At 32.5% G+C, this 72,089-nt stretch overlaps 2 protein-coding genes across 16 annotated transcripts; one reads left to right on the forward strand and one right to left on the reverse strand.

Moving 5' to 3' along the window:
- Positions 1-25,916: 25,916 nt before the first annotated feature.
- On the forward strand, positions 25,917-31,459 carry LOC112272647 (uncharacterized). 4 transcript variants are annotated; one of them, XM_024500615.3, is made up of 7 exons: positions 25,917-26,170; positions 26,923-27,473; positions 27,894-28,913; positions 29,470-29,583; positions 29,787-29,933; positions 30,081-30,218; positions 30,590-31,459. In XM_024500615.3, the coding sequence occupies exons 2-7, from the start codon at positions 26,970-26,972 to the stop codon at positions 31,268-31,270; spliced, it is 2,604 nt and encodes an 867-aa protein (XP_024356383.1). In that variant the 5' UTR covers positions 25,917-26,170; positions 26,923-26,969; the 3' UTR covers positions 31,271-31,459. The 4 variants fall into 4 exon arrangements, with proteins under 4 accessions (XP_024356383.1, XP_073385132.1, XP_090100804.1 ...); XM_073529031.2 differs by having other exon boundaries at positions 26,041-26,586; XM_090244678.1 differs by having other exon boundaries at positions 26,046-26,376.
- Positions 31,460-32,509: 1,050 nt separating this feature from the next.
- Positions 32,510-37,679, reverse strand: LOC112272672 (gamma-soluble NSF attachment protein). 12 transcript variants are annotated; one of them, XM_090244659.1, is made up of 10 exons: positions 37,253-37,529; positions 37,089-37,156; positions 36,521-36,605; positions 35,949-36,107; positions 35,716-35,853; positions 34,950-35,028; positions 34,390-34,469; positions 33,991-34,123; positions 33,260-33,359; positions 32,510-32,857 (listed from the first exon to the last, which is right to left on the reverse strand). In XM_090244659.1, the coding sequence occupies exons 1-9, from the start codon at positions 37,357-37,359 to the stop codon at positions 33,261-33,263; spliced, it is 948 nt and encodes a 315-aa protein (XP_090100785.1). In that variant the 5' UTR covers positions 37,360-37,529; the 3' UTR covers positions 32,510-32,857; position 33,260. The 12 variants fall into 12 exon arrangements, 8 of the variants coding, with proteins under 8 accessions (XP_090100785.1, XP_090100784.1, XP_024356429.1 ...); XM_090244658.1 differs by having other exon boundaries at positions 32,510-32,949; XR_016498555.1 differs by having other exon boundaries at positions 35,956-36,117; positions 37,089-37,594.
- Positions 37,680-72,089: the final 34,410 nt, after the last annotated feature.

Consider the following 72,089-nt stretch of genomic DNA (forward strand, 5'->3'; position numbering starts at 1 on the left):
GCATTTAGCTATGAAAGAATCACCATATATTATTTATGCCACATCCATTTCTAATAGTGCAAAGACTTCACGTGGTATTCCAAGCCAATATCAAGAATTTTAAAATATATTTGAAAAAAAGAATGTGGATACATTCTTGGAACATCGTTCCTATGATTGCTCAATTGACCTTCAAGAAGGAGCTCAATTGCCATTCGGACTAATCTACAGTTTATCACAAAATGAGTTGACTGAACTCAAGGAGTATATTGAAGAAAATCTAGCTAAGAATTTCATACGCCATTCTAAATCTCCGATAAGAGCTCCAATTCTATTTGTGAAGAAAAAAGATGGATCATTGCGGATGTGTGTCACGGCCATAATCATGTAAGCTAATAATTACATATAGAAATAGGTAGAAGTAAGTAAAAGTAGATAAAAGTAAGTTAATTTTATAATATTTAATATAAAAGCTTCCTAGAAACTTCCTAGATGCTGCTTTGACTTCATAGGTGTCTTTGATTGACTTTTTGGATTAGAAAAGTGGTCAACAAGTTGGCCATGTGCCACACATGTTGTTTGCTTGAAGATCAAGCTAACTATGTGGCCCACACGTAGAAAAACTTGCCTTGTAAGTCAACGCATGTGTCCTACAAAGTCAACACATATTGGAGGTCCTATAGAACATCGCCACGTAGCCCCTAGTTAGATAGTATATATAGAGACAAGAGTGAAGGCTTCTTCACTCTTGTCAACTCCTTTCTTGCTTCTAGTCCAGGTTTAAGAGTATTTAGTTTCTTGTCTTGTGGCAATAGCCATTCCAGTTTTCTTTTAATATACCTACTTGTTTATATTTTGACTTATTATATCGAGATAGCCTTTTGGTGTATATTTTCCCTCATCGAGTCTTTGTCCTTGACAGATTGACAAGAGTACACTTACAATATCAGAGCTTTGTTTTTTCTTGAGTAAGAGTGGATTACTCCTTTCTCTTGACAAGACATAAGCGTATTAGAAGTTTGCGGATTATCCACTTCTAAACTGATATTGTTCTTAGTATCTTCTTTGTTATCAAGTCTTTCTTTTCTTTTGTCTTGAGCAATATCAAACAAATTTTTCTTCTTAGTGTCATTATGGTAGAGCTTGTTGAAATGAAGAGTGCAATGGCACAAATGCAAGAGCAAATGAGGGAGTTAATGCTTGTGATGCATCAACTCAATTCACCAACACAAGAAAGAACAAGAATAACAGAAAGTGGAGATATAGAGATGATCGGAGCTGCTTCAACATCTACAACAAATCACGTTCCTTCTCCAATTGTTTAACACCCTATAAGCACTAGAGAACCAAGAATTGCCTTACTTGAGAAATTTGATGGTACGAGATCAAAGTTTCGAGGGTTCATCAATCAAGTACAATTGACAATTGAACTTCAACCGCAAAGCTATCCAACTCCAGGATCACAAGTCAGGTTTATTGGCACTCTACTTTCTGGTTCTGCATTATCATGGTTTTCGTCTTTTCTTGAACAACGAAATCCAAAATTGGACAATTTGGAAGCTTTTTTGGTGGAGTTTCGATCTATGTATGGTGAACACGATGCAACTCGTGTTGCAACAAATAAGATCCAAATTCTGCGACAAGAAAATCGCTTAGTAACAGTATATGCTTCACAATTTTGACAACTTGCAATTGACATCAAGTGGGATGATGCTGCACTCATCAGTCAATTTCTTTATGGATTGCAATACGAAGTAAAGAAATTGATGCTCAACTTACCTGATCCTCAAACTTTGAGTCAAGCAATCGATTTTGCGGTAAAATGTGATAATCGACTTTTTGAATTTCGATCTGAGAATCATTCACGGGAACCTCAATGTTATTACTCAATGGCAACATCAACATCTTTGCCAAACGTACATTTGGAAGTAGAAGACATGCAAATTGACGCGATACGTTTTAAACCTCTAACTGAGCAAGAAAAGATTCGTCGTCGTCAAGAAGGATTATGTTTATATTGTGGAGAACCTAAGCACACTGCTCAGCAATGTCCAAAGAAACGACGCAAGTATAAAATGAGGGGTACGATGGTCAAAGAAGACAACATGTCGGAAAACGGATTCGTCCAGCTACAATAGGGACCGTGCAGTTGGAACCTTGTACAATTCCTAATGAAGGTCCTATCCTCTCCTCAGAACCCTCTCCTTGTTTTATAATAGACTTATATTTAGGACCTAAGAATTACAAAGCCTCTGCTTTATTAGATTCGGGAGCCTCAGCATGTTTTTTAGATGAACAATTTATTAAAAGTCGTAAAATACCTTTTGTACAGAAACCTAAACCAGTACATGTAGAAGTCATAGATGGTCGTCCCTTGTCTTCTGGAGATGTCACTCATGAAATTCATCCTATAAAAGTAACAATAGATGGTCATGATAGCTACATAGCTTTTAACATAATTAAATCCCCGTCCAATCCAGTTATTTTAGGTTTATCCTCGCTAGAAAAATATAACCCTCGAATAGATTGAAATTCGCATAAACTTGACTTTTCCCAAAGCGTTATTAATAGTTCTACCAACCAAGTAAAAAATTATAAGTCTAGTATAGTAAAACCCGTACTGATAGGTGCAAAAGCATTTATACACACAGCAAAAGAAGGATCAACTTTTGCTATTTATGCTGCACCTATTTCTGAAAACGTAAAGACTTCAATAGGCATTCCAAGTCAATATCAAGAGTATCAAGACGTTTTTGAGAAAAAGAATGCAGATATTCTTCCTAAGCATCGCCCATATGATTGTTCGATCGACCTCAAGGAAGGAACTCAGCCACCATTTGGACCAATTTACAGTTTATCACAAGATGAGATGGCTGAACTCAAGACATATATTGACGAGAATTTAGCGAAGAATTTTATACGCCATTCAAAATCTCCAATAGGAGCTCTAATTCTATTCGTAAAGAAAAAAGATGGATCTTTACGAATGTGTGTTGATTATCGAGGACTCAACAAGATCACAATCAAGAACAGGTATCCATTACCTTTGATATCAGGACTCCTTGACCAGTTGAATCAAGCTAAGATCTATACAAAAATAGATCTAAGAGGAGCATATAATCTAGTACGGATCAAAGAAGGAGATGAATGGAAGACTGCGTTTCGAACAAGGTATGGACATTTTGAATATAATGTCATGCCCTTTGGACTCACGAATGCACTAGCTGCTTTTCAACATCTCATGAATGATGTATTTCACGAATTCTTAGACAATTTTGTCGTCTCCTATCTAGACGATATCCTGATCTATTCTAAGAACGTCGAAGAACATAAAATACATGTTCGTCAAGTATTACAAAAACTTAGAGATGCAGGATTGTACGCCAAGATGGAAAAGTGTGTATTTCACACTACTCAAGTTGACTTTTTAAGATACATTATTTCAAATGATGGTCTCATGATCGATTCTAAGAAAGTCCAAACAATCATGGATTGGAAGATTCCAAGGACAGTAAGAGATGTCCAATGTTTCTTGGGATTTGCCAATTACTATCGGATCTTCATCAAAGATTTCTCACGAGTTGCAGCTCCACTTACACGCTTGACTAGTAAAGATAAATTCTAATGGAACCAAGAAGCGGAAGCAGCATTTGAAGCCTTGAAGACATCGTTCGTTTCTGCACCAGTCTTATATCGTGTTGATTTTTCCAAGGCATTTTTTATGGAAACAGATGCATCTGATTTTGCCTTGGGTGCAGTTTTATCACAAATGGGAACAGATGACAAACTTCATCCGATAGCTTTTCATTCAAGAAAATACTCAGCAGCCGAGATCAATTATGAGATCCACGATAAAGAACTTCTTGCGATCGTGGATTCCTTTCAAGAATGGCATCATTATCTAGAAGGCGCTTCTAATCCAGTCACTGTGTATACAGATCACAAGAACCTCGAGTATTTCATGTCAGCACGCGTGTTGAATCGTCGTCAAGCTCATTGGAGTATGTCTTTGTCAAGATTCGAGTTCATTATCACTTATCGGCCAGGAAAACAACAAGGTTTGTCCGATGCCCTATCTAGACGTTCTTATTTTGCACCAAAAGAAGGAGATGCAGCTTTTGAGCAACAAAGAACGGTCCTCTTGAAACCGGAGCAATTTCATCTCCGAGCAATGAAATCAACATTGACTGTTGATTCAACTTTTCTCAAGCAAATCCAGTCCAGTATATCCTCAGATCCTCTTGTTCATGATATCAAGAATAATTCTTTCAAGTCTCATATTCCTTCTAAGTTCGAGTTCAAGAATAATCTATTATATTTTGAAGGACGCCTATATGTTCCAGAAGGAGAAGCACGTTTACGTGTTCTTCAAGCACGTCATGACTTTCCAGCAGCAGGGCACTTTGGATATAATAAGACTTTGGAACTCATATCAAGAAATTTTTAGTGGCCACAAATGTGGAAGTTAGTCAAAGACTTTGTACAATCATGTGATATTTGTTCAAGATCAAAAATTCCTCATCATCGACCTTACGGACTTCTTCATCCATTACCTATACCAGAACAACCATGGTCTTCTGTTTCTATGGATTTCATCACAGATCTTCCAAGCTCAAGATCTTATGATTCTATATTTGAGATAGTAGATCGTTTCACCAAGATGGCACATTTTGTGCCATGTACAAAATCTATCACAGGTGAAGAAACAGCTAAGCTTTTCATTGATAATATCTATCGCTATCATGGATTACCTAAAGATATCATATCGGATAGGAGAACTCAATTTGTGTCAAGATTTTGGAGGACCCTTTTCAAGATTTTAAAAGTGGACATAAAGCTATCTTCGGCTTTCCATCCTCAAACTGATGGACAAACAGAGCGCGTAAACCAAGTCTTGGAGCAATATTTAAGGTGTACTATCAACTACCAACAAGATGATTGGACAACCCTTCTGCCATTGGCAGAGTTTGCTTATAATAATACGGTACATTCTTCCACGTAACAAACACCTTTCTTTGCCAATTATGGCTATCATCCACGACTTGATACTTTTGATTTTTCAAAAGTTGATAATCCTGCAGCAGAAGATATGGCAAATCGGTTGTCAGAGTTACATGCAATAATGAAGACGCAATTGAAGGAAGCTCAAGCACGACAAAAGGTAAACGCAGATCTTTATCGTAAGGAGCAACCACAAATCAACGTGGGTGATAAGGTATGGCTACTTCATCGCAATATCAAGACTACTCGACCTTGTGACAAGTTGGACTATCGTAGGCTTGGCCCCTTTTCTGTTTCTGAACAGATCAACCCAGTTGCATATCGGTTACATCTACCGGAGTCAATGAAGATCCATCCTGTATTCCATGTGTCTCTTCTTGAACCATATAAGATAGTGGATATACAAGGAAGAAGACAAATGCCACCGCCTCCTATAGAAGTAGATAATAATGAAGAATTTGAGGTGGAAGAGATATTAGACTCAAGGCGGCGCCGAAATAAGCTGGAATATCTTGTTCATTGGCGCGGATATGATATTAGTGAACGCACATGGGAGCCATCCAGGAATCTAGCAAATACATCAGTTAAAGTCAAAGTTTTTCATCAACGACATCCATCAAAACCAAGATGAAAATCTCTCTTATAAAAGAGACAAGATTGAAGCAAGATAACATTCAATTTCTTATCCTTGTTTATAACTTCTTTACATTTGTGACGCTAATTAGATGGAGAGCCAACAACTAGCGGATTCAACTCAAAAACCTTCGTTTGCTGACCTATCGGACGAGACATTACGATTGTCACAACCTTCAAGACGACGCAATCGAGATGAAGATCTTCAAGAACGACATGTTCTTCCTCAAATAGATGGTGAGATACAACGCGTTTGGTATCACGATTTGGAAAGGGACTTTCGATGTTTGGTGATTTTGCTAGAGGTAGGAACAACTCCTGATAGTGTTCCAAATATTCTATTCGAAGGAAGTTACGAAGGCCTCAACAATGATCAAATAACTGGGTGGTCTTCCCACCCTCGTATGGGACACTATCGATGGTTGAGAGGCCCTATCAATCATCTTCGAAGAGAACAGAGATCAGAGTATGTGGCGAATACAATTCGTCGCATCATAGATTTCTTCAACATATGATGACCGCTCCTCGTGGAACTCGTCTCTAGAAGGGGGGGTAATGTCACGGCCATAATCATGTAAGCTAATAATTACATATAGAAATAGGTAGAAGTAAGTAAAAGTAGATAAAAGTAAGTTAATTCTATAATATTTAATATAGAAGCTTCCTAGAAACTTCCTAGACGCTGCTTTGACTTCATAGGTGTCTTTGATTGACTTTTTGGATTAGAATAGTGGTCAACAAGTTGGCCATGTGCCACACATGTTGTTTGCTTGAAGATCAAGCTAACTATGTGGCCCACACGTAGAAAAACTTGCCTTGTAAGTCAAGGCATGTGTCTTACAAAGTCAACACATATTGGAGGTCCTATAGAACATCGCCACGTAGCCCCTAGTTAGATAGTATATATAGAGACAAGAGTGAAGGCTTCTTCACTCTTGTCAACTCCTTTCTTGCTTCTAGTCCAGGTTCAAGAGTATTTAGTTTCTTGTCTTGTGGCAATAGCCATTCCAGTTTTCTTTTAATATACCTACTTGTTTATATTTTGACTTATTATATCGAGATAGCCTTTTGGTGTATATTTTCCCTCATCGAGTCTTTGTCCTTGAGAATGTGTCTTGATTATCGAGGACTCAACAAGATTACCATCAAGAATAGGTATCCACTACCTTTAATATCATGACTTCTTGATCAGCTGAATCAAGCTAAGATCTATACAAAAATAGAACTTTGGAGAACATACAATCTAGTACGCATCAAAGAAGGAGATGAATGGAAGACTGCGTTTTGAACTAGGTATGGATATTTTGAATACAACGTCATGCCTTTTGAACTTACAAATACACCAGCACCTTTTTAATATCTAATGAATGATGTTTTTCGAGAGTTTTTAGACGATTTTGTGGTCTATTATATTGAAGAAAAAGAAGTCTAAAGGCTACAAACACTTAGCATCAGCAAGGATTATACTCTAATAGAAGTATGGAGGAAGATTATTCTTACTTCCAATAATCTTTACTAATAGGTGGTGGTTTGCGTACCAACAAAGTAACTTCCATCTATTTGATATTACATCCATTTCTACTTCATCTTATTAAAGCCTCGGTACTACTACAATAATTTACTTTATCTCTTTGCTACTTTTTTACTATTAGCAACATACTATGCTTAAACTTTATGTGATTGTAACTAAACAAGTACTTGCTGTTCTTCAACACTCCCACTTTGCTAATATTCAAAAGGCTTTAAATTTAATCTTTAAATCAAGTCATGATGTCTATCCTTGACCAATGCCTTTGTAAGCACATCAGCAAGCATGTCATTTGTAGCACAATACTTCAGACCTATTATTTTGTCTTTAATCTTCTTTCATATAAAATGATGTTGAATATCAATGTACTTCGTCTTTGAGTGGTGTTTTTGGCAACTAGTGCATAAATCTCATTGAAATCAATTCCAACAACTTGTGAGTATCCTTTGGCAACTAATCTTGCTTTGTGCCTCACCACCTCATCCATTGCATCTCTTTTAGTCCTAAACACCCATTTACAACCAACACTAGATCGATTTGATGGAAGAGGTGCCAATTTCCATGTACCATTGTCTATAAGAGATTGGTACTCTTCTTCTATAGCCTTCTCCCACTTGATTGCATCTTCACACTTCATAGTATCACACAATGACAATAGATTAGCAAGAAGAGCAACGTTTGCATGTTCTTCACTTACTTGAGGGAAGATGTGATCCTTCCACCATTCACCACGTTGCCTTCTTTCTTTCAAAGGATATCTCCTTTCACTTGTAGAAGAACATTCACCTTATTGAACTTTATCAATCTTCTTCTCTCTTAAACCTTATCATTTTTTACCCAATGGTTGGTACTCTTCATCATTGTCATCATCCCAATCTTCAACATCTTCATTTCTTTCATTGCTGGTCCTTTCAATTGTAGGAGCCTTCATCTTTTCAACCTTCTCTGGCTTTTCATCTTCATCATCTTCATTGTCTTCATCTTCTTGTGTCTTTGTTGAATTCAAAGATGTGTTCACAAACACAACATTACTCCCAGTTCGACACATCTCCAAGTGCTCACAAGCACTTTTATGCTCCAAAAACTCTACATCACGACTTTTGATGATCTTCTTGGATTCTAAGTACATTAGCCTATATGACTAAGGCCCTTCACAATAATCAAGAAAAACACACTTTGTACTTTTTGCATCAAGTTTGGATCTCATACAATCTGGTGTTTTTGCATATGCAATGCAACCAAAAGTCCTCATATGAGAAATGCAAGGTTGTCTCCCACTCCAAGCTTCTTGTGGTGTCATTGATATAAGAGCACTTGTTGGACACCTATTTCTTGTATACACTGCATTCACCATAGCTTCCGCCTAAAACTCAAAGCCAAGGTTTTGAGTATATAACATACTCCTTGCCATTTCTACAATGGTTTGATTTGCCCTTTCAGCAACACCATTTTGTTGTAGAGTGTATAAAGTTGTGGTTTGTCTAGCAATTCCTTCATTCTTCAAATAAACATCAAATTACTTAGACATGTATTCACCTCCATTGTCTGTATGCAGCACCTTGTTCTTGCATTCACTTTGTTTCTCAACAAGTGCTTTAAACTCCTTAAACCTCCAAAAACATTCATTCTTGGCTTTAAGAATATAGATCCAAATCTTTCTTGAATAATCATCAATGAAAGTGAAGAAATACCTTGATCCTCCAATACTTGTGTTCTTCATAGATCCACATACATCTGAATGGACAATCTCCAACAACTTGGTAGCACGTGTTACTACACTCCTTAGAAATGAGGCCCTTTGTTGTTTTCCTTGTATGCATCCTTCACATGTAAGTTGTTTTGTATTTTGGCTTGTATTTCCAAGATCTAAGCCACTTACCATGGTCTTAAGCTCTTTCATGCTCTTCACATTCAAATGGCGAAGGCGATGATGCCATATATTCAACTTGTCTTCGTTTGATGTAAACTCAGCAAATGCAGCTACCTCCACTCCATTCACCTTCTTACAAATAAGGTAGTATAAATTTTCATCTTTCAAGCCTTTGAAGCCCTTGTCTCCACTCAATGATCTAACAAAACATCCATTCATGTCAAATTGAACTTTAAAACCTTCCATTACAAGTTTACTCACCAAAAGAAGGTTTTGCTTCATCTTAGGCACATGAAGGATGTTTTAGAGTCTGATCCGATTGGTTTGTCTATTCACAACTACTTCCACCATAATAGAGCCAATTCCAATAGCTTCACATCTACTACTATCTGCCAACACCACGTTTGATGCTGGAATAGCTTCATAAGTATCAAATGAATACTTATAAGGTGTCATATGCTTGAAACAACCTGAATCCACAATCCATCTTGACATGGCAGCCATAGAGGTCCCATTTGTTGCCGTGAATGCATAATCTTGTCCTCTAGATTTATCTTCTACATTATTTACATTTTCCTTCTCCATCTTTTTGCCTTTGTAGTAATTTCGAGAAAAATGGCCTACTTTTCCACAAATGAAGCAAGATTTGATATTACCTAGTTGATTTGGATAGTTGCCCTTGCCTTAATGTGAATAGAGTATTGAATCTTCGTTTTGGGGCTCCTTTTCTTTCTTTTTGGTTACTTCATAGGCAAGTCTTACCGTCACATAATCCATTGTAAGTTCTTTTACCTTGATGGACTCTAATGCCACAATAAGGTAGTTGTAGGATTCGGGAAGGCTCATTAGTAAGGTCATGACAATATCACTTTCTTCTAAAGGCTTGTCAATAGTTACTAGTTAGTTTGCAAGAGCCTTTATCTTATTTACATGAGCCATTAGGTCTTCACCTTCTTCCATCTTGCAAATGAAGAACTTTCTCCTTGTATAAATGATGTTGGATAAGTTCTTGCTCTCATAGATGTTGCAAAGAGTCTTCTATGCTTCTGCTCGTCCTTTGCAAGAGATAATAAGAGAGAAGTTGGCTTCATCCACATTTGTTGCAATCAACCCAAAAGCCTTCTTTTCATGACATTTGAACTCCTTCTTTTCTTTCATATCAGCATCTTTTCTTGGAGCCTCTTCACTTTCATCTAGAATATCTCAAAGATCCAAGACGCCAACAAAAGCTCCATTTTGACCTTCCAATGGTAGAAATTTTCACCTCTAAACTTCTCAATGACTCTCAATCCTTCACCCTTACTTGATGCCATGTCTAAAGGAGAGTTGTATCAAAAAATATTGTAAGAAGAAGTCCTAATGCTTCCAAAATCAGCAAAAAAGTTTTGCTGCCTTAGAATCCCAGAATCCTTCTTTGTGAACAAACTAGTGTTTTAACTCTCATAAACACTCTCAACTTCATTTCTAAGACTTCTTACAAGTTTGGTGACCTTTCCAAATCTAAATTGTAACTCAAATATCTCTCTTATACTCACAAATCACCTCTCTACACGGAAAGAGGCCTTTTAAGGACAATCAGCAACTTTAGGACATGAAATTATAAAGTAAGGTCACCAAGGATCTATCTCAGCAATAGCACAATGCAAAGTTTGCCTTTAGCTGATAAACCAACCAAAAACACCAAAATGCTCTTAACAACAAGTGAGAGCAAACCAAGATCTAGATGTAGATCTGAATCTGAAAGTTAGGTACTTCCAATGCCTAACATCAGCAACAACAACTTGATCTTTTCCACACTTTCAAACAACACCTCAAAGAACTTCAAAAGACACTCAAGCAAATGTGAGTGGGCTCATAATCTATTGAAGAAAAAGAAATCTAAAGGCTACAAACACTTAGCATCAGCAAGGATTGTATTCTAATAGAAGTGTGGAAAAAGTTTATTCTTACTTCCAACACTCTTTACTTATAGGTGATGGTTTGCACACCAATGAGGCAACTTCCATTCATTTGATATTACATCCATTTCAACGTCATCTTACTAAAGCCTCGGTACTACTATAATAACTTATTTTACCTCTTTGCTACCTTTTTACTATTAGCAACATACTATGCTTAAACTTTATGTGATTGTAACTAAGCAAGTACTTGTTGTTCTTCAACATGTTATTTAGACAACATCTTGATCTATTCTAAGAATCTAGAAGAATATGAACTTCTTGTTTGTCATGTATTACAAAAATTAAGAGATGCAGGACTCTATGCCAAGATAGAAAAGCGTGTATTTCTCACTACTGAAGTCAATTTCTTAAGTTACATCATTTCAAATGATGGACTTATAACGGATCCTAAGAAAATTCAAACTATTATAGATTAGAAGATCTCAAAAATAGTAAGAGATGTCCAATACTTTTTGGAATTTGCCAACTACTATCAGATCTTCATCAAAGTCATTTCTCTAGTTGCAGCTCCACTTACATGTTTGACTTGTAAAGACAAACTCCAATGGAATCAAGAAGCGGAAGTTTCTTTTGAATCTTTGAATACAGCATTTGTTTCTGTACCAATCTTGTATCGTGTTGATTTTTTCAAAGCATTCTTTATGGAAATAGATGCATCAGACTTTGCTCGGGGTGCAGTTTTGTCACAAATAGGAACAGATGACAAACTTCATCCAGTAGCCTTTCATTCAAAAAAATTCTCAGCAGCAGAAATCAATTATGAGATCGATGACAAAAAACTTCTTGCAATTGTGGATTCTTTTCAAGAATGGCATCATTATCTAAAAGGCGCTTGGAGTCTAGTCACCGTGTATATGGATCACAAGAATCTTGAGTATTTCATGTTAGCACATGTATGAAATCATCCTCAAGCTCCTTGGAACATGTCTATATCAAGATTCGAGTTTATCATCACTTATCGACTAGAGAAATAACAAGGTTTGTCCTATGCCTTGTCTAGATGTTCTTATCTTACACCAAAAGAAGGAGATGTAGCTTTTGAGCAACAAAAAATGGTTCTCTTGAAGCTAGAGCAATTTCATCTTTGAGCAATAAATTCAACATTGACTATTGATTTAACTTTTCTCAAGCAAGTCCAGTTAAGTATGTCTTCAGATCCTCTTGTTCATGATATCAAGAATAATTCTTCTAAATCTCATGATTTCTCTAAATTCGAGTTCAATAACAACCTACTCTATTTTGAAGGATGCTTATATGTTCTAGAATGAGAAGCACGTTTACGTATTCTTCAAGCTCATCACGACTTCCCAGCAGCAGGACATTTTAGATATAATAAGACTTCAGAATTGATATCTAGGGATTTTTGGTGGCCTAAAATGTGGAAGGTAGTCAAAGATTTTGTACAATCATAAGATGTTTGCTTAAGATCAAAAACTCCTCGTCATCGACCTTACGGACTTCTTTAGCCATTACCCATTCCAGAACAACCATGGTCTTCTGTTTCTATGGACTTCATCACGGATCTTCCAATCTCAGGTACTTATGACTCTATATTCGTGATAGTAGATCATTTTACCAAGATGGCACATTTTGTACCATGTACAAAATTTTATCACAAGTGAAGAAACAACTAAGCTCTTTTTTGACAATATCTATCACTATCATGGATTATCCAAGGATATTATATCAGATAGGAGAAGTCAATTTGTATCAAGATTTTGGCGGACTCTTTTCAAGATTCTAAAAGTGGATATAAAACTACCTTCAGCATTCCATCCTCAAACTGATGGACAAACGGAGCATATTAATCAAATTTTGGAGCAATATTTAAGATGTACCATTAACTACCAACAAGATGATTCGACAACTCTTTTGCCATTGGCAGAGTTTGCTTACAATAACATGATACATTTTTCTACAAAATAAACATCTTTCTTTGCTAATTATGGTTATCATCCATGACTTGATACTTTTGACTTTTCAAAAGTTGATAATCCTACTGTAAAAGATTTGACAATTCATTTATCAGCGCTACATGGAACGATGAAGGCGTAGTTAAAAGAAGCTCAAGAACAACAAAAGGTCAATGCAGATGTCTATCAAAAAGAATAACCACCATTCCACTTAGGTGATAAGGTATAGCTACTTCGTCGCAATATTAAGACCACTCGTCCTTGTCACAAGTTGGACTATCAAAGGCAGGGACCATTTTCTATTTCTACACAAATTAATCCAGTCGCATATCGTTTACATCTATCGGAGTCAATGAAAATCCATCCAGTATTCTATGTATCTCTTCTTGAACCATACAAGACAGTGGACATACCAAGAAGACTACAAGCTCCACTTTCTCCTATAGAAGTGGACAATAATGAAGAGTTTGAAGTAGAAGAAGTCTTAGATTCAAGGCAGTGCTGAAATAAATTAGAATATCTTGTCCATTGGCATGGATATGATATTAGTGAATGCACATGGAAGCCAGCAAAAAATCTTGTAAATGCAACAAAGGCGGAGGAGGCTTTTCATCGACAAGATCCATCAAAATCAAGAGGAAAACCTTCTTTATAAAAGAAACAACATCTAGGCAAGATAATATTCTACTTTCAATCCTTACTTGTAGCTTCTTTGTAGTTGTGATGCTCAGGAGATGGAGAACCAACAACCAGTAGATTTGACTCAAGAGCCTTCATTTGCTAACCTGTCGGACGACAAATTATAATTGTCACAACCTTCAAGACAATGTAATCAAGATGAAGATCTTCAAGAATGACATATTCTTCCTCGAATAGATGGCAAGATACAATGCGTTTGGTATCACAACTTGAGAAGGGACTCCCGATGTTTGGTGATTTTACTAGAAGTAGGAACAACTATTGATGGTGTTCCAAATGTTCTATTTGAAGGAAGTTATGAACGCCTCAACAATGATCAAATAACTGGGTGGTCTTTCCACCTTGGTATGGAACACTACCGATGTTTGAGAGGCCCTATCAATCATCTTTGAAGAGAACAAAGATCAGATTAGGTGGCGAATATACTTCGTTGCATCATACATTTCCTCAACATATGATGACCGCTCCTCGTGGAACTCGTTCCTAAAAGGGGGGGTAATGTCACTGACATACTCATGTAAGCCAATAATTACATATATAAATAGGTAGAAGTAAGTAAAAGTAGATAAAAGTAAGTTAATTCTATAGTATTTGATATGGAATCTTTTTAGAAGCTCAATAGACACTACTTTGACTCTATAGGTGTCTTTAATTTATTTTTTGGATTAAAAACGTGGTCAACAAGTTGGCTATGTGCCACACATGTTGTTAGCTTAAAGACCAAGCTAACTATGTGGCCCACATGTACAAAAACTTGCCTTGTAAGTCAAAGCATGTATCCTACAAAGTCAACACTTATTGGAGGTCCTGTAGAATGTCACCACGTAACCTTTAGTTAGATAGTATATATAGAGACAAGAGTGAAGCCTTCTTCACTCTTGTCAATTCTTTTCTTGCTTCCATTCTAGTTTCAAGGGTCTTTAGTTTTCTGTCTTTTGATAATAGCCATTCCAGTTTCTCTTTCAATATATATATTTATTTATTTATATTTTGTTACCTTCCTTTGAGTGAAGGCTCACTTGTCTGAATTACTTTTTCATCAAGTTCTTGTCCTTGACACCTACACTAATAGTTCATTCTAGTATGCTCGACAACTTGCCTTGTATTAGCAAAAATTAGGTTAAGTGTGCCAATTTCTTCTTTTGTAGACTCATCTTTATAATCCGACGTGAATTTTGAATTGACAACTTCAGTTTCTCCATGATATTGGTCAAGGTACATTTGAAGCACAATTTTATCATTACCTTTCTCAATTTTCAATGTACCACAGCCCCAATTATTTTGAGCTTTAGCTTGATATAACCACGGTCACCCCAATAAAATAGGATATGACAATATAGAGCTTCGCAATCGAAAAACAATATAATCAATTTTGTAGGTAATCCCTGGAATTACTGTATCAATATTTTGTAAAATATCCATAGTTTTAACTCAACTAGAGTTAACCATTCTCAAAACCACTATAGTAGGCAATAAGTGATCCAAACCCAATTCCTCCATTGTAGTGGCATTCATAAGTTTTACACTAGATCCTCCGTCTACTTGCACTCCCGATAATAACACTCCATCAATTGAGACATCAATCATTGGTGCACCCAGATTGAGATTCAAACTTACTTCTTGGATTTCTTTATTTCAAGATCTGCAACAAATTAATGAAGAATTCAAAATAGTTCGATACTAAGGTGCTACCGCCAATAGTTACTTCATAGAGATCATGGGCTATATGGTGTCCAAATCTTTTAGAATATCATATGGTTCTATATTAGTAGTAGTTTCTAATGTCCATTTCTTCTTCTCAGTCCTAGACATCGATGCATGTAAATTGGTTTTCTCTATATTTGAAATTGGTAAAGCTACTGGAACTGAATTTGACGGAGCCTATAAAATTGATTCTTTTAACGGATAAGATTGTTCTTCCAATTGGATTGATATTGGTTCCTTGGAATTCATGGCTCTAAGAGGATCTTTCAATAAAAAGGACGTTTTTCAAAACTGTGTAGAGAACAAAACAGCTTGAAATGTAACCAAATTCTCCGTAATTGGTACCTCATTAGGTTGCACAACCAATTGAGATCTTATATTGAGTAAAGAACCCATTTCAAGACTTGAATTGGATGGCCCTATAATTGGATTTAATTGGCCTTTTGCTTCAAGATCACCCAAATGATGAATTGGTCCTTTCTCTTTTTGTTGACTTTTTGTAAAGACAGCTTGGACTACTTCTACCCACTGAATTAGTGAATCTTGAAGACCTTGATTTATCTCTTTCATTTTTCCTTCGCTTTTGATCTGCTGATCTCGATTATTAAAATTAAACAAAGCATTATATTACTCATAAGTATGTCTCGAGTACTTACAATTCACACACACTGGTGCATAATCGTCACTGGCTCTAGGATTGGAACATTCACTGACATAATGATCAACCTGTCTGCAACAAAAACAACAAAGTGATCTTCTTGTACCTCCTTTCGGCATATTGGGTGTCTCCACTAGTGTATACCTACTAGGCTTGTTCCATGTAGGGTTAGAAAATGATCTTGGTTGTCCCGTTGATACGGAGGGTACTTGGTTAGATGACGTTAGTGGAACATATTGCTGATACCTCTGCTGCTCTTTCCCGTAGTTCTGGGGGTTTGATGCAGACCCCTGATTAAAATTGGATCTTTGAAAGTTATTGAATGTTCGATTTTATCGATTAGATCAATTTCCATTCCATCCATACGTATTTCTCATTTGAACTTGATTGACTTTCCATCGAGTCGGTGGGATCATGATCTGATTATTGAATTGTTGTTGCCTTTGTAGATGCCAATAGTTTTAGATAGGGTGCTTTCTTCTACAAAATGTACATTGAATACGTTTGTCTGGGTGATGGACATTCCGTATCAAAATGACCTTGTTCCTCACAATTATTACACCATACATTAGGTCTCGTATTAGAAGGCTTATGTCGTTTTTCCTTATCTTTAGCCAAATTCACGGCCAATTCTTCCATCTTCTTTGTTAGATTTAATAACAAGGCTTCATTTGGATCTTTAACAATCGCATTTGTGAACAACTCCAATTGTTGATAGGTTGGCCATGTAAAATAAGGTGTCATCGTTATTAACGCTATTGCTTGGAGCAATGTAGCATTAATTGATTATTGTAACACAAACATTCTTCACATTGGAGGCAGCCATTTGTGGATAATTACTCATCGATACATTTCTCGGTTGTATTTGTTGGCTTCCTGAACTTGGAATCATCGTGGCCCCCAGTGTTAACAATTGGTCATAATGACATTCTTTCGATACCTTTGCTCATGCCAACGATGCCTCTACCGTAGCTGGTCGAGCCTCTTTGACAAACATTTTCAATTCTCGTGGATGCAAATCGTTGATTAATATCGACAATATAAATGCATCTGACATTTGATTATTTGACCATTTATGAAGTATATTTGCCATCCGGCCATAATAGGACTCTATTGATTCCTCCGCAAACATCCTGCTATTCATAAAACTTTCTTGAAGCTAATCTTCAAATCCAATTGGTCTAAAATGGGTTAGGAAGGCATTCCTCAATGCCTCCCAATTGGAAAATCTATCCACTAGTTGCCAAATATACCATTCAAAAGTTATATCTTTTAAAGTTACTAACAACCATCTCAATCAAATATCTTCAGTTCTACCATTATTAGCCACGTAGGCTATCAAGAATTGGAATAAATGGTGATCAGGATTAGAGCTCAGCCAACCACTAAAAGTAGGTAATGGTACCACACTTGTAGTTCAGTCTTCTATTGCTCCCATTTGTACTGCAATTGGTACTTCTGACACTCCTGCGGCCATTGGTGTTATCACTGGTCTCCTTGCTATTTGAATTTGAATTTTTCTTCCTTTGGTTTTACTTGGACCTACAAATCCTTTTTGTTGTTCCCGTAGGAAATTTCTTATACATAATTGCTCTTGTCTTTCTTTTGCTTGTCGATTAATTCTTTGATAATCCTCTTCTTTATGATTATCATTCATAATCTTTCATTCTTCCTAGCAAAATCAATACTGCCTTGAATTATAACTCATATATTTGTAATCCTAAAACTGATTCTTCTTATGTTCTCATTCAACATATAATTCCATCTCTCATATAATCAATTTCTAACATTTCATATTTTTATTATTTCCCCGACAGCGGTGCCAAAATGTTATTCTCGTTGTATTCAAGTTTAAATATACCAAAGCAATTAAACTAATAGAGGTGGATTTAAACATGGAAAAGACTGGTTATATGAATTAGGATCTGTTAGTATCACAATTGACTATACTCGAGCTATCTGAAATCAATTATCAAACTACAAAACACCAAGGCTTACTACTTCCATCTTAATTCAACACATAATCCATTCTACGACTATCAATTCAACAATACTTCTCTCAATCACAATTCTTCATAAGCAAATAATAAAAGCAAAGAAAACAAAGAGGTAGCACCAAGCTTACCTCAGCTTACGACTCTCACAGTCTGACTCTAGGCTTACGACTCTCAACCTCTTTATCCTACCCAAAAGATGATCCATTGGCCAGCGGATTCCGAAGGTTATGACTCTTTGAATTCTTAACCATTTAATCCACTAACAACCTATTGTTACCAACTAAACTGCCTAACCATAAGTCTAATTCTCAAGGTTGTCAATAACCAACTAGTAACTTACCACAAAATTTATTTACCTATTCTACAATTATCATCTTAATATAAGATTAGTCACAATATATGATTGCTAATATAAAACTAAATAAATAAATAAATAAAATGAGAGATGATAGCAAATCAAATACATTATAATTAAGAATACAAATCCTAAGATTGTTATATACAACAAGAATTCAACTATACTGTCAAATCTGATTTTCCTTTCTAAAAGCCTATGAATTGAAATGAACTAATATTTTTTCTTGTTTACTCCTAAATACAAGAACAAACTGATTTCCTGTTTGAATGTGAACCATGTCAATAATTACAATATCGAAAGGTGATCTCCGATAAAAAATTACTCTATAAGAAACAAAGAAACAGCTCCAAATTTGCAATCTTATTGTTCCGCCCAATCTGTCTAGTTGGATATCTTGCTGGTGCGGTAATACCACCAGGAACGTGTTTGGTAGAGGGCAAGTACGCCCATGTAAGGGTCAAACTCCACAATCAGTGTGGCAATCAGTGTGGAAATGCCGAAGGAACGCACTCCACTACTCTGAGTGTACTTTTGATGTAATCTGGCGATGAAGCGGGTGATGTATTCGATAGTCACAATGTCTTCTACTGTCAAACAATGGCTTTGGCACTCAATTTGAGCACGGTTGACGAGGACACAAGCATCGGCAGTGAGGCCTACAAAGGCGAGCAATACATGCTCATCTAACCTCAAGATCTTCCGCACGGTGCGGGCATCTTGCAACTTAGCAGTGGATTACTTCTGCCCGCCCTACACAATAGTGTCAGTGCCTTGCACCCTGACTGCTGCATTTTCCTTTCTCACAGCTTCCAGAGCATACTCTACACTTCTTTTGCGTCCTCTTTCCCCGCAGGTTGAAGGTGGTCGTTGCCTTACACACAAGAACCTCTGCACCGCCGCTCCGCCAACTCAAAAAAAATGTCAAAGAGAACTTGTATAATGCTGCACCTCCCCATAGTCAAATCTTCAAAAGGAAAGAAAAAAAAAAAAAAAAAAAAAAACAGACAGAACAATAGGAAGAATCCCCTGCGCATTCTTTGGTTCCCTGGACTCCACAATGATCACAAAAAAACAAGGTGCTACATTGCAGCATCTCAATGGAACGAGGAGCAATAAAAAAACAACCGCAGCCTCACATATACCAGCGAGGCGCTCCCGGGAACTTCAGAGCTCTCCCAATTCACAAATTACAAGAAAAAAAACAGAAGAGGGTTAAAATGCGCCCGAGGTCCATAACAATACCGGATTCCAACGGCCTCCTCCAAGATATCCAACCAGCATCCATCCGATTGGTAAAGATTCTTTCTAGTTTTTTCTTTTCTTTATAGTTTTCTTTTTTCTTCATCCTCTTCTTTTCTACTTTTTTTGTCTCTACTTACTCTCAATCCTTTTCTTTCCTATCCCATTATTAAACTTCTATTTCATTAGTTTAAAACTATCAAGGTGTTTTTTTTTTTTTTTTTTTTTTTTTGAGTTATTTTACATTAAGGATTCCACCTTAATTCTCTATCTAAATCACAACAATCAAAGACTACAAAAACCTAATTCTACAACTATCATTTAAGTCTCTATTTGTTTAAGAATTCCTACACTATTCACCATATATTATGATTATAAGTACAATAATTGTATTTTTTTGTATTAAATACAAAAGTGAGTTGATTTGGTGACTCATATACAACTTAATACAAGCACTTATCTTTAGACAAGGCGTGGTTGTACCAATGGTCCTTGCAAATAGTTATTGCTTAATATTGATACAAAGTCAAATTACTTTGTCATCAACTAGCTTTGGATTTGACTTTAACTTGCAAGTATCATTGAGGGAGCTCTCATGGACTTCAAATAGCTATTGTTGAGTCTATCTTTTGGCTAACTATGCTCTATGAAATATGATACATTCCATCCTTAATTTAATTCTATTCTAAACCTAGGCTTGGAGCTAATGCTCAATTTAGCCAATAATATATTATTTACCTACAAACTCAGTGGCATTTATAAATAAGCTTTTTTTAAGGCTACATAAGTCTTATCTTTGGTTGATGATCTCCCCATGCCTATGCATTCCTAAAGGCTGCTACTTGATTGGAATAGCTTCTAGGATCGACTTTAAGCTTAAACAATTTATCTTGTTTTGGTTGGCAATGCCTTCTATAAGCTAAAGCAGACCTAAGCATATTTTTTTTGCTTAGAGCTACAATTAGAGACGTCCAACCAAACCTTCTATATGCTTAAACATTTTGCTTTCACAAAACCATCTCAATACATAATCACATGCCAAATTTTATATTAAAATATCATAAAAATTCAAAAAAATGATATTTTATTTTTGCTAGTTGTTAAAATCAACTCCACATATTTTAAATATCATTCTATTTTTTTTATTTAAACTTCTTATAAAAATAATAATTATAAATTATATTTAATATATTTTAAGATTAATTTTTTATTTACTTATTGATATAAAACCATTCTATTCCAATCAAATTTTAACTAACTCTAAAAAAAATCCATTGATATTAAAAAAATCTTTAAAAAATTATATCCAAATTCTATTTAAATTCTAAATAAATTCCAAAAAATAATAATTAATCCTAAATATATTTAGTAAAAAAATGTAATTCTTATAAATTACTAGTTATATAATATTTTTACTATAATAATTGTACAATTTTAAACCTCTTAATTGATAGCAAGCATAAGAAATTAGAAAAGAATTTTAAATATCAATTGAGCCTGAAAAAAGTAATCTATTTAGATATTATATACCTTATTTTTTTAACCAAAATAAAAAATTAATAATTTTTATATCTTCTTGCACCATTTCTTTGAAAAAAAAAATTGCATAAATATTGGTATTTATATTTTTTTAATAATTCATTAATTTATACTATAATCTAATGAAAAAATTACTAAAAAATTTAAAAACTTATATTAAATTCCAAATTTCAAAGTTCCAATATCTTAAGCAACATAAATTATAATAATTTTTAATTTAACCATTTAATTAAGTCTAAGTTCATATCAAGTATTTAATACATCTATTTTTAAGTATCTTTAAAATTTTACTTTTAGATCTATTATAATACATAAAAAATTCTCAGAAGTATAAATATCTTTTTATTTCTCAAAGATAAAATAATCCAAATCCTATTTCAATCTTGCATAGCTCTTACAAAGTCATTATAAATGTAAATTACTTAAATTTAATAATCATAGAATCTTTTATAATTTTTTTTACTAATTTCATTAATCAATAAAAATTAAATCCTCCACATATTATTGGGGCATTGTTTTGTGCCTTGAATATTGGTTTTAATCATAATTCACAATTACCCTATTATGATATCAATCCCAAATATTTTTAGATAATGTTTATTGAAAACCACCTTTTACTTTTATCATATTATGATTATAATATTATTTTTACTAATCAATTTTTATTTGGCTTATTTTTAGATATATAAAAAAAATAGAGATTTTTTAAGAAAAATAATAATATAGACATTAGTTTTTTATTTTCTATTATCTTTAATTCATGATTCTTATAATGACTATATTATGGACATATATATTTATTTAGATTATAGGAGATAGATAGAAGTAAGTAAAAGTAATTCAATTTAATAATATATTATGAAAAAGTATCTTTGAAGCTTTAAATATGAAGATTTGATTTTATACATATATGTAGGTGTTTGATAGGTTGAAGACTTGGCTAGTAATTGTTGGGTATGTAGCATACATATAAGACACTCGCCTTACAAATTCAATAGATATTAGGGGTCCTCTAGAACATTGCCTAATAATTCTTAATTAAATAATATATAATGAAGTAAGAATAAAGCCTTCTTCACTCTTGTCAATTCTTTCTTTTTCTTTTTGTCTAATTTTAAGAGTCTCCAATTTTCTAGTCTTTGGCAATATTCATTTTAATTTCTTCTTAAAATATATATTTACATAGTTTCTTTTTAACATCTCTCTTTAATATACATGTCACTTATTTATTTATATTCTTTGAATTCTTATCCTTGATAAATTCACAAGAATGCACTTATAATATTAAAGCTTTGTCTTTTCTTCATTGGAAATAGATTATTCTATGCTCTTAATAGGACATAAGCATATTAAAAATAATAGATTATTAATGTTTCTTCAATGCATATATTTGGAGGTGGAAGACATGCAAATTGATACAATACATTTTACACTTCTTATTGAGGAAGAAAAGACTCAATATTATCAAGAAGGATTGTACTTACATTATGGTGAATTTAAACATACTACTAAATATTATCCAAAGAAGTGATACAACCACAATATAAAGAATAGGATTGTTAAAAAAGATAATATGTTAAAAAGTTTATTTAACTATAATAGGGATTGTGCTATTGAAATCTTATACTATACTAGCTAAAAGTCTTATTCTTGTCTTAGAATCTTTTTTTTAATTTATACTAGATATTTATTTATTACTTAAAAATTATAAAGGCCGAATTTATTTTTTAGATGAAGAGATTGTTAAAAGATATGTTATAAATTTAGTAAAAAAAACTAAATCCATCCATAAAGAAGTCATAGATGGTTTGTTTTTGTTGTTTGGAGATATTATTTTTAAGCTTTTGTCTTTTGGAAATATTATATTTCCTATATATGTAACAATAAATGGTTATAATAATTTATTAATATTTAATATTATTAGATCTTTTTTAATTTAGTTATTTTTAGTTTATTATTATTTTAAAAAAATTCTTAAAATAGATAATAATTTTTATAGTCTCAATATTTTTTATATTAATTAATAATTTTATCAATTGAGTAGAAATTCATAAGACTAATATAAAAAAATTCTTATTTGTAGATACAAGAACTCTTATAAATGCTACAAAATAAAGGTTATCTTTTGGTATTTATATTACACTTATTTTTAATGGTAAAAAGACTTTAAGCAACATTCTAAGGTAGTATCAAAATTATCAATACATATTTAATATATATATATTTTTCAGAGTATCATCCTATGATTGCTCTATTAACCTTCAAGAAAGAGCTCAACTGTCATTTGCACAAATCTATAGTTTATCATAAATTGAGTTGGCTAAATTTAATGATTACTTTCATAAATACTTGACCAAGAACCTCATATGCCATTCAAAATCTCTAGTAAGAGCAATTACCTTGTTTATGAAAAAAATAGATAAATTATAATGGATGTTTGTAGATTATTAAGGCTTCAATAAAAATACTATCAAAATTAGATATCTTGTACTTTTGATATAAGAATTTTTTGAATAATTGAATTAAGCCAAGATTTATACAAAGATAGACCTATGTAGAGTATTTAATCTGATAGATATCAAAGGAAAGAAATGAATAATAAACTAAATTTTGAATCTAGTATAAATATTTTGATTAAAATATTAAATTTTTGGACTCACTAATGTACTAGTTAATTTTCAACATCTTATAAATGATTTTTTAAAGAGTTTTTGGATAATTTTTTGTATATTATTTAAATGATATTTTAATCTACTATACAAATCTAATGTTATTTGAGATTTATATTTAATTATTAGATATTTATTAAGAATTTTTTTCATATTGTAACTTGACTTTTATGTTTGAATTGTAAAAACAAACTTGAATAGAATAAAAAAACTATAGTAGTATTTAAAGCCTCTAAAGATAATTTTTACTATTGCACCAATTTTATATTGTGTCAATTTATTAAAGATATTTTTTATGAAAATAGATGTACTAGAGTTTGCATTAGATGTAGTATTGTCACAAAGAGAAGAAGATAAAAAAAATTATTCTTTAGATTTTTATTTAAGAAATTTTTTAGTAGTTATGATGAAGTGCAAGATCAATTACAAAGGACTTGTTGTAATTATGGATTTATTTGAAGAATGGCATCACTATCTTAAAAGCGCTCCCAATGAAGTGATTCTTTATATAGATCACAAGAACCTTAAGTACTTTATATCAATACACAATGTGAATTATTACTATGCTTGTTGGAGTATGATTTTGTTGAAATTTGTATTTAATATCACATAACAACTAAGAAAATAACAAATTTCATCAAGCGCTTCTTCTTAACATTCTTATCTTATGCTCTCATGTTATAACACGGCCATTAGGTATATATATATATATATATATATATAATATTATAGAAGAGCTTAAATGAAAATATTGTTGTAAATTAACTTTAAAATATAAATAATAGATAAGGAGATAGTAAAAATTAATAAGTGCTAATGTTATTTTTTATTAAAAAAAAAGACTTCTATTTACTTTGTAGAAGTATAAATGAGGCAAATCAAAGTAGATAAGAAAAATAAATGATGTATACTTCTTTACAGATGAATCAAGAATAGTTTTTGGCAAAAATGAAGTTAAGAAATCAAAAATTGATATCCACAAAGGATCAATTATGAACCAAGGTTAAAATCTAATCCCAAGGCACAAATCTCCATAAACTTTTGATGTGTGATTTGTTTGAGAAAACAATCTACAACAATTGAAAGCAAACACTCTTTGCTAGCAAAATAGAAAAATGCAAATTGTAGATCTACAATAAATAATTCAATAGCTAAAGGATTATGACATCTATTTACATTGATAAGTAAATTTTCTCTAATACTTAATAAATTAATTTTAATTTGAAATGTCTTATAAATATTTAATGAATAAATTATTATTATTATTATTGTTATTATTATTATTTATTTTATACATAAAACTATTCAAAATTGAATTGTCTACATGTTTTCATTAAAATTTTTAAAATCAGTATATGTTTCTTTTTTTAAAGAAAAGATTGCTGGAAAATAATTCCAAATTTTCAAGTACAAATTAAATCCTAGTGTTTCAAGTTATGAACATCTTTAAATGTTTTCTTGGAAAGAATCAGTTTATATACAGAAAGGAAAAACAAAAAAAAAAAAAAAAAAAAAAAATGCAATATCATAATTACTATATGTTCAATCAAATTATTATATGTTAGCACCATGTTGTTGATTTTTGTTTTTTTAAATATTTTTTTAGTTTTTTTTAAGGATCAGCTAAAAAATTTAACACATGAGGTATACTCTTGAATAATAATTTATGAATTATTTAATTACATATTAAAGAATCAGTTTTTACACATTTCAAAGTATAGAATGATTACGTGAATAGATTGCACTAGGTTTTATGGATTTGAGAAATAAAATAACTGCATTAATATGTTATAAGTAAATAAGTGTTAAAAAGAAAGTAATTCTGTGTCGCAGTTCTAATGCATGGCAGATTTGTCACGACTCTCCTGCGATCTCCTTCCTTCCCGCACTTTGAAACCTGTGCTTCTGTGTCATGACCCACTCCCACAGAGTGGAGGAATGTGCTGAGGTGGACCAGGGGCTGTAGGCTGGGGCTGATGGGATCAGGAATGGATCGGTAATGCCCAACCTAGATGAAGCACACTGCTTTGTATGTACGTACATATTTATTTATGTATGTGGATGAGTATGTGTGATCATGCCGTCCGTCTTCCTTCTGGTGCAGCACATTCAGAGACGGGAAGAGGGCAAGCTCGGGGGAGGGGGAAGGAAGGGGAAGGGAACGGCAGGGTGGAGCATGCCCCAGGGGGAGGCGAGGATTGGGGGGAGGCAGTCAGAATTCAAATACCAGGTGGACGGCACCTGCTCTATCTAGGGTGCCCCCCCCCCCCCCGCCTCTTTGGTCAAGTATATGTCTCTCCTTACTTCCATCTCTACCTTGCCCTTTAGGGTTCGCTCCCGCATTGCTTCCAATTCTGTGCACTCTGCTGCTCCTCTTCCTCGCTACTCTAGCTGTTCTCCCCCCCTCCCTGCTTGTTTTCAGGTTCGTCTCTTCCCACTTTGTCCCACCTCTCATTCTCTTCTTTTCTGAAATGTTTCTACATCAAACTCCTAGCCTGTTTGCTCATTCACTGGACTTCGTGGGGCTGCGGCGCGGACAATCTTCGTTCTCTGCTACTTTGTATTGTGTGAGGCAGATTTACGCCCTTCGCACACAATATATTTTAGACTTGAATGGCGCTGGCAATTGTAGGTGCCATCCAGTGCAACGCCAGGTTGAGAATTGCATTTCGTTGCAATTTTGAGTGAGGTGTGGCCTATTGCAGTCTTGGGACGCGTGTTTGCCCATGATTTTGCACTCTATTGGAGCGATTTAGTGGGAAAGTTTGTCCTGAAGAGTTCGATGCATCTGGTGTGCAGTGTCTTTGATCGGTCGCAGGTAGGCGAATGTTCATGGAGGTATAATTAATGTGAAGAAGTAAGATCGTGATAAAAAAAAAGATATAAACTTTTTGACACGTACCATGCTGATTTGAATAGCTGTACGCGAGTATTTAATTTCATTTCTGCTTCTCACCTGCCTTGCTGATTTGCGGGTTTGAGATTTTTATTCTATATTTTTATTATATAATGACTTCTGGATTTATTCAAGAAGTCCTTGGCAAACAGAATAATGAATACTGTTTTGTAGAAGCGTGAGTGTAGAGCTTTTGTGAAAATGGTTCGACATTAGAAGTAGTTATACAATTTTTGTTTATTCGAGATGACTTTGACTGTTGAGAGCGATCTGTGCAGGGTGATGTGCTTAAATAGGTGATAGCGAGGCAACTAACGGGGCAGCCATGGTCGGCCGGATGTCCTTGCCCTCAGACGCGGACGATGACGCACAGAGACTGCAGAATTACCTGATGCAGTGTACGAGTCGTGACATAGCGGCCGCATGCCAAGCAGTGGAAGCGCAGCTGCAAACTGTGGGCGGTGAGCATGTGCGTGATTTTTATCGCCTTTGTTTCCCCGTAGTGCTGCGGAAGATTTTTGGTTTTGAGGACTCTAGTGCAGCCTCGCAGCCGGCTTCGTCAGCTGGAGGTTGGCTTGCACAGGCTTCTGTACCGGGAAATGAGGCAACTACACGAGCATTGATTTCTCTTTTATCACCGCGTGGGTCTCTGTTTTCATCTCTTCTGGCTGTGGACAAGGAGAATTTCGTGCGCTATGTTTTCCCAATGGAAAGGCTGCCAGAGTGGGTCAGGAATCTACTCTCACAGGAGAAAGGAGCTCATATTTTGTGCCAGGTTTCAGATCTGTTCAAGAGCCGCATCATGGAAGATGCGAATGGGTGCATGCAGGTGTGCTTTTATCCTTGTGTACTATTAGATTCAAGTAATGATTTGTTTGGGATGTCGTTGTGACGTGCGAGTCGAGAATCAAGTCGCTAGTAAATCCCAATTGGTTCGGAGTTTGCACAAGTGCATGGTCTAAGGTATACTTAATAAGTAATACAACTGACGAGTAGTCTTTAATCCTCGGTCTTCTTTGCTACTACACGTATGGGCTTAGTTGTGCTATAGGTCAAATTTAGGTTTGTTAGTCACCTTGCGGGGTTGGCTGTGTCACTTGCTGTACTTGATTGCTCTGCGTATCATTAAGGTTCTCTTTTATTCAAGCTCTTTTCGTTACTTCGCATCTTTATATCTTCAAGTTCCCATTTGCCTCACTTCACCACATCATCATGCTCTCTTAAAAGAACTAGGATGTGCATTTTACAGGTTCATTTGGATGTGTTTGAGTACTACATGTTTTGGTTTGCTTACTACGCGGTTTGTAAGGACCAAAATCAACGTCAAAGAGCAGCAGGAGGAAGGCGTACATCTCGCTCATCACGTTCATCCCAGTTTCGAATGCAACTCGGGAATTGGGCGTCATCCATCCCTCGCTTATCCCACTCCCCTCAAGCGGTAGAAGTTGGTGGTAGCCCCTACCTCCAGCTCTTGAAGCTTTATCTGAGCCATTTCGTCATCTTAAGTAGCCCAAACAGAGGATATCTTGGGCGAGAAATGCAGCTAGGTGATGTTGGAGGCGCAACTCATGGCGATATTCTCATCCATACTCTTATTGAATTTTGGCTTGTGGACGATGATCCTTCTCCTTTACCTTTGGCTATCAGGCAATCTCTGGGAATTCAGGCAGGAGGAGCAGCAGCCGTCTTGAGCTACATTCCTCCTGGAGCAGACTTGACTGACTCACTCAAAGTTCTTATTAAGTATCTAAATAGCAACTTGCGACTGTCCGTAGGCGAACATACGCTTGTCACTTCGTCGTCTCCTTTAATAGAATCTAGTCTAAACCTGCGAAGAAGGTTGTCTGAGAGTCCATCTGGACACTTCTCCTCTCCTCTTTCACTTGTACACTCCTCTGGAGCTTCTCAGTTTCCTTCAGCTTCCAATGCATATTTGCAGGCATTGCACAGGCCTCTGTATAGATTTCTACATCGGGCATTCCGGTTGTGGCCAATTGGGACATCTGTGAGAAAAATAGCTCAAGTTGTGGATGTATGGGTAGAATATCTAGAGCCATGGAACACTGGATTGGATGCAGCAAATGTTAGGGAGCAAGCACAGCTACAATGGCAAAAGGATGTTGGCCACATCGGAAGTAGGGATTTTGGACCGAGATTGTCTCCAAGTTTATCTTTTAAGAAGTCGGATGGAGGGTCTGGTATTGGTTTTACTGTTTCAAAGGCTTTAGATCGGAGGATTTCTGTGGAGTCCTTCTCCGAGCTTTGGCAGGTATAATTCTATCGTACTTCTACATGTTTTTATAAAATTTAAAAGATTTTGAAGGTTCAGATAACGGGAATACTAACCATATTTATTTGATTGATTTTCAAGTTAGTTGGTAATCTTTGCGGTTTTATTGCTTTTTTAGAGACTCATTTCCATTTTTATGGTACCTTATCTTTCTGGTGCAAGTAACAAGAGAATCTTTTTCTCCAGAAACTAAATTTAGGTGATTGTGAAAATTTGTCAGTCTTTTTTGAGGACGGGCTATATTCTAAGAAGAGGGATGTATTTTAGGATTACCCCTCTATATCCGCTTCCGCTACCTCTCAGTTTCGTTCGTACTGATAGAATATGTTTGTGAATGCTCAAAATGTTTTTCGATGTGCGTTCTTCTAAAATGTTCGAGTAGAAGTCGAGCAATGATGTATTGTAATCTCCAGGAAGATGAAGTTATGTAATTAAGTTGCTATGAATATATGCAACTTTTTTTGCGGAGGGAAATCGGTGTTACAACTTGTGGCGTCTCTATAACGATTCTAATCTGAGTAATGGCTGATTGCAGGGTTACGTGTTAGCTAACTACCACTTTTACACTTCTTTAGTGACAAACTTCTTAGAATTTGCGCTGAAGTTTGTGCATATGGACCCTGAAGCCATTTTCCAAATGGTTTACAAGGTAATGTTTCATTTTTCTATGTAAGATTTGTACTCCTCTCGATCATTCTCTGCACGCTGTAATATAGTTCAAATTTGAGATCTTTAGCTTTCTTCGTACTCTATTGTCTCTGTATGGAATCGGACTATTCTAAAGTAGTCCACTATGTTCGCAACCTTTTAGGGGAATATGCATATGTATTGAGAGAGATGTGATTGATTCAGGTACTTTCTGTTTTGGCAAAATCTAAGGAGTTGTTGGATCTGCTTCGCAAAGTTGATGTTGCATATGGAGGTCACATGTATGGTCGCACGAATCAGCGACATAATGTACTATTTGATCTAGCGCCCACCATCCAAGAGCAATTGCAGGTGATGCCTGTGTTTCTTTGAGTACTTATCGTTCTCATCGTATAGTTAACTTTATCAAGATGAGCTGAAGAAATGGAAGTGATCACAGGTATCGGTGATGTGCAAAGTTGTTGTGAATACTATTGAGACTGATCAATTGGTATATAGGACTGGGAAGAGGGCGCTGAGACGGATGAAGAGCAGGAACGTGGGGATGGGCTCATGCTACAATCACCACTCCGAAACAAACTTCCTCAATTGCGACTTTTTAGCATGAGTGACAATGGAGGCAATCGTCTTCTTCAGGTTCGCGCTTTCGAGATCATCTTTATAATTATAGTTTATTAACCCCTTAGCGTCCGTAAGGTCTACTTAAATTTTGTTGAATCCGCCTTTCTATTTTATTATTCTGGCTTGGATAAGGTAAACGGATAATATTTCTAATCTTTAAGACTACGTATGATCTTTAAGATCATGGGGTTGGACTTGAGGAAAACATGTTTTTATCTGTTAGGATTGCGGAAAACATTTACCGTTCTTTTCTGAGACGCTCAGATGTTGCTTGTTCTGGAAAGAGATACTTGATTTGTCCTCTAGATTTTTACTGCTGCTGTTCAGTGTTTCTGGATGAGGTGTAAATTTGACGTTATTAGAGGCATTGTTTATTGAATGGTCAGGCATTATTCATGCGAGCAGAGATTGAAATTCAGGCGTCGAGCGAAAAGCCACCATTGAGTGTTCATGCATTGGAATCTGTGAAAGAGGTTGCCCGAAAGATCTTTGATATGAATACCATGGAAAGTCCTTCAGTAATCTTTCAACCTGGTTATTGTCAATCTCCAATCGCGTCTCAACTAGAAAACTTAAATGGTCACGAAGCTGCATCTACCCGCAGCTTGGGGCTTCAGCGCCACTCTTGGCAGGATGTGAAGTACAAGGGAGACTGGATGAGACGGCCGATTGAAAGTACGGAGGTGGCCTTTCTTGCACGGGTGTTTGTGAGGATGTCAGATGCAATCAATAGGATACTAGGCCTGACAACGGACGCTGTAAAGATCGGCGAAACGCCTTCTGCAAGAGAAGGCGTAGAGGGAAATGCGGATCAATCTGAGCCTGAAGTTGTTCCTCCTAGCAGTAGTGAACAAAATGAGGTTACGCTCTCTGATGTGCTCAATTTTGTCAAGAACTTGCTCTGGCAAATTTTGTTAGTTCTTCAGTCAGAGGCTAGAGATAGAGGTTGGCGAGTAAATTTACGATTTCTAGCAGGAAAGAAGTTCTTGGTGCTCTGCATGTTGACACTTCTTTTCTGTTGGGCAGTGCGATCAATTACAAACTTTATCGCACTTTATTTTAGCTAATTAACATATGTTATTTAGGTATTTGTAATACCTGGTATCGAGAACCTGTTAAAGAATTTTCCGCACTTAATAGTGCCGATCTGCTCATACCCAATGGTTCATTGGAAAGAGCAACAATGGAGATGTGCAAGGGTGAAGAGCCTGTATATGAAGCCTTTTATGCAAAATAAAGGTGTGATTTTGGCGGCATCGATCTGTTAGCGTTTACTGTAGATTTTTAAATGCTGACACTTCAATATGTCAGATTTTACCATGTGAAAGACAATCCTTCATTTTAATGCATGTGTTTTTGTCTCAATACCTTCACTTTATTTCTGTCTTTTTCACGGATCACATGCTTCCAAAATTTACCTCAATGCTATAATTGGGTTACGAAATAGCAATTACAAATATGACGACTAAGTTAAGTTGAATATTAAGCATAAATTAATCATATAAAAAATATGTTTATATATATATATATATATATATATATATATATATTACAGAAAGTTCTTAATATTCTCAAATAAAAAATACTAGTAGAAACAGCGTCTCATTATGTAATTTTGGTGTCTGCGTTAAGCACGATAAATCAAAGAAACCATGATTTTATTTTATTTTAATACTTTTTCCAAAAATAAAATCGAAATACAATAGATATTATTAATACTTAATCGAAATAGACATATAAATTATTAATTTTTAACAATTTTTAGAATTTACTAAAAATTATTAAGCATTTGTCTTTGATATTAGTTACTATTTAAGTTTGAATTCATTCAATTACTGTATCACTAAATTATTTGTATTACGCACTTGACTTGCGTGTGATTTTCAATCACTTTTCGCCTGAAATCATTTAACTTAACGTAAAGACGTTTTAATGATATAATTCGTACTATTACAAGGCAATGACATTAATGTCTGCAATGTACTACATCACTGCTTAGGATGTAAAAATATATTTGACATCACAAATTTAATCATATAACGAAAATGAATTTAGTACAAATAATCAACTAAAAACAGCGTCATCGTGAAATTGTTACCTACCATAATCAATCTGAAGTAAATAACTATTCTAATTGAGCTCCAACTTAAAATACACTTAGTTATACAAAGATTTTATCACCGAGCCACATGAATTTGAACTTTTTAAAAATCTTAAGACTAATTCAGAAGTTCGGAAGGCATATGACATCACTTTCCATCAAGCTACAAAACTGAAGGCACATACCATTCTCCGACTCTTTGACCTCATTGTACACGCTTGAAATTTTATATCACAGAAATTCAATGAACTGCTCCTCGCAAAAAACATATAGGTATCCCAGTTCAAAAGAATAACTAAGCCGAGATGTAAATACGACCACAGCAAGTACATCAAAATATGTATTTCCTCAACATAAGAGGAAGATGCTACATTCTCTGGTTCGTGGAATTGGCTGTTACCAAGGTGCCCCGACACTTTTGATTTCAAAACTTGTAGTAACGAAAGATTTCGAGTGAATAAAGTGCATATCCAATCGACAGCCTTGCCGCACTGATACTGCTATTTGAAAGAAGTCTCCTTGATTCTGTGCTATTCTGGATTGGATATTTTTCCTTGAGGTATATCATGCATAATTAAATGGACGGTCAGAGAATAGGTCCTTACATTGATGTTGTAGAAAAAGCACGGTCTTCTTGAGGTCAAGCTATCACAAATGCAAGACTCGAGAAATACATTAGCAGACTTCAAACCATGCTGCAAAAGGGGACGCGACACTTCACAAAGATGTTTCACCAAAGAATGCTTTAAGAAGCTGATTAGGTTCTACACGAAGGAAAAATAAGTTTTTTAAAACTAGACAACGAAATTCTAATGGTACGATGATGGCACATTTCTTGTCACAATTAAATACTTGTTCGGTACAGTTGCACAATAAACCCAAAAGAACCACATCTCACGAACTACTGAAACCGGTGCTTGAAAATTTGCTTATGTTAGGGCTCGATGAAACTGACCTTATGTCAGATCCTCTTCATTCAACTCGTCATCACCTGGTTCCACGACACTTGCAGCTTTAACATCACCCTTTGGCAACTGCTTAGCCAACCTTACAATCTGCGAACGATACCCACAAAGATAGTTCAGGTTGTTAAAAACAACCGTACATACTAGTGAACGTATACTCAGGAATGTTATCCAAGACGCTATAAATTATAGCGGTTTACCAAGGGGATTCAGCCCAAACCCTCCCAATATTTGGAAGTTTGAGGTCATGTAATTGCAAATCTAAACCTAAGATTTAATCAGATAAATTTGACGAGGGAGTTTTTTCCTGTTTGAAAATCTGACAAATGTGTATACTGTTAACAGGTCATGCTACTGCGTTCATTTTCAGACATTTTATTTACTATACGTTTGAAAGGAGATTTTTTTTTTTTGTTGTTTTTTGTTTTTTTTTAATTCTAAATCTGAATTAATTTTACAAAAACATTTTAGAACAAACTGAATGAAATAAACGGTTTATTGCCTACTAACATGGATCCAGTCAATACTTACTTTATCATGATATATAACAAGACTGATTACTACTACCAGATATCGAGAACCGGTTGTACTAAGTTGAAACATCGAAATAGAAAAAAATAATAAAGTATTTATTGATAAACTTGTAAAAGTAAAGATTGTAGTGAATTAAGAGCAAATGAACAATGCTGCAATAAAGATTGGGGTTTGTCTAGTAGCTCACCGTGTGATCTAAATGAGTAATGATATGACTTGAGCTCACAACATGCCTTATTTCATCTGGGTTTCCCTCACAATATGCTGATAAAAGCTTTTCAGCAGTTTCGCTCTGGTCACTTCTGGAAAACGCATTAACCCTGTAGAAACCCCCCTACCCATCTCTAAATTGATCTCTGTACCGCGCATGAGATTTTTCAAAACTACCTAAGACATATGGAGTAGATCGTTTGTTTCTTTGAAATTGTGAGTTCTAATTATGGCCAGGAAGAATAAGCGAACACAAAAAGAATGAAATAGACTTACATAGAGTTTATAAAATGGAGAACTGAATTAGATAATTATAAAAAAAACATATAAAAAAAAAACACACTCTCCTCATAATTTGTGAAGACTGAAAACATACTGAGAACAATCGTTGTAGCACTGTTGTGCTTGCTTCAGATCTTCGTCATATAAGTGAACAATGACTGCACTAAGGTATGCCTGAATTCCTCACCACGAATTCGAGACGTCAGTTTCCATTAACAAATTTCCTGCAAGTAACAAACCTAACAATACCTCATCTCAAAACTGCTGACAGACTAAAATTATACCTCCAAGGTCTCAGATGTATAAATACACAAGCAGAGACTGTATGTTAGAACTAGAAGTGCGCTACAATTAAGTACCCAATAATCCAGATAATCCCCAAAAAGACTAAACTTGTGCCAAAAGTGCAAATACTAGTCTTTCATACACTACTCTACCCTCTTTTCAAACAAGGTATATTAAAGAAGTTGTTTCCTACAAATATCCTCAAGCAATTGACAGACTTCAAATACAACTCATTCAAGAACATTTACCATTAACTAAAAAGCATGAAGGGCATGACGCAAAGCATTAATCAATCCTCTATAGCATGTATGAAGGTTCATTATTATGAGATTAAGAATTGCATCTCTGGCATGTTAAGTAATTACTCACTTTGCACTGGCTCTGAGTGGCATGACATTTATCAGCTGACTGGCCCCATCTAACAAGCACTGCTGCCGCGTCTTTAAACCTTCACAATCAAAACATTCAGCATTTGATTCATTAACAAGGAAAACAAACATGAACCAGTTTTCACCCATCAAAAGAGTCGAGATCTAACCAAAAGAAACCCTCAATTTCATACAAAAAATTGTTCCTAAAACAATAGACAAAGTTAGATAACCGTCGTGCAAACAACCACCATACCAATAATATCTTCTCTAAAATTTATCAACTGATTTACAAAAGATGCCCCAGCTAAGATCGCCATCACAATTCGCTACCTCTAACAAAAGAGAGTGGACAAGCGATTCAAACGTACATTTGAAGCATGTGACCAAGCAACTACCCACCCATGCACACCAGACACAATATGATTATAATAAATCTATGTGTTATTATCTACATTGCTAGAAAAGAAAAAAAATCTGACATTCTCCTGTTCTTAGCACTGATATATCAACCATAACGTATTCTTGTAAGTTCCAATCATGTGAGCCCTAGCGTTGACATAATGTTGAAAGAGTGCTCGCAAAGACTGAGCGGGTAAAATTGCAAAATTAGACTGCACATTGAAGAATCAAATGCTCCGTTGGATAAGGCTGTCGAAAAATGGATGAGGCATCCAACAGATTGCGTGTTGCAAAAACCGTAGCATAATTCATAGGTAATACAGAATATTTCACATTTGATAAAATTGTTCATGTAATGCGAATACCTGTTGAGCTTGACGTAGAGATTGACTGCTGCGCGGTAATTATCGAAGGCCATCTGTTCGCGACCATCTTCCTCAAGCATCGCACAAGCATCCAAGTACATCCTGACTGCAATTTCCGACCTCTCATCTTCCACTGCCCTGCAGAGAACACTATGTAAGCTACCCAATCACGCTGAAAGTAATTCAGTAAACGTATAAGTTAGGATTGATCCAGTCAGAATGACGAAAGATACCGGGCACCTCTGCTAAGCACATCAGCACTTGGCTGTACTTTCCCGCAATGCAGAAAAAGCTCGCTAGCTCTTCTGTATGAATCAACGGCTTCATCAATAAGACCAAGCTCTTTAGCTAGTTGACCTGCCGACTCCATGTGCTTTCCTGCAGTCCACGGTCTGGCACAATCCAGCAGATTAAGGACAACCTTCCACAGAGACGGAATAAAAATAAGACTCTTGAGTTTAACAGGATGCTCTAAGACTTGATTTCTGCAGAAGAAGACCCTCAATTTTATTGTACCGACTGCAGCCTCCTACTACAGAAACCCTAAACCGAATTGATGATCGTTTCAAATAGAAACTCCTAAAGACTTGCAGCATCTGAAACTGGTAAACGACTGAAATTGAAACTGTGGCAATATAATTACACTTCTATACTTCAACTGGAAATGATGAACCCTTACATACATATCAAGAGCTTGCCTACCCGTAAGATTGTCTAAGGCAAGTTCAAGATCATTTCTCAATACAATACACTCCTCAATGTTCCGTGCTTTGCACTTTAAAGAATAACGTAAAGAGGAGGATACGATGATAGTCTTTCTTGACCTGTAGCAGCTTTTTCGTAGCATAACTTCGCTGTATCGGGTACTTTTGCCAACTTAAATGCAGTTGCTGTCACTCACATACGACGTACGCGCAATACGGAAATCAGGAAATTCATTTGGAATGAAGGACGTTAATACAAACAAGTGGCTTAAAACACAAATTATCCCCATTTTCTCTGGTTTCTGCAACAAGAATCGACAGCAGCTCATGCGAGCGGGAATTTATCGATCTTACGAGCTTCCATACGCAAATCTACAAGTCGTTGAAACCCCTTATAGCACAGAACATACATTCCGGTAGACCAATACGAAATGGTGGATGCAGATTTAAAATCTGACAGCATGAGGTTGTCGCAAATTTTACTCCACTATAACTTAATCTACATACAGTTCACCTCTAACTGAACGGAGGCGTAAGAGTAGTATACCAGATGAAGTGACGGATCAGGTATTCACTTCAGAGAAAAAGATGATGAAATACAAGAGTTCTATTAAAATCGGTCGTGATGAACAAGATTAGTAGTACATGAGAAGGAGGGAGAAGCAGAACCTGCTTGCTCGTATAGGGGTGTCGCGGCGACCCAGTCAGACGACCAATTGAAGAGGCTAAGTTTAGTCCTGCGAAAGCAGACAAGCGAGAATAACACGAAGTGAGTACAGGCAAGGGGAGAGGCAGGAAGAGGCAGAGGGGAAGGGCAGGGGTGAGGAAATCACAGCTTTTCGGCTTTGCGGAGGAGGTCATGGGCTTGGAGCAGGCGAGGATGTTGAGACGACAGCGCGGAGGAGGAGGAGGAGGCAGAGTGCTTAAGGGAGTCAGCCATGGTGCTAAGCAGGAGAGCGTGGAGAAGGCAAGCGAAACGCAAGAGATGGAGAAGGAGAGGAGCGAGCACGGAGGGAGAGGGGGGTGGAGCTGCATCAAGAGCAGGGCAGGGGCAGGGCAGGCCACTACACACAGTAGTAGACAGCACATCAGAGCACACAAGAAAAGGGTCGATACGCAAGTGCCCCGAGGAGGAGGAAGTTAGCGCCGCCTTAGAAGGGGAACCCGAAAGATCTCCAGCAAGAGCATTGGTCGGCACTGGCACGGGCGGGGGAAAAGTCGTATCACTCGGGAGTTCGTTTTCGCACAACGGGACGGGGCGTCATCTGAGATGGGGACTGCGCGCCACCAGTCCTTCCTTCCTTCTTTCCTTCCTTCGTGTCCCTGTGCCCTTCCTCATCGTGTGAGACTTTCCCCTTGTTGTGTTCTTGCCCCCCCTCCTCCACTGAAGGAGGCGGAGGAGGCAAGAAAACAATCCTTAACATTGTTCACCTTGCCCCTATTGTTGTTGTAGGTATGTTGTAAATTATGGGGTGTCATGGACAATTTTGTTGAACATTGTTCAAACTTTTGGATAGTTTTGAATTTTGAAGTGTTTATTTGAATACATATTAATATATTATTATAGTATTATTTTTTTAGTTTTAAATCTTTTGTGACCATATATCACAATTGGAAGTGAAGATATAATTGGAGTATTTTTATTTTTGAAGGTGAGGGGGGGATTGGTAGGAGAGGGATGTAGAGCTATGTTTTTAATGCTCTTATTTGACAAGAGACAATATGTAATTGGAGCATTTTATTTTTGATCTTGTATTTATTGTTTTATACTTGATATAATGTTGTCTAAGTAGGATGTATATTTGTTGCACCACATTGGCTTGAATACTAATCATTAATTAATGTCACAATATATTTTAAAAATATGTACAAATATTGAACTAGAATGACTATTGATTAGACTTACGATTATTTATTTAGCAAATATTTAAATCTTATAATTAAAATTACTATTGTCAAAGACAAGAAGATTAAAGACTCTTAAAACAAGACAGACTCTAAGAACAAAAAAGACATTAATAAGAGTGAGGAAGATATCATTCTTGCTTCTATATATATGTCACGGACACAAAATACAGACTTGAAATCTAACAAGAAGTTCAAGAAGAAGTGGCAGAACTAGATTAAACAGATGAGTACAAGAACAACACCAGAAAGGTGAACTAGAACTCCAAGAGATGTGTTGTCGAGACTGAAGAACCCTTCAGCCTCGACTCCTATATATACTACTGAATAGGAAGCTTCTCGAGCTACTTCCGCTAACTAGGACGCTTCTCCAACAACTTCTACTAATTAGGAAACTTCTCGAGCAACTTCCTAGAATCTATCAGAATATTCTAGAACCTTCTAAGAGAATCTTTAGGGAATATTCTAAGAATCTTCTAGAACCTTCTAAAGGAATCTTTAGAGAATCTTTAGAGAATATCTAGAAGAATATTCGAAGAATCTTCCAATGTATGTCCATGACATCACCTCCTCTTCTAACTTCGAGGTCTCCAAGAAGCAATGTTGTTATCAGTCAATACCAACGCAAGAAAATGAAAATCTGTCGCATCACATCCGCTATGAATTCCAATTGTTGTTCGCGAGGCAAATGATTCATCGGCCCTTGGAGCCAACGGTAGTGACCAACACCTTCAACCTCTGACCAAGCGTGGACTTCTGTGTCTTCATTGTGAAACTGTCTTCCAAACACACCTTCTGGCTGACCGTCGTAGGCAGGCTCGACCTCAAATACAATTACTAGCAATCTGTTGCTCGGTATCCTCCGACGTCGTCGTGGTGCAGGCGGTTCTTCATCTCGCGGTCGTCTTCGTGAGCTAGTCGCTTGAGATGACATAACAAGTGTAGTATCTTGACTATCCATGTCCAAAGGCTAAAATGATGAGAGCAAACTATAGTTGCTAACAAAGTTCTACACTATCGAACTATGGGTTTTGGAGGTGCCCTCCCCCCTTTTTATGCTACTTGATGAGCAAGCTTCAGCAAGGAGCTATCGTTGAATCGGCTTAGGTTTATGAGGATATCGTTGATGAAATTCTTGTATCTTTTTTGGTGCATTGGCAAGATTTTTGACACGCTCCCACGTTCGTTCATTGATGTCGTATCCACTCCAATGCACTAAATACTCCAATTTTCTCCTATTACGCCGTGAATCTAGTACCTTTTCCACCTCGTATTCCTCATGGTTTTCAATTTCGATACTTGGTGGCGGACTTTGTACTCTTTGGGGAAAAGCTGACTCTCGATAAGGTTCCAACAAAGACACGTGAAAGACTGGATGTACCTTCATAGTAGCTGGTAACTCCAGACGATATACCACCGGATTGATCTGCTTCTCGATAACAAATGGCCCTAATCTCCGATAGTCCAATTTGTCACATGGCCGCTTGGTCTTGATATTCCGTCGAAGAAGCCATACTTTACTTCCAACTTTAAAAGTAGGCGCCTCATTTCGATATTTATCTGCAGATGCCTTGTAACTCTCTTGGGTAGATTGCAATTGAAGCTTCAACGTCGCTTGAAGCTCCGATAGTTGCTTCACAAATCCTTCAGCTGCTGGGTTGTTATTTGCTGAAGAACTCAATAAATCGAGCTTGGGGTGGTATCCGTAGTTGGAGAAGAATGGTGTTTGTTGAGTTGACGCATGAAGAGTGTTGTTGTATGCGAACTCAGCAAGCGGTAGATATGCAGTCCAATCATCTTGTTGATAGTTGATGCTGCATCGTAAATATTGCTCCAAAACTTGATTCACCCGCTCCGTTTGACCGTCAGTTTGAGGATGAAAAGCCGAAGAGAGCTTAATATCCACCTTCAATATCTCAAAGAGGGACCTCCAAAACTTGGATACAAACTGAGTACCTCGATCCGACACGATATCATCTGGTAGGCCATGATAACGATATATGTTATCAAGAAAGAGTCTTGCGGTGTCTTCACTTGACGATGTTTTCTTGCAAGGCACGAAATGCGCTATCTTTGTAAATCGATCCACCACAACAAAGATGCTGTCAAATGAATTCGATGGCGGTAGGTCCGTAATGAAGTCCATAGAAACTGAAGACCATGGTCGGTGCGGAATAGGCAATGGCTGGAGAAGTCCATACGGACGATGTCGAGGGATCTTGGATCTTGAACAAACATCACAAGAAAGGACAAATTCCTTCACATCCTTCCACATTTGGGGCCACCAAAAATCTTGTGAAATGAGCTCCAAAATCTTGTTGAATCCAAAATGTCCCGCAATTGGAAAGTCGTGGCGAGATTGAAGTACTCGGAGTCGAGTTGGTCCTTTCGGGATATACAACGGCTCCTCAAAATACTGTAGATCTCCCTCCACCTTAAACTTGTCATTATCGACACGTTGTTTGATGTCAAGAGCTATAGAATCCTCAATGGTCGCAGTACGTACCTCGCTGAGGAAGCCGTCATCGATAGTTGCAACAGTAGCAAAAATCCTGAATTTTTCTGGTTTCAACAATGTTGTACATTGTTGATCAAACACTGCTTCTCCAGCCTTTGGCGCAAGATACGATCTCCTCGATAATGCGTCAGATAATCCTTGCTGTTTTCCAGGGCGGTAGGTGATAATATAGTCAAATCATGATAGAGACATATTCCATCGAGCTTGACGATGATTCAAAATTCGAGCTGTCATGAAGTACTCCAAATTCTTGTCGTCCGTATAAACAGTCACTGGATGTGCAGCTCCTTCGAGGAAGTGACGCCACTCTTAGAAGGCATCCACTATAGCAAGCAGCTCTTTGTCGTGGATCTCGTAGTTGATCTCAGCAGCAGAGAACTTCCGTGAATAGAACGCAACTGGGTGAAGCTTCTTGTCTATGTCCATCTGTGAAAGCACAGCTCCCAAAGCAAAATCTGAAGCATCGGTCTCTAAATAGAAAGCCTTTGCAAAGTCAGGGTGTACCAAGATTGGAGCCGTAGTGAATGCCGTCTTAAGATCTTGAAATGCTTTTGCTGCTTGTGATCCCCATTCGAGCTTGTCTTTGCTTGTTAGATGCATGAGTGGTGCAGCAACTTGAGAATAATTCTTGATGAAGATCCGATAGAAGTTAGCAAATCCAAGAAAACACTGAACATCTCTAACCGTCTTCGAAACTTCCCAAGATATAATTGCTTCTACCTTTTTTGGATCCATCTTCAAGCCCTCTGTAGTCGCAATGAAGCCCAAAAATTCCATCTCATTCTGGTGAAATTGACACTTCTCCAACTTGGCGTAGAGTCCTCGTTCGCATAGTTTTTCAAGAACCAAACAAACGTGCTTCTCATGTTCTTCTTCATTCTTGGAAAATATCAAAATATCATCCAGATAGATGACAACAAAGTCATCGAGGTACTCCCGAAAGATGTCGTTCATCATATGCTGAAAGACCGCTGGAGCATTGGTAAGACCAAAAGGCATGACATTGTACTCAAAATGGCCATACCTTGTACGAAAGGCTGTCTTCCATTCATCTCCTTCTTTGATTCGCACAAGATTGTAGGCTCCTCTTAAATCAATCTTTGTAAAAATCCTTGCACGTCCAAGTTGATCTAAGAGGCCGGAGATCAAAGGTAAGGGATAGCGATTTTTCTTGGTCACCTTGTTGAGTCCTCGGTAGTCCACGCACATCCGCAGTGAGCCATCCTTTTTCTTCACGAATAGGATTGGTGCTCCAGCTGGCGACTTTGAATGTCGAATAAAATTCTTGGCTAGATTCTCATCGATGTACTTCCGCAATTCTGCCAACTCCGTCTGCGATAGGTTGTATATTGGACCAAAAGGTGGTTGCGCTCCTTCCTCTAAGTCTATGGCGCAATCATATGGTCGATGTTCCGACAGTATATCGGCGTTCTTCTTCTGAAACACGTCTTCAAAATCCCTATATTGCTCTGGTATATTCGATGTTGAGATATTCTCGCCGCTAGTTGGAGCTGCATAAATGACAAATGGTGCGCCTTCTTTGGACGATCTTAGGAACGCTCTCGCTCCAATAAACATGGATTTCTTCATGTAGGTTCTACCAACAGGTTTATTATTATTTTTTTCAGGAAATGTTATCCTTCGTAGCCTCCAATCAATGGACGGATTATGATCTTCTAACCAAGAAAGACCAAGGATAACAGGGCTTGATGGGGTTCTAATAATATTAAAAATAACGTGACTACTATGGTCCTTAAACACCACTTCTATAGGTTCTGATTCGTGGGTAACGTTGCCTGACAATAAGGGTCGTCCATCTATCACCTCTACGTGAACAGGTTTGGACTTCTGTACTAAACGGATCTTGTGGCGTTTAGCAAACTCTTCATCTAAAAAACAAGTAGATGCCCCCGAATTCAATAAAGCTAAAGTTTTTTATTTTTGACGGCCTAAAAACAAAGGAATTGTAAAACAACGGGCAGGTTGGACAGAGAAGGAGGAACCTGATTGTTGTCGTGATATTAGATTGTCCAGCCGCACGGTTCCTACTGTGGCTGGGCGTCGTCGTTTTTCAGAATCATCGCACTTCTAGTCTTGACAGGGTGCCAATTTTGCTTCTTTGGGCAATTTCCAACCTTGTGACCTTCTTCTCCACAGTTCAAACATAACCCTTCCTCCATACGCCGTTTCTTCTCTGTTGGAGTAAGAGATCGGACACGTGCCGTGTCGATTTGCATGTCTGTTACCTCCGAATGTGAGTTTAAGCTAATTGCAGACATAGTCACGTCGTAACGAGTCATTTGGTGTCTTGGACATTGGTCTTGGCGACGCTGGAATAGGCGGTTGTCACACTTTACAGCTTGGTTAATAGCTTCGTTGAGCGTTTGAGGATCAGGAAGAGATAACAGCAAGTCCTTCACATCATCCTTCAAGCCCCAATAAAACTGACTCACCAACGCCTCTTCACCTCAATTAATGTCACTTGCCAATTGTCTGAAATCCGAGGCATAGACTGATGCAGAGCGTGTTCTTTGTCGTAGCGATCGGATCTTTGTTGTAGCCCATCGAACTTTATCATGCTCGCCAAATGCTTCTGCAAACGCCTCCAAAAACGTTTCAAAGTTGCTCAGGATTGGCGATCGCTTCTCGAACAAGGGAGTAAACCAAGACAGAGCTTGTGCTGTAAGCAAGGTTCCAACAAGCCCAACACGCGCTTCCTCTGTTGGATAACGTTCGGGCTGTAAAATTATTATCAACCTGATTTGGTTGACAAAACCTCGAAACTTGGAACGAGTTCCATCAAACTTATCTGGAAGACTAACTCGAGGCTCTTTTCGTTGTAGGACTACTCGATCTTGTTGAAATGGAGGTAGAACTGCTTCTTCTGGCGCAGAAGTTTGAGGCTGATATGCTTTAGATGGCGCTATCCCAGATGCTCCATTGTTATGGAGTCCTACCATGACTCCTTCGATCTCTGTTGTCCTATGTGACAACGAGGCAAGAGCATTTATGATGGCGTCTAGTTTGGATTCCAAACTTTCAGCCATTTTAACGTCTTAACCTTCGGCTAACCTTCAGAAAGAAGAAAAAAGAGTTTTGACAAGAGGACAATATTGGTTCAGAGGAGAGTACTCCGCAACCTCTAAAACGCCTTAAGACTCCAAGATGAAGGGTAATCCACTCTCTCCAAGAAGAATAAGGCTCCAATATTGAGAAAGAAGAGATATCAGTTTAGAGGAGGGTAATCCGCAACCTCTAAAACACTAGCACACCTTCAAGAAGAGGGGTAATCCACTCTCTAACAAGAAGGAACTAGCTCTGATACGAGTGAAAATGCAGTCTCGACAAACTGTCACGGACACAAAATACAGACTTGAAATCTAACAAGAAGTTCAAGAAGAAGTGGCAGAACTAGATTAAACAGATGAGTACAAGAACAACACCAGAAAGGTGAGCTAAAACTCCAAGAGATGTGTTGTCGAGACTGAAGAACCCTTCAGCCTCGACTCCTATATATACTACTGAATAAGAAGCTTCTCGAGCTACTTCCGCTAACTAGGACGCTTCTCCAACAACTTCTACTAATTAGGAAACTTCTCGAGCAACTTCCTAGAATCTATCAGAATATTCTAGAACCTTCTAAAAATATTCTAGAACCTTCTAAGAGAATCTTTAGGGAATATTCTAAGAATCTTCTAGAACCTTCTAAAGGAATCTTTAGAGAATCTTTAGAGAATATTCTAGAAGAATATTTGAAGAATCTTCCAATGTATGTCCATGACAATATACTATTTAATTATGATCTATGTCGCAACATTCTATAGGACCTCCAATATGTGTCTAACTTGTAGGCCATGTATTTAATTTACAAGATAAGTTCCTTACATATATGCCCCATGGCCAACTTATATTACAAGTCATCAATACATGCAAGACATAGTCTACTTATTGTGCAACAAGTTAGCTAAGTTTTTAATCTATCAATTACCTACAATCATGTAAAAAGTCAAATTTGCATCTATAAAGCTTCTAAGAATTTTTTTATAAGATATTATTATATTTACTTATTTCTACTTCTTTTTATTCAATTTCTTAAATGTTGGTAAATATGTATGTTTGTGACATTATTTCTCTTTCTATAGATAAGTTCTTCAATGAACAATGGTCACATGTTTATGAAGTCTAAGATGCAATAAGTTGTATTTGTTAAATATTTTAATTTTTGTTCTCATAAAAAAGTAATTGATAGGTCTTCTTAGCCATCAATAGTATCTTATATCAATGAAAAAAGACCACTTTATTATTTGATCATTATTGACGCCTATTTAACTTTGTTGAATTAAAACATTTGAAATACTATTAAAAATAGTTTCTATTTCTAATAATATCACAAAATATTAAAATTGTATTATATCTTGCTATTTATTTGATATACATGTGATGCTATAGGATGCCACTTGAAGTTTTTCCACCATTAGAAATAAGTATTGCATAAATAATAAAAGATGATTATTTTTTTGTAGCATACATAAAAGCTCTTATATCTAAAATAAGAATTTGATTGTGTTAAACTTATGACTATTTATTTACTTAGCAAAATTCTTAGTTATTTTGAAAATATGAACCAAAATGATTTTTCAAATAATACTTTATTATCTTAGTTCAATAAGAATTTAAGTCATTTAAATAAGGATTTATAATTTATTTTAATTTATTTTACTTATCTTAATATCTAATAGGTTAAAGTTAATTATCAATATTTTCTTTAAGCTTATTTTTTATTGTAAAAATACTTTTGACACATTAAAAATGCCATATTGTAATAAAAATAAGATAGATAAAGTAAAAAATTAATATTTTTTACTCTAAGATAAAGCTAAATGTAGAACCATACTAAAAAAAATCATAGAATTAATTGATTTGATGCTTGAAAGATGGTTATTCGTTATTTATAATCAAAATCAAATTCTCAACTAATAAATCAATTTTTTGAAAAAAATGATTAGAATATTTGAAGGTTGATATGTAGAATTAGTGAGCTAACTTTGAGCTTGTTTTAAATGCAATATATATATAAATTTTTAACTTTGAGCTTGTTTAAGATTGATATATATATATATATATATTTGGTTTAAGATTGATTATAAGAGAGTTATTTAAAGTTACAATTTTTTTGGTAATTAGGTTTTTTTACAATAAAACTAAGGCTTGCATTTTTGGTTGGTTTATGTACTTTGAGCAATGTGTATGGTTGGAATTTCTTAAGTATATAGTTGATTGTATATATTAAATGTATAAAAAAAATTCATGCTATTGTGATGGTGCAAATAAGTGATATCTAATCAAAAGTACAAGAAAGTATTATGTTTAGGATATTATAGGCTTGATTAGGATTTTTTGACTCTAAAGAACATGCTAATTCAAATAAGATAAAACTTTACACATATTATAAGTCTTAATGATTAAGCTCAAAACTAATATTTTTCTAAAATAAATAATTAAAAAGAAAGAAATTATTGCTAATACTTCTTCATCAACTTTTTAGTTGGAAATTGAGAGATATTAGCATGGTATTTTGGCTTTTTCATACAATATGTAAGTTGGATTTGGCTGAGATTTTTTAGGTATATAATATGCATATAGCAATATTAGTATAAAATAATTATATTACTTGAATAGTCAAATTGAGAGCTATGCTTTGCTAAATTTTACTAATTAGGTTTAGGATTTTAAAAGAAAATTTAAATTTACAAAATTATAAAAGTAATAAAACAATTAATATTTGTACATGCTTGTGGTTATTATATAGAGAGTTTTTAAGTACTTTATATTGATATTAAAATATCTTGAATTAGAATTAAATATTATTATTCTTGGTTAGTCAAAACCTATTAAGATGTTTTGAATAATAATAAAATTCAACTCCACCTTCTGCAACCAAGTGCCTAATGCATTAAAATAAAAAAATATCTAATACAACACTACAAATTTCAAAGTTCTTGTACTTAGGTTAGATCAATATCTACCATTGATTACAAATTTAGAAACTTTTTCTATCATGCATAAATAATTTCTACCATTTACTGCAAATCCAAATATGCCTATTCAAAAGCTAAAATAACATCCTTCAAAGATTAATTTTTATACAAAATTTAAAATAAATACAAAGATTTTTTAATTTTAAAAAATATTTATGTATTATTATAACACACTCTATTTTTAATAGTCTATCATTTTTTTAAAAATATAAATTAATAGGTAATTTTTAGACATATAAATATAGAATCAATAGTAGTTCTATTCCTTCTTTAAATAAAAAAAATATTTTAGGCCATTTTTTATTTTTAAGAATATCTTAAAATCTAAGGTTATAAAATAGAGAATAATATTAATATAAGTTACAATCCTGAAAAAAATCATATCAAATTTCTAATATTTGAAAAAAATAAAAATAAAAATATATTATTTAAATTTGATAAACTTAAGAATATATGATTATTAAAGAAGATTCTCAACATGAAATATTAAGATTGGTGATCCAATAAATAGCTATACAAGAACCTATTCAAAATATTAAAATTAAATTACAAAATTAATATAATTATCTTATCTAAAATCAATTACTTTTAATAAGATTCATATTTTATATGAATTAGTTCAAGCATGCATGATACAACTAAAATTTTGAATAAATTATTTCAAAAAAAATATTTATATTCTCTTTTATTATAGTTAAGAATGTATATCTAATATTTTTATTCTTTAGAATCCATATTAAAAATTGGCTTTGGCATCCAAAAAACTTTAAATAATAGTCAAGTATTACAAATTAGAGATATAGTAAATCTACACTAGTAACAAATTTTGGCTAAAATTCACACTTCTATACTCATTCTTTAAAAGTATTGATATTTAAATATTTTCATAATTATAAAAAATAAAAAATAAATCATTGAAATCATTTCTAACATAGAATGTGTTAAGGATAAGAACTTGATGAATGTAAATATATAAGTAAAATATTTTTAAAAGAAAAATAATAAAATAAAAATAAAAATATGTATATTCAAGAAAAAATTGAAATAGCTATTGCCAAAGATTGAAAAACTAGAGACTCTTGAAACAAAACTAGAAATAAGGAATAGGTTGACAAAAATGATGAAGGTCTCATTCTTATCTCAATATATTCTATCTAATTAGGAGTTATGTGGCGACATTTTATATGACCTCTAACATGTGTTCAACTTACAAGACACATGTTTAATTTTCAAAACAAGTTTTTTATATATATGCCATATGTCCATCTTGTACCACAAGTCACTAACATGTGCAATATGTAGCCAACTTGTTGATCAAATTTTGAACCTATCAATCACCTATAGATGCCATAGTCATAGATATTTATAGAAATAAGAAGTATTAGGTAGAAAATAAATATAAGTTGATTTGATGATATTTTGTGATGAAGCTTCTTAAAAGTTGTATAGACATATTTTTGATTTTAGATATATTTGTACTTGATTAGTAGGTTAGAAACTTAGCATATAAGTCAGCAACACATTGCATGTGTTAGTAGCTTGTAGAATAAGTTAATTAGGTAGCAGACATATAAAAAGCTTTTCTTATAAATTAGACATGTATCTTACAAGTCAAAAACGTATTAAAAAACCTATAGAATATTGCCATATAGTTTTTAATTAGATGGTATATATAGTGGCAAAAATAAATCCTTCTTTATTTTTGTCAATATTTTTTTATTTTTAGTATAGTGTAAAGAGTCTATATTCTTTTTGTCTTTGGCAATAACCATTCTAGTCTTAATACTATAATATATAAGGAGTGAATATTTATTTTGCTTGAATTATATAAGAATATTTTGAGATTATTCTTATTTTGAGATTATTCTTATTTTGATTTATGTCCTTTATAATTTGACTAGAGTGAAAAATTCATTATTCTTGTTTTATATTTTAGAAGTAAGTGGATTATCCTACTTCTATTATTATGTTTGAAGGTTGCAGACTATCCACCTTTAAACTAACATTCTTTGTTTTCTAAATCTTAATTTTTTTCTTAAACAAAGCAAATCACCTTTCTTGGTAGAAATTTTTATTGGCCATTAGAGGTTGCAAATTACCTTCTTTTAATTTAACTTGTAGATTTATTAAGTTCTTTGAAATAGAAGAAAAAATCATGGATGCTATACTTAGCAATATTATATTATATGTGTTCTTGCTTAAAAATGCATTGAGCTCCTAGCTATAGAAGGTAAGTAAAAATACAACAATAATCCTATCAAGTCTAATAGAATCTTAAGTAAAATTTATGTAGACCTTAATAATCATGATGGAATTTTGATCAATTAAAAAATAAATTTAAAAGAAATTACAAAAGAAATATTAAGAAATTCTAAATTAATCTAAAAGAAAAATAACATGTAATCTTAAAGAAATATAAAAATAAATCTTTAAAAAAATAATAATCTTTAAAGAAATAATAGAAATAAATACTTTTAAAAAAACAATAATAAATTCTAAAGACATATTAAAAAGATTTATTTAAAATAAATTCTAAATAAATATTAATAAAATTTTAATTAAATATTAACTAAAATCTTTATGAATCTTAATCAAATATTAAATCAAATCCTGATTAAAATCCTAATTAAAATTCAAATGAACCTTAATCAAATTTTAGATCAAATCCCAATGAAATCCTAATGAAATCTTAATGTAATCTTAATGATATCCTAAATTCAAAACTAATATTCATGAATATTAATAAAATTCTAATAAAATCTTAATAAAATTCTAAATCTTAAATTTATTCTAATGAATCCTAATGAATCTTAATCAAATCCTAAACAAGCCTTAAACAAATTCTAGTCAATTTCTAATCAAATTCAAACAAAATCCTAAATTCTAACCAAATCTTACTTAAATGCTAATCAAAACCAAAAAAATCCTAAATCTTAATAAAATCCTAATCAAACCTTAGATCTTAAATCAATCTTAATAAATATTTAATTAATTTTAAATCTTAAATAAAATTCTTAATAATCCTAAAGCAGATTAAAAATTCAATTACAAATTATTGAACTATTGATTTTGACTCAAACTTTGCACACATTATAACAACTAAGTTAACAAAAAACATAAATTTTTTGAAGATGATCGCACATACCAAATAGATGATAAATCCTAAATCCTATTAGGCATTGGCTAGCCTCCTTTTGCAATCTTAATATTGATTTCTTTGAGCAAAAATTTCTTAATTCTACTATTAAATATTTGTCAAAATTCACATATATATTGGAAATCAAGTCTTCTATCTATATACATAAATTTCACCTCAATCTAATTAAAAAATTGCTGAACATCTTGTAAATCCTTATTGATCTATAAAAATCTATTTTCAAGACTCCAACCTACTAACACTTTAATATCCTTCAACCTAACCTTTTGATCATACTCAAATTTACAGCATGCAATAAGAAAAATTAAAATTACAACTCCACGAATTTTTACTTGTAGATCTACAAGTAGATTCACAAGTTTTTTCCAAATATAAATCTTTTTTTTATTCTACAAAATCAGATTTATCAAAAATAACCTTGATTTTGCAAAGTTTCTTAAAAATTTCTTACAAACTTAAATTACTCAAAACCAATGCTCAAAAAAAAATCCTATAAAGTCTTCTATCAAATCTCATTCTTTGATTTATAAAAAAATCGTGAAGTTGCCGTAGGTGCATAGTTTTGTACCTTGGGGTTTGATTTCAACTCAAGTTGATAGTCGGTCCTCTTTAAGTATCAATTTTTGATAATTTGATATAATTTTTACTTTAATATATTGTTAATTCTCTCTTAAATATGCCTATATCAATTTTTTATCTCATTTACTTTGATTTGGCTCATTTATGCTTTTATAAAATAAATAAAAGTCTCTTCTACAAAAGACAACATTAAAACTAAATTTTTTACTACCTTTTTGTAATTTATCATTGTTTTTCTACTACATCTTTCCATTAAGTTTTTTTATAATAATATCATTTTTTTTCACCATATAATTATATTATTACATGATAGTGGAAATAAAAATATATTTGCAACTATTACACATTTGTACAAATTTATTAACATTCGTAGAATAGAAATTTCATGCATTATCTATGTTAACTATGAAAGCACTATTCCTATGTCTATGATAAAAGTCTAAAGTCTTTGCCAAGAAGTTTTGCAGTTGAAAAAAACAAGTAAATCGACTTCACAATCAAATCCAAGAAGTTTTGCTTCTATAAACTCAAGAGAGGCAAAGATTAGTATGCTTGAGGAGTTTGATAGAACAAGATCAAAATTTCAAATATTTTTGTATCAAATAAATTTCTATATAAGATTACATATATTCCAATATTTTAATGGATTTATTCATAGATATATTTATATTTGGAAGTATTTTCTTTTGATTTACAGTTTTGATGGAAAATGATTCATAGCTCCTTTATAATTTGAATTTATTTCTAAAAACATCTATGACCATATTTGAAGAAAGTAATCAAAAAATAGTAATAGAGACGAAGCTCCTATCTTTACAATAAGTATCACAATTAATCACTATATATGCTACTAAATTCCAAAACCTTGGTTACAATGTGAATTGGAATGACAAAACCTTTATAAATCAATTTTAATATGGATTGAAGGATAATATCAAAGATTATTACTGAAAATGTTGAAAGTAAATTCTTTGGAACAATTTATTACTTAAGCCATTTTTAAAAATTTATTTTTCAAGGTCAAAATCAATGAAAATGAATATAATATATTTTAAATATTTTACTAAGTAAGAAAAAATTTAATATTGTCAAGAAGATTTGTCCTTATATTGTGGAAAAATTAAGCATATTACTCTACATTGTCCAAAAAAGAAACTCAATTATAAAATGAGAAGTACAATTGCTATTGAAGATAATGTGTTGAAAAAAAAGTTCTTTAATTATAATAGAGACCATGTAGTTGGAAACATATACAACATCTAGTAAAGATCATATTTTCTTTCAATTCTCTCACTTTGTTTTATGATAGATATATCTTTAGAATCTAAAAATCATAAAGTCTTTGTCATATTAGATTTAAGAGCCTTAATTTATTTTATAGACAAAGACTTTGTCAAAAAATAAGAAATACTTTTAATCAAGAAAACTAAATTCATACATGTAGAAATCATAGATGATCATTATCTTTTGGAGATATTATCTATAAGATTGTTCGTTAAAATATAACAATTAAAGCTCACAATAGCATATTAATATTTAATATGATAGAATCTCTTTTCAATCTAATTATTTTAGGAGTATTATGATTGAAAAAGTATAATCTTCAAATAAAAAAGTCATAGATTCTTGTAGCCTTGATTTTTTTATAGTTTAATTCAAAATTTTGTTAATTAAATAGAAATACATAAGTCTATTATATCTAAATCCACACTCGTAGGTACAAGAGCTTTCATGTATGTAGCAAAAGAAGAATTATCTTTTGTAATATATACCTTATCTGTTTTTAAAAGTAAAAAGACATCAAGTAGTATTCATAGTTAATATTAAGTTTTTAAGGATGTTTTTTAAAATTAAAATATAAATATCTTTTTAAAGCATCAATCTTATGATTTTTCAATTAATCTTCAAGATAAAGCTCAAATACCATTTAGATCAATCTTTAATTTATTCCAAAACAAATTGGCTAAATTAATGGAATATATTGACAAGAACTTGGCCAAAAACTTAGCCAAAAACTACACATATCATTCAAAATCTCCAACAAGAATTTCTGTCTTATTTTTGAAGAATAAAGATAGATCTTTGTGGATGTGCATAGATTATTGAGAATTTAACAAGCTTATCATAAAAAATACCTATTTTTTATCTTTAATTTTGAAAAATCTTGGCCAATTTAATCAAGCAAAGATCTACATAAAAATAGATCTATAAGGAGCATATAATCTATTTTGCATCAAAAAAAGAAAAGAATAGAAGAATATTGTTTAAACTAAGTATGGACATTTTGAATATAATATCATATCTTTTGGACTCAGGAATGAACTAGCCACTTTTCAACATCTTATGAATGATATTTTTTATAAGTTTCTTAATGATTTTCTTTCCTACTATTTAAATGACATTCTAATCTATTTTAAAAATATAAAAAAAAATTAAATTTATATTCTTTGTATATTATAAAAACTTAGAAAAGAGGGATTATATTCTAAAATAAAAAAAGTATGTATTTTATATTACTTAAGTTGACTTCTTAGGATATATCATTTCTAATGAATGCCATATGATGGATCTTAAAAAGAACGAAACTATCATGGATTAAAAGATTTAAAGAACAATAAAAAAATATACAATATATTTTTAGGCTTTGTCAATTATTATCAGATCTTCATCGAGATTTTTTTTAAGTTGCAACTCCATTCATAAGTTTGATTTGTAAAGATAAATTTGAATAGAATAAAGAAGCCAAAATATTATATGATGCTTTAAAGAAAGAATTTATTTTTGCACCAATCTTGTATTGCATTGATGAATCCAAGGAATTTTTTATAGAAAGAGATGCATCATATTTTGCCTTAAATGCAATATTATCATAAATGAAAGGAGATACCAAACTTTATCTAGTAGCTTTCTATTCTAAAAAATTTTCAATATCAATGATCAACTACAAAATCTACAATAAAGAACTTATTACAACTGTGGATTCTTTTCATGAATGATATCATTATTTAGAAGGTGCTTCTAATCTAGTCACTATATACATAAATTACAAGAATCTTCAATACTTCATGTCAATGTAAGTATTCAATTATCACTAGGTCCGTTGAAGCATGTCATTATTAAGATTTGATTTTAAAATTATATATCAATTTAAAAAACAATAAGGTTTGTTGAACGCACTTTCTAGATATTCTTATCTTATATCAAAAGAAAGACATGCATCTTTTAATTAATAAAAAAGGGTCGTATTGAAATCCAAGAAATTTCATCTTTGAGTATTAAAATTATTATTAATTATTGATTGAACCTTTATTAAGCAAATTGAATCAAATATGTCCTCTAATTTTGTTGTTTATGATATTAAAAATACTTCTTTTAAGTTTTCGGATACTTCCAAATTTGAATTTAAAAACAACCTACTTTATATCAAAGGTCGCTTATATATTAAAAAAATATATATATATATATATATTTATGTATTTTTTAAGCTTGTCACAACTTTTTAGAGATAAGATATTTCAGATACAATAAGATTTTGGAGCTAATATCTAGAGATTTATGGTGGCCATAAATGTAAAAGATTGTGAAAGACTTTGTACAATTATGTGACATTTGCTTAAGGTCAAAAGCTCCTTGTCATTGACCCTATGGATTTTTTTAACAATTGTCTATACCAAAACAACCATGATCTTTTGTTTCTATAGATTTTATTATAAATCTATTAAGTTCAAGTTCATATGATTCTATATTTGTGATTATAGATTGTTTCACCAAAATGGCATATTTTATACCATATACAAAATCTATTTTAGATGAAATAATAGCTAAGCTTTTTGTTAATAACATCTATTACTATTATGGATTATCAAAGGATTATATCAAAAAGAAGGACATAATTTGTATTAAGATTTTGGAGAATAATTTTTAAGCTATTGAAGGCGTATATAAAATTATCTTTGAACTTTTATCCTCAAACTGCTAAATAAATAAAACAAGTGAATCAAGTTTTGCAAAAATACTTGAAGTCTATCATTAATTATAATTAAGATGATTGAAATTTTTTTTTGCCATTAGTGAAGTTTAAATACAATAATTTGATATATTTTTCTATTTAATAAATATCTTTTTTTACCAATTATAATTATCATCTACAATTTGATACTTTTGACTTTTCAAAAGCTGTTAATCTTATAACAAAAGATTTGATAAAACATTTATTAAAGCTATATGTAACAATAAAGATGCTATTAAAAGAAGTTTAAGAATAAAAAAGATCAATATAGATGCCTATTACAAGAAAAAACCAAAATTCAATGTGGGTGACAAGATATGGTTACTTTGTTGCAATATTAAGATTATTTGTCCTTGTGATAAGTTAAATTATTAGAAGCCTGAATCTTTTTCTATTTATAAATAAATCAATTCAATTGCTTATTGATTACACCTATCAGAGTCAACAAATAACCATCTTATATTCCATGTGTCTCTTCTTAAACCATACAAAACAATGAACATATTAATCTAGTGTTGTAATACAATTATATAATAAAAATATAAACAAAAATAATATTGTGATTTATATTCTATCATCTTAATTTAGTAATAATTTTAGACATTTAAATAATATTTTTATAAAAGCTTCTTAGTTTATTTTCTTATTTTAATAGATCATAGATTAAAATTTAGTTACCTTATAGGTTATAAAAAATTACCTTATAGATTATAAAAAATTCTTCTAATACCTTAAAAAGGCCATAAATTGATAAAAACGAAATGAATTAGATAAATATTTAATATGATAAACTTTAAGATGAATTTAAGGATAGCATTATACTAAAAAATTCCTAAAAAAAGGTTGAATTGTTATGCGGGAGATAACTATGTGTAGATCAAGGTTGAAATTAGATCCCTAGCTACTAAATTAGCTACTTCAAACAAAGTAAGGGAATTTTTGGAGATTTGAGAGTTGGATCAAAGAACTAGCTTTAAGCTTATTATTGAGTTATAAAGCTTATTTTTATAAGTTTTGATAGGACTTTATAATCATTATGCAAAGTCAAAGTTAATATTGGTGACTTTGAATTTATGTAATAAAATTGAAACTAGGACTATTGAGTGGGTTGTGAGATAAATATGACATCTATAGTTCAAATTTTGTCTATATGTGATTGAATAAATTTACTAATTATGTGTCGACTTTTATATTATTCTAATAATGTAATTAAAAGATATTCATTTATTAGTATAAGAACATATCAGAAGTTGATAATTTAAGATTAAATAGGATTTTTGTAATATTTTAAAATCTAATTTTGAAATATAGAGAAATTTGGTATGGTTTAAAAGATTAATATATCAAGATAAATAAAAATTTAGAACTAAAGTTAATAATTGGAAATAGAAAAATTATTGCTTGAACTTTATCATCAATCTTCAAGTTGACAGCTGAAGGACACCAATGCAATTTTTTAATATTTTTCTCATAATTTGTAAGTTAGATTGAGTTGAAAAAATTGAAGCATATAGAAGATATTTTTTTTTACTAATATGCAAAAATTTTCACCAATTAGATAAATAAATCATAAATTACAACCAATCAAAGCTCACTATTTAAAATTAGGATTTGAAAAAAAAATTAGAAGTTACAAAAAAAGGCAAATATTAATACAATTAGGATTTTTATTTGCTTGAGATAATTAAGAAGAATTGTTTTGACCATTTTGCATTAACTTTAAGCTCTTATAACATTAAAATTCAAATTGCTTCCTTCTTAATAATTGAAACTTATTAAGATTTTATAAATAATTAGAACATACAACTTCATCTTCTACAATCAAGTGCTTGGTACATTTCCAAATAAGAAGATACATAATATGATATAAGTGGTGAATTTGATATGAAAGTTTGAAGTAGAAGGCATTGAATTTTGTTCATTTTTATTTGTATTTGATGGAGAAAGAAAAACAAGAAGGTTGAAATTGGAGCTTTGATTGGAGCTTCAAGTAGATCTATAAGTAGAGCTTTTGATAGAGCTTTAGATAGAGCTTTGGATGGAGCTTCAAGCGGATCTTTAAATGGATCTTTAAATAGAGCTTTAAGTAGATTTTCTATTGGAAAACAAAGCATATACTTGGATCTAAATATTGTAAATGTATTTCATGCATTCACATTATTTATGCAACAACAATAGGAGAATGATTGCAAGAATATTGATCGAGTTACAAAGAAATTATTCTTAGAATAGGTTGAATGTTATAACAAGAATTTTCAAGCTATAGAATTATTAAAAAAAATTGAAAGGTAAATTTTTTAATTATTAAAAATAAAAAAGTTAACATTAAGACCAAACAAGGTTAAATTATTTCTTTAAGTACCTCATAGAAAATTACAAGAAAAATTGGAAGTTCTTCTTGAAAATAAAAAAGAAGATGAAGGATTGACAAAAAAATAGATAGAAGTTGAAGATGCTGTAGGATTACTTACAAAAAAAAAAAAGAAAGAATAAGATTAATATTCAAAGAATTATATAAATAGTTAAAACTAAAGTGCCTAATTTATAACTAATAATACCTATTGTTCAACCTACAATGACAACATTAAAAAAAAAAAAAAAAAAAAAAAAAAACATGTGATTTAAAAAAATTATACATAGGATGCAAGATCTTCAAAACAAACTTGCAAAGCTTGAGAAGAAGACTTCTATTGATAGTTTAAAGGCTACTTTTAAATATGAATATGTGTAAAGATATATTTGATATATTGATGATTTTTATTCTTTAAAAGATTTTAATGAATTCAATGAGATAGTAGAATAAGACATTATTTTTTGAAAAGATGAAAAAATGATATTGAAGGATATTGGTGATCTTTTTCAAATCAACTTTAGTAATAGAATTATGGAAGCATGATTATAGATTATTTGGCTATACAAAAGATTGCAACAATAAAAATTATAAATTATGATACTATGGTAGAGATGATAGTAAACAAGATTGTTCTAAAAATATTGAATCAAGTGGACTTTGGTCTTTTTCCATTTCTAAAATGAAAAAGAAGAAGATGCCACAAAAAACATTATTGAAGACTGTTGCTACAATTTATCAAGTAATAAGATAGAAGGATCCTATGAAAACTCTTTTGATACATGCATACATTACTAAGAGCCAATATGAGGTTTATCATAGATATACATTTTTATTCTAATATTTACCTATTTTATTAATTAGAAATAGATAAAAATAGATTTATTTTATAATATCTTTTAGAAAAACTTCTTAAAAGCTTTATAGATGTTTCTTTGATTTTACATGTATTTGTAATTAATTAGTACATATGGCGTACATATAAAAAACTTATCTTATAATTTAAGATATGTATTTTGCAAAGTCAACATGTTTTGGAGGTCTTTTTGGACATTGCCATATAGCTCCTAGTTAAGAATATATATAGAAGTAAGAGTGAAGCCCTCTTTACTCTTACTAATGCCTTTCTAGTCTTTAGTATTGTTTTCAAGACTTTCTTTGTCTTTTTGTCTTTAGAAATAGCCATTCTAGTTTAATATTATATAATTTGTAAATAATTATCTAGTCTTTTTGAATGACATAAGAATGTCCTAATCTTTTAATTTTCTAAGACTCATGTCCTTGAGAATTTTACAAGACTGCTAATTCATTATTCTTGTCTTATCTTAAAAATGAGTAATTTTACTCTAGTTCTATTATTGTATTTTGAAGGTTGTAGATTATCCACCTTTAACACACTATTTAATTTTTTAGCACTGATATTTTTTTTAAAGTAAGCAGACTATTCTTCTTTATAGAAATTTTTATTTAATATTAGAAGTTATAAATTATTTTCTTTTAATTTGACTTGTAGATTTATTTAATTATTTGAAATAGAAGAAAAAATCATAGATGCTATATTTAATGGAGGTGAGAATATATTTCTAACTATAGATGATCTTTACAAACTTGTCAATACACTTGGGATAGAAATTTCATACATTATAAGTATTAACCACAGAAACACTAATCCTATATTATGGAAAAAGTTCAAAGTCTACATCAAGAAGTTATGTAGTTGAAGGAAGTTATTAAATTGACCTCATAACTAAATCCATGAAATTTTGCTTCTGCAAGTATAAAAAAGAAAAGGATTATTATGTCCAGGCAGTTTGATGGAATCAAATCAAAATTTTGAGGGACCATAAGCATCAAGTCAAGTTCTTTCTATAGTTGCACTCTTTCTAATATATTGATGGATTTATTCAAGTTAGATTCATAAACACACTTCCATTTGGAAGTGCTTTGTCTTAATTTGCATCTTTGATGGAAAAAGATTTACTATTCTTTTATGATTTGAATTTATTCCTATAGATGTTTACAATCCCATATTAGAAAAAGTGATTGAAAAAGAGTAGTAGAGACCAAACTCATATCTTTACAAGAAGCATCACAATTAGTGACCAAATATGTTGCTGAATTTCAAAATCTTACTTATGACATGAATTGGAATAACAAAGCCATTATTAATTAATTTTAATATAGATTGAAGAATAACATCAAAGATTTGTTATTGAAAATATAAAAAGCAAAATATTTGGAATAATTTATTGATTAAGCTATTGCATACGACAATCAATTATTTAAAAGATGTAAAGAACAAAGACTTGGTTAGGAAAGAACAAGTCAAGTAATAGTGGTAACTCTCAAGTTTGTAGAAACTTATTTATTACGGCCAAAACCAATACAAATTAATATAATACATTTTAAAACTCTTGTAGAGCAAAAAAAGACTCGATATTATCGAGAAAACTTACTCATATTGTGGAGAAGCTAAATATACTATTCAACATTATTCAAAAAAATAACACAATCACAAAATGAGAAGCATGGTTGCTGAAGAAGATAATGTATTGAAAAACAAATTTCTATAACTATAATAGGGATTGTACAACTAAAATCTTGCATAAATTTTAATAAAGATTTTTTATTTTTAAGATCTCTCATCTTATTTTATAATAGATATCAATTTAGGACCTAAAAATAAAAAAAATATATATTATTAGATTAAAAAGCCCCAGCTTGTTTTATAAACAATTTTTTTTTTTAAATAACAAGAAATATTTTTAGTCAAAAAAAATTAATTTGTACATATAGAAGTCATAGATGGTCGTTCATTATTTTCTTGAGACATTATTTATAAGACTATTTCTTTAGATGTAGTAATCAATAGCATAATAATATTTAATATAATAAGATTGCCATCTTATCTAATTATTTTATGATTATTGTGGTTAAAAAAATATAATCTTTAAATAGATTATATTTTTCATAATCTTAATTTTTTTCATAATTTGATTCAAAATTCCATTAGTTAAGTAAAATTATATAAGCCTAGTATATCCAAATCTTTAATACTAGATACAAAAGCTATTATTATTGCATCAAAAATAAGATCATCTTTTGTTATATATGCCATGTCCATTTTTAATAGTAAAAAGACGTCAAGTAATATTTCTAACCAATGGTAAGATTTTCAGGATGTTTTTCAAAAGAAATATATAGATATCCTTCTAGAGCATTGATTCTATGATTGTTCAATTAATTGACAAGAAAGAACTCAGCCACCATTTAGACCAATCTATAGCTTATTGTTAAATGAATTGGCTATATTAAAAGAATATATTAACAAGAACTTGGCTAAGAACTTTATATGCCATTTGAAATCTCCAATAGGAGCTTTTATCTTATTTTTGAAGAAAACAAATGGATCTCTGTAGATGTGCGTAGACTGTTAGAAACTTAATAAGATGACTATCAAAAATAAGTATCTCCTATCTTTAATTTTAGGACTTTTTGATCAATTCAATGAAACAAAGATCTACAAAAAAATAGATCTATGAAAAGTATATAACCTGGTTTGCATCAAATGAGGAGATGAGTAGAAGACTAATTTTTAAATTAAATCTGGATAATTTAAATATATTGTCATATCTTTTAGACTCACAAACTCATCAATTGTATTTCAACATCTCATGAATGATATTTTTTGTGAGTTTTTTGATGATTTCATTGTTTGTTATTTAGATGACATTCTAATCTACTCTAAGAATATAAGAGAGTATGAATTTCATATTTTTCATATATAATAAATACTAAAAGATGTAAGATTTTATGTTAAGATGAAAAAGTATATATTCTATACTAGTCAAGTTGACTTCTTAGGATACATCATTTCCAACAAAGGACTTGTAATGGATTCAATAAAATTTTAGACTATCATAGATTGAAAGATTTCAAAATCAATCAGAAATGTACAATATTTTTTAGAATTTATCAATTATTACTAGAGCTTCATCATTTATTTATTTATTTATTTTTGCTTCTGATCTTATAAACTTGATACATAAAAATAAACTTGAGTAGAGCAAAGAAGCTAAAGCACTTCTTGAAGCTTTAAAAACAATATTTATTTTTATTTCAATTTTGTATTGTGTTATCATATTATAATTTTTTATAGTATGTAAAAATTAACTAAAATATATAGCATATTTATAAATATTAATATGTATTAGAATGGTAAATATATTATTTAAAAGAGATTTAATATAAGAAAATTTATTTTGAAGTTTATCTATTTTTAATTATAGTGTTTAAATTATATATAATTTAGATATTTGATTAAAATTTAAAGAAAAGATTTGGACTAAAAGATGAAGATCTAAACCTCTAAGAAGCTAATTTAGAGGAATGAAAGTAAGGTATAGATAGATGAAGACAAGGAATGATGAACTTTATCCCTATTGATTAAAAACCATACCTAATAGGCTATCAAGAGGCTATCCACGACCACAATAAGGATTGTGACATCTTCAAAAGAAGCATTTGAGAATCAAAAAAAATAGTTGTAAGGTTTAGGATTTGGAAAATAATTTTTGTACAAATTTTAGAAGGTTTGGAGTTAAAGTGATGAAGTTAAAGCCATTAGAAATTAAAGTATGTATTTAAAATATATTGTTGATCTTTTAAAGATAAAAGGAGTTATATAAGAGCTTTTGGAAATTAAAAAATATAGTTGCAAAAATTATTTTAAGACCTATGATTTTTATAAAAGTATTATTATATTTGAAATTTATATAAAAGAATTATAAAGCATTAACTCTTATCTTTAAACTTAGGACTTATTTATTAATATAATTATTTGTATAGAAATAAATAAATAAATACATATATATATATATATATATATATATATATCTGAAATTAGTATTTATCTATATTGAGAATTAATTGAGTAATTAGTGTCAGCTAAGAGCTTAGGGCTTGCTTAAGACAAAGTTTTTATATTCTAACAACATTAATTTTTTTAAGGCATTTTTTATAGAAATAAATGTATCAAACTTTGTTGTGAATGTTGTTTTATTAGAAATTTGAAAATATGATAAGCTCCATCTCGTAGCTTTTTATTTCAAAAAGATTTTAGAAACCAAAATTAATTATGAAATCATCAACATAGAACTTCTTGCAATTGTAGATTCAATTCCAGAATAGCATCATTATCTAGAAGGTACTTCTATTCTAGTTATTATGTATACAAATTATAAGAACCTCAAGTACTTTATATTGGCACGCATTCTAAATTGTCGCTAAGCCTATTAGAATATGTTTTTATCAAGATTTGATTTCAAGATTACTTATTAATTGAGAGAATAAAAACGTTTGTTAGATGTCCTTTTTGAACATTCTTATCTTATACCAAAAGAAAGAGATGTAGATTTTGATCAACCAAGAATGATTTTCTTGAAGCTAGAGCATTTTCATCTTTGAGAAATAAAATCAACATTAATTGTTGATTTAACCTTTATCAAGTGAATTCAATTAAGTATGTCTTTTGATCCTCTTATTTTTAATATCAAGAATAATTCTTCTAAATCTTATGATACTTCGAAATTCAAGATCAAGAATAATCTATTTTATTTCAAGGAATGATTTTTCATATTCTTTTTGAATAGAAGAATATGAAAAATTATTGTATATAAACTTTTTCAATGGAAAAAGAATTATCTAATCATATTAATGATAATTTATGATATATCTCAAATACTACTCTAAAACTTGATTCAACCGATTCGTTTATCTATTAGTTTGAAGATAAAAAGCCAAAGAGAGATTTATATATATGTTTAAAATCTTGAAAAAGATTTTATAAAACTAGATATAAAATAAATCTCTTAATCTATTATAATATCTTTAGACAATCTATGATAGTGATAAATGTTGTCAAAAAAAAACTTAATTATTTCTTTATTTATGATAGATTTTGTATATAATATAAAATATACTATTTTTAAAAAATAGTCTATTACTAAAAATATTTAGGAATGATTTTTCATATTCTTTTTAGCATCACAAATATAGAGAAGCTACAAAGAAAGATAGAAGATAGAGTATTATCTTCCTATTATCTTATTTCATTTATAGCAAAGATTTTCTATTCTTTATCTTTGTTTTGATAGATGTTGTCAATAAAAAACTTTAACTTTCTTTGCTGCATTTGTAAGATTTTTTGCTGGCTCCCATGTATATTTACTAATATCATATCCATGCCAATGAATAAGATATTTTAATCTATTTTCACATCATCTTAAGTCTAAGATTTCTTATATCTCAAACTCTTGATTATTATCAACTTCTAAAAGAAGAGGTGGTAATTGTCTTTTTTTCAAGATACTCAGTCTTATATGGCTCAAGAAGAAATATTATCATAGACATATAACTGAAGAAGGTTTGAGAAGGTTCTAAAATATTCCAAAAGGTTCCAATAGATTCTAAAAATATTCTAAAAGGTTCCAATAGATTTTAAGAAAGTTCTAAAAGATCATAGGAAGGTTCTAGGAGGCTTTGCATGATTTAGGAAGTTGCCAAAGAAGCATCTTAGGCTTGCTTTGTTTCCAAGCTTTATAAAAACTTCTCAATAAGCTTTTTAGGACCTAGTATGTATAGAAGTCGAAGCTAAAGAAATCCTCAGTCTTGACAACTCACTTCTAGTGGTCTAGCTAGGACCTTCTTGCTTTGTGTTGAGTTGTTGTTTCAATGTCAAGCTAACTCCATTTCTTAGTCTTGAATCCTTGTTTTGTATATGGTCACTAACTGTTTGTCGAGATTGTCATAAAACAATATTAGGAGCTTGATTTTTCTTGATAGAGAGTAGATTTTTCCTCTTTTTGGAAGTATTATAGCATTCTAGAGGTTTCGAATTACTGTCTTCTAGATTAATATTGTTTTTTTTTAATATTCTTTTGATTTCTTTTTTTTATATCATAGATTAGGTTTTTTCTTTTGAAGGCGTATATTTCTCTGATTTTTTATGGTAGAAGGTAGAAAAGTCAATATAATAGATTTAAAAGAAATCAAGTTAAATTCTATTATTAATGCTCTTGAAGCATTAAAGATTAGGATAGAGACTTTGTTGCAGCAAAATGAAGAATTATATATGACCATATACAATGGCCAAGGAGTCGGCGTGCCTCAATGACTACATCAAATTATAACAGAGGTTTCAAATTCTCAAATGACTATGTCTACTTTAAATATAGAAGGTGCATCCACTCAAGGCAATGATCTAACAATAATAATAACAAAAGAACCAAGGATGAGCCTTCAAAAAAAATTTAATGGTACCTGCTCAAAATTTTGTGGCTTTATAAATCAAGTATGACTAATCGCCTTGCTTCAACCTCAATGATATTCCATTGAAGCATCTCATGTTGATTTGGTTGGAACCTTGCTATGAAATCAAGCTTTATATTGATTTGTTCCATTATTTGAAAAGAATTTTTCTATATTATATAATTTTGAAGCATTTTTATTAGCATTTACAGAAGTATTTGGTGAACATGATAAGATTCATTCTTCAACAACTAAAATTTGAAGCTTTTGATAAGGAACACACTCTGTATCAATGTATGCCTTAGATTTTTGATAATTAACATGTGATATAAATTGGAGAGAAGATGCATTGATGAGCCAATTTCATTAGAGATTAAGAAACAATATCAAGGACTTATTGTTGTGTATGCCAGATCTTCTAATACTCAATGAAGACATTAGTCAGGCTATGAAGTAAGATAACTATTTATTTCAATGATTAAAAGATAAACGTTCTTCAATTATGTCATATATATACACCAATTATTCTACAGCTTTTTCACCACTTAATTTTAGTAAGCAGTTGGAAGCAGAAGATATGCAGATTGATACAGTTTGTTTCAAACTACTTATTGAGTAGGAAAAAAAGCATCAAAGGGAACTTGGCCTATGCTTATACTATAAAAAATCTAGCCATAAGGTTAATAATTGTTCAAAGAAATACTAGCATACATATCAAATGAGGAATATAGCCACATCATCAAAAGCGTTGCAGGAAAACAAAGGCTTTCAGCCATAGTCGAGACTGTGCAGTTGGATTCTTTACTATGACAAACCAAAAAAGATCCTATACTCTCTGTTAGCTCTTCTTATTGTTTTATTATACCTTTACGGTTAGGACTCACAAAATTAGATTGTCATACATTACTTGACTCGGAAGCCTTTGCATGTTTTATTGACAAAGAATTTTTTAGATCACACAAAATTTGTATAGTCAAAAAATCCAAAGCCGCACATGTAGAAGTAATAGATGGTTAACCTTTATCCTCTAGAGACATCACTCATGAAACAATTCTATTAGAAATAACCTTTGGTAATCATAGCAACCAAGTAGTATTCAACATCATTAGATCACCATCAAGTTTACTCATTTTAGGACTCTCATGGCTTGAAAAATATAATCCATGGATAGATTGGATATCATGAAAGTTAGAATTTCTTCTAATAGATCATAGAACCCTCAAATCTATGAATAAGCTTCTAACTCTCGATAAGCTAAAACTTAAACAATATTTATTTATTAGAGCTAAAAAATTTGTGAAGATAACTAAATAATGTACTATATTTGTTATCTATGCAACTCTACAATCAAAACCTATGGTTACTACAACAACAATTTTAGAGGCATATAAAAATTTTGCAGATGTATTTGAAAAAAAATGCATATATCCTATTAAAGCATCGCCCTTATGATTGTGCGATTGACCTTCAAGAAGATGCTCAACCACCATTTGGATCCATCTACAATTTATCCTAGAATGATCTTACAACTTTAAAAGAGTACATTGAAGAAAATCTAGCTAAAAAATTTATTCAACATTCCAATTCACCAGTTGGTACTGAAATATTATTTGTGAAGAAAAAAGATGGATCCTTATGAATGTGTATTAATTATTGTTGTCTTAATAAAATCATAGCAAAGAATTAATATCCATTGCTGTTGATATCTGGACTTCTTGATCAATTTAGCCAAGCAAAGGTCTTTATGAAAATTGATCTATGAGGCATATATAACTTGATACGTATTGAAGAGGGATATGAATAGAAGATGGCATTTCATACTAGGTATGGACATTTTGAATACAATATCATACCTTTTGGACTTATCAATGCTCCAGTTATATTCCAACATTTAATCAATGACATATTTTATGAGTATCTTGATGACTTTGTCATGATCTATTTAGATGATATTTTGATCTTTTCCAAGAATTTGGAAGACCACAAAAAATATGTTCGTCTTATATTGAAAAAACTACAAAATATTATGCTATATGTAAAAATGGAAAAATATGTATTTCATATATCTCAAGTCGAATTTTTTGGATATATTATTTCTAACAAAGGCTTTTTTATGGATCTAAAGAAGATACAAGCAATCATCGATTTGACAAAGCCAAAAACTATACGTGATGTCCAATGCTTTCTTGGATTTACAAACTTCTATACAATTTTTGTTAAGAACTACTCCAAGATTGCTGCTCCACTTATGTAGTTGATATGCAAGGACAATCTAAACTAGAGCCTTGAAGCAGAGAAAGCTTTTCAAAGCTTATAAGAGGCTTTCACAATATCTTCAATTTTGATACATGCAGATTTCAACAAGCCCTATTTTATGGAGATCGATGCCTCAAATTTTGCATTGGAAGCAGTTTTGTCACAATATAGAGAAGATGACAAACTTCATCTAATTGAATTCTATTTTAAAAAAATTTGAGTGATAGAAATTAACTACAAAATCTTTGGTAAAGAACTACTTGCTATCGTAGATTCTTTCCAAGAATGGTGCCACTTTTTTGAAGGCACCTCTCATCAAGAAATTATATATATAAATCACAAGAATCTTGAATACTACTTGTTAGCTCGAATATTGAACCGTCGCCAAGTACGTTGGAGTATATTTTTATCATGATTTGACTTTTGCATCATATATCGATTTGATAGCCAATAAAGATTATCAGATATATTATCAAGATGTTTATACCTTGAACTAAAAGAAGGCAAGCTAGCATATGATTAATAATGGGCAACCTTATTAAAACTTGATTAATTTCATCTTTGAGCAACGAATTTATCAATACTTGTGGATTTATCATTTTTAAGGAGGTTCATAAAGCCTCAAACATAGACCTTCTTATTTTTAATATCAAGCGTCTTGCCAATAACCTTCTTGAAGAGTCTTCTAAATTCAAGTATGAAGTCAACATCTTATTCTTTGAAGAAAATTTGTTTATTCTTGAAGGACCAACTTTCTTGCACGTTCTCCAAATACACCATGACTTCCTCATAGCCAAACATTTTGGATTCAACAAGACCTTGGAACTTTTTTTTAGAGACTTTTAGTGGCCTAAAATGTAGAAAGACGTTAAAAAATTTGTACTATTATGTGATACTTGTTCTAGATCAAAGAACCCTCCATATCGATCATATGGATTTCTTCAACTCTTTCCTATTCTAAGACAACCATGGTCATCTATCTCTATGGATTTCAATATAAATCTCCCACCATCAAACTCATTTAATACTATCTTCATAGTTATTGATTGATTGACCAAGATGGCATATTTTATACCTTGTAAGAAGTGAATTATTGGTGAAGAGATTACAAGACTCTTTATTAACAATGTCTATCATTACTATAGGTTGTCAAATGACATTATATTGAATCATGGGCCATAATTTGTATCAAGGTTTTGAAAGGCACTTTTCAAGATTCTTAAGATTGACATTAAACTTTTCTTTACCTTTCACCTTCAAACTAATAGCCAAATGAAGCAGGTCAACCAAATTCTTAATTAATATTTGAGATACACCATCAACTATCAATAAGACAATTAGATTTCTTACTTGTTGTTAGTAGAGTTTGCATATAACAACATGATCCATACATCTATGCAGCAAACGTCATTCTACTCAAACTACAGTTATCATCCAAAGTTGGATATGATAGACCCTTCAAAGTGGGCAAATCCAATAATAGAGGAGTTTGCTACGAAGATGGCTGAACTTCAAGCAACCATAAAGACTCACCTAAAAAGGGCTCAACAACATTATAAGCTATTGGCGGATGAATTGAGGAAGGAATATCTTCCATTCTAAGTTGGTGACAAAGTATGGCTTCTTCGACGTAATATAAAAATAAATAGACTATGCAATAAGTTGGACTATCGAAGATTAAAATCATTTGTAATTCAGAAATAAATTAATTACGTAATTTATCACTTGGAATTATCTTCATCCATGAAGATTCATCCAATCTTTCATATTTTATTTTTCAAAAGGTATAAAGAATTGAACATATCAAGTCAAAGACAACCTCCACTTCCTATGGTTGAAATCAATGATCATGTTGAATTTGAGGTAGAAGAGGTATTAGATTCAAAGATAAAACATAGAAGGCTTGAATATCTGGTGCATTGGCATAAATATGATATCAACGATTGCATGTGGGAACCAGTTGGCAATCTTACAAATGCACAAATGAAGGTTCAAAGGTTCTATCAACGATATCCATTTAAACCAAAAGCAACAATATAAAAAATAGTAGCTTGCTAAGATAGTTTCACCATAAAGATTCTTAATTCTTAGCATCATAAAAAAGTAGAAGAGGCAATCTCAAAAAAAGAAGTTTTCGAATATTTAGAATAATATAAGTCAATAATTCGAGTTCACAACTCTAGCTTATTTATATTCTTTTGGTCTTGTCTACTTTATATGATATGGATAGTCAAGAAATAGACACCTTACTAGTCATACCATCTCAATTAAGTAGCTCACGGAGATGACCTAAGATGAAGAGCCACCTAAACTACGAAGATGTTAAAAAATACCTAATAATAGGTCATTGATAATTGTGTTTGAGATACAATTTGCCTATGAAAGTGTAATTGTCATTTTACTTATTCTACAAATTCTTTTCAGAATAAACCTATAGAGGGGGATTTGAACTCAGGGAAAGACTAAGCGCATGAGCTTATAAGTTAGGATCACTCAATTAACCGTAATCCGAACTACTAAAACACCAAGAAATACTATAATGCTTCCTCCCATTAACAATATTCATTCATCAACTGATAACCACAATGTGCAACCTTGTACTCCCAAAAGACTGTTCAAACTACAATAATTTCCATCCAACACGAGAAATAATAGACTTCACTCCAACCAATCTGGATTCACAAAATTTCTGTAATCACAAACTTCCTCTCTCGAAACACACACACAACTCTCGATAAAAAATAATCATAATCTTCCATCCTTAATCAATCTTCTAATAACTTCTCATATAATTTAATCATACAGTACTTCAATTACATAATCAATAATTCATAACTTAATCTCTGATTTATTCCACAGACTCAATTCTCAGTATTTAGAAACTATCCATTACTCTTCAACAACAAAGAAACAAAAAAAGGTAGCACTAAGCTTACCCTGGCTCATGACTATCACAATTTGGTACTCAAACTAATTTCTATAACTTCTTTATACTTACTTTCTATTTCCAGATTCTAATCATAATCTAGTAATAACCGCTTTTAATAACTAAGTTAATCATCCGTCCTCATGAACTGACTATTCTACAGACTATTAGTCTATTTTACCAATATCTTACAAAAGAGAATTAATATCTATTCTACATAGCTCCACTCCTATCTGTGCAGCGTCCTTGCAAACACACAATTGTCACCTATAAAAAAAAACTATTTAATAAAATTCTACAAAATTACTATTTCTTTTAATCCACTCAATTATTTATTTGCTGCATTATCTAATGTTGGTTCCACTAATTCTAGTTCTTAACTAAAATCTTCCTCCTCTTTTAATCCATCCATCGACTCCTTCCTCAATTAATTTGAGAGATCTTCATTATACTCACCGAATTCATAGACTTCGGCCTCTAATTTCAAGATCGGGGCATTACGGAGTTCCAACTGATGTTGTTGCTGACTCATCCATTCTGGACCATCTTCAATTGACGCTTGTGACCGGCTTTTTACTATTAACTCTTCCATCAATTTTTCCACCTCATCTTGTAAAACTTCAATTTCGGACCTCAACTTCTCTGTTTTACATCTAGATTGGTCATTCAATGCCTCTTTCTCTTTCATCAATAACTCTCCCTTGTCTCTTTCTATCTGCAACTAGTATTTGAGTTTTTTCTATTCCAAATCCCATGCCTTGTGATTCTAGATCAATTTGTCTTGTTGTCCTTCCATAATCCATAAGATGTATTCTTTTTCTTTATCCAAGACTCATATTGGTGAACCCATTTCTGCTCCAATACCAACTTGGATTCCCCAATTTCTTGTATCGTCCAATCTTACTCTTCAATTCTTTGGTTCTGCTCTGATATCACCTTCTTACTCTCCTCTAAATTCCATTTGCTATTGCCTTTTACATCCAATATTCACACCATACAATGCATTTGTGAAATGTGCTTCAATAAAGCATTCTTAAGAGGTATTCCTTCGAGCAATCGACCCTGTGGAAACACCACTAATTAATATTCATTGAAATTGGGGTTTCATTCTTCTCTTCCAATGCTAAATAAATTGGAACCCGTTCTGATTAAATAACTGGAATGACCTCTTGTGCCAGTGTACAACTTGACTCTACAATTTCGTGTATTACATCCGCTGTATTGACATTCTATGCCAACGAATTTTGTTCTCTCTGTGGAGGCATTGGCATTGGTATAAGACTTTCCTCTCTTGGCGGTATTTGACGCAATGTGTGTACAATTACAGCATACACATAATTGAAACAAAGCAAATATGTGAACTTTCTCAATTTTTACTAGGCTCCTATCTCTGCATGAATACGAGTAGCTACGTAAGCTGTCGAATTGAACACCATTCCTTCCAACACCCCTACCACTGCATACAATAACCATTTGGACATATATGTAGGATGTCGGTACAATCCTAACCGCCTCACCATAAAACAGAACCATTCCACGAGTTTTGGTGAAATTGCCTCAACAGTCTGCCAACCTTGGCTCCTTTCAAAGGCCAACATACCTTCCTTGAAATATCTTCCTGGACTAAAGTTGCTTGAATCATCAACCTCTTTCGTAATTTCTCCAATGGAAAGAAACAATACCTTTTTCAGGATTATTCCATCAATCTTGATAATTCGCCCTTGTATGATACTCGATCTATCCTTCGGGTCATAATTCGTGATATATTCCTCCACTAATGACACATTAATTGATGGTAAGCAATTTGACTGCTGCAAAAACTAGAACAACTATGTATTCTAAAAGTCATTTATTCTTCTCGGCGTCCAACAGATATCTAATTTCATCGACTCTATATTGGTAACAATTATTACAAAAGGTGGTTTTGATGTGCATCTAGCTCTCACATTTTGGCCATTGTCCTCTTTCTTTGTAGCTTGCTTTGCATTTTTAATTATCATAATGCTGCCTCTTCCAAACTCTTAACTAAAACTACTACGCTTGAAAACGCAAGGATTACAAGAAATAGCAATCTTAGAAAAACAACCAAAAACAACAACACAGAATGACCTCTAACTGGTGCTCCACTCCTATTCTCTTACTACTGGTGATCATGACAACATGTTACCCATACTGTCTGTTTTTCACCTCTGTCCCATCTGACATATTAATAACTACTAACTATCTATTCAACCGCAACTACATCCTAATGCACTTATACCATAATTAGGTCTACCATGTGTCCATTCGAAGTCACCCCTCCAAAAAAAATAAAAACCCATCCCAGGTTTTATATATTATATAACCGTAATTGGTTCCCATTAATGTAGGTATTGAATCGATGGCCCATGAAATCTTCCAATTGAACAGATTCATTAGAAAAATCCTCAACTACGTGATACGACCCATATCTGTGAACTTGAAATTTAATCAGAAAATGATTAAATCGGCTATCATACAATAATACCAAATCATAGGGTATAAAACTCTTCGGACGCAGTTTACTATCATAATAACTCTTCCTCCATTTTTGAATTGCTTCCATGTTGAAAAGAGTTGTAGCTTGTATTTCATCCAATTCTTCC

Source organism: Physcomitrium patens, chromosome 19, assembly GCF_059467195.1.
Source record: "Physcomitrium patens ecotype Gransden chromosome 19, ASM5946719v1, whole genome shotgun sequence".
NCBI lineage: Eukaryota > Viridiplantae > Streptophyta > Bryopsida > Funariales > Funariaceae > Physcomitrium > Physcomitrium patens.

Coding starts and splice junctions, on each gene's coding strand:
- LOC112272647 (XM_024500615.3), top strand. CDS start 26,970: ATGGTCGGCCGGATGTCCTTGCCCTCAGACGCGGACGATGACGCACAG. Junction 27,474..27,893: donor ATGCGAATGGGTGCATGCAG/GTGTGCTTTTAT, acceptor TGCATTTTACAG/GTTCATTTGGATGTGTTTGA. Junction 30,219..30,589: donor GAGGCAATCGTCTTCTTCAG/GTTCGCGCTTTC, acceptor TTGAATGGTCAG/GCATTATTCATGCGAGCAGA.
- LOC112272672 (XM_024500657.3), bottom strand. CDS start 37,508: ATGTGCTGTCTACTACTGTGTGTAGTGGCCTGCCCTGCCCCTGCCCTG. Junction 36,118..36,520: donor GGTCAAGAAAGACTATCATC/GTATCCTCCTCT, acceptor TTAATCTGCTGG/ATTGTGCCAGACCGTGGACT. Junction 33,360..33,990: donor TTACTCATTTAGATCACACG/GTGAGCTACTAG, acceptor TATCGTTCGCAG/ATTGTAAGGTTGGCTAAGCA.